Source organism: Halictus rubicundus, chromosome 4 (assembly GCF_050948215.1).
Source record: "Halictus rubicundus isolate RS-2024b chromosome 4, iyHalRubi1_principal, whole genome shotgun sequence".
NCBI classification, from domain to species: Eukaryota; Metazoa; Arthropoda; class Insecta; order Hymenoptera; family Halictidae; genus Halictus; species Halictus rubicundus.
The window spans coordinates 12,137,205-12,209,293 of record NC_135152.1 but is presented as its reverse complement, the minus strand read 5'-3'; positions in this window follow the sequence as shown (position 1 = coordinate 12,209,293).

Genomic DNA, 72,089 nt, shown 5'->3' with positions numbered 1-72,089 from the left:
CAATTCGGTGTAGAACGCTCGAGTTTTGCTCGACGGACCTCCCGGTTTGCAGATTTGCAATTCTCGTCTTCTATGAACGTAGCCTAACGCGAATTTCTAGCAGACTCGATACTGCATGCTGTTTTTCGGGCATGCGGCTCGCCGCCTTCGTTCTCCGCTTGTCCGCGATGCAATTTAATTAACCGCTCCTCAGGGAGTCGCTGTTCAGCGTTTGCTCCCTGACGACTGACACGGGATCGTTCTGACGAAAACTGTCTATCGATTCGAGTATTAATCTATGATCTTTCATGAAACAATTTCTGAAAAACTAAAGAATAAAAGAACAGCTATCACTGGCTAAGGATCAAACTAGTCTAAAAAATCCTGCTACATCAGTATACGACTCAAAACTTTAAACAAACACGGAGCTACAGAGGATCGAGCTGTATCGTCAAGTCTGCTTTTCACCGTCGTCTTTCTCACTTTACTGTATCCACTCTCCTCTTCCAGACGTGTTCCGAAAAATTGTTACGATCCATGTAGAACGTCTGAATTCGCGGGGTTACTGAAAGTATAATGAACGATGCGCGGCGATAACGACGCCGAAGACAGCGGAAACGTTGCACGTGGCCTTGTTCAACGGAAAAAGTTCCGCGTGGAACGCGCGATAAACGTTCCTCTCCGTCGTACACACCGTGTCCCGATCGTTCCACGAAACGGTGAAATATCCGGGAGGTTTTTCGGGTCGGGCCGGGCCGGGCCGGGACGGTGAAAACGCGACCAGAGCCAAGCAGGAATTACATCCGCCGCGGCCGTTTGCGGAACGTTTAGTGCCCCGTGGAACGACGGCTTAGAAGCGATCGTGAATTTTTGAAAATATGCCAACGATAAAGTTCCGCCCGCAGCCGAGAGCCGAGCCGTGCCGAGTCGAATCGGCCGGAGAGGGAAACTCGCCTTTTCCACGAATCTGGTTACGCGTAGCATTATCCACCTTAGCCGGGCATTACAACCAGGGGAAACCGGCGGATATACGAGCCGGGACATTCTGATCGCTTGTCGCTCGAGACTTTGCTGCTCCGCGAAATCGAATAGGAACCGTCCCTCCATTTTCTTTTTTATTTCCTACGCGTATTTCAGAACGGGTTCGGTCGGAATTCTCGAGAACGTATACTTCCTTCCAGGGAAATACAAAGTTTCGCGAATTTGCGGCTCTTCTGTTGCGAGAGCTTGGAAAAAGTGTTTGACAGAAAATATATCGATGTACAGTGAGATTTCTCTATATATGTCGCCAAGGCCTCGATGATAAACGTCGCGGGATTATCCCCACTACCGCGGGGAAGCTCGCGAGGCCTCGGACGCCGAGCGACGCGTTGTTGACATATATCGAGAATTCTAGGTACTATTGACTCGCGATAATGATTTCGAACAAATTCCATTGAATATGTATGTTATTTAATTTCCTTCAAACTGAGATAAAATTCTATTTTGTTGTCCATGCGTAGCCATTGGAGAATACAAAGGAGATATAAATTTCTTCCCCCCTTTTAGGGGGTTAATTATGCGCGAGCGTACCTGTCAGATACTCGAGGAGCATTTTCCCGAATACGAAGCCTCTTGCGAAACAATGTTATTCTGCGTTTTCGTCTTATTTTCGAACGTGGAATCATTCCCCCGTAGCACCGGTTAACTGACACCCAGTGGAACCTTGCGACAAACCTCACGGCGGCGGTCGCAACCGCGTCAACCGAAACGCAGGGCGCGGCTGTTGCGCTTGCGGTCCTCCGAAAGTTTCCGCGGCAATTAATAAACGATTACACGGGGCATCGCGTGCAGCTGCTGGACTTCATCGACGGCTCGTCGGCCCGGCGCGTAGGAGAATCGAGAAAATGAAAAACCGTTTACGCGTCCCGGTCCCAGCAGCCGCCCCATCGTCGCACCCCTTCCACAGCCCCACACAGGGTTTGCACCCCCTTCACCTGCTATTCTCCTATCAAAAGTGGCAGGACACGGGGAAAGCATGGAACGTCGTTCACCGACGGATAAAACAAGTGTCAGTGCCGTGCCCGCGAGTGGGTGGATTATCCCCCATAAAAATCCCTGTGCCGGGAACCATAGAACGACGGGACGATGGCGCGTGAAGGGGAGGGGAGCAGGAGGAGGAGGTTTGGATGAGTTGCGAAAACTGTGGGTGACGGGAAGGGGTGGGCCGGTGGGACGAGGGGGTGGAAACGGTCGGAGGAAGAGGGAGCGAGAATTACGCGATGCGCCGGAAACGACAGAAAATATAAACCAGGTGAATTTCACAGAGAAATAATACCGGTTTTCGGTATAGAGAGTACAAATACGAGAGGCTCTTCCACTTCTGTCTCCATCCAGCCGATTCCCTTCCTATCGCGCTCCACCTCCTTTTTCCCTTCCCTTCTGTTTGCAACCCCCCAACCCCCTCTACCTCCCTCCCTCTCTCCCTCTCTCTCTCTCTCTCTCTCTCTGCGCATCCCCTTCGTTTTTACTATTTCGCACGGTGCGAGGGACCGCGGCGTTAAATGTTCCATACCGGCGAATATTTCGCGGCGCTTGCACGCCGGGAAACAGAGCCGACCCCTTTATTCCACGGAGGAATATAGACATAAAGCCCCGATTAGGCGAGAACAGCCGCGGTTACGTCTGCAACCGTCCCGCGAAAGTGACCGTTAAAAACGAAAGCCCGACGCTTTCGGCTGCTCCTCTTCTTCTTCTACTCCGTCGTGGCGAGCGTGCGTTTTCTTCTTCGTGCAGTTGCGCTCGCTTCCTTGATCGAGTGCTCTTCGGGCCTCAGAAATGGCTACGTGGCTGCGGACTTGCCCAAGGCCGCTCAGACTTGTTTTCTCGCGTCGCTCTGTAGGAACAACTTCAAGAACGCTCAACGAAGTCGCCGCCGCACAGTGGGCAATTTGGACAAAATCGGATTCAAAATCAATGGACTTTCGATAGGAATGAGGTAGAGCGATGAAATTTTTTTTAAACGAAAGCTGTAACTTTGTAGAATATGGGAAAAATAGAGAGATTGTGGCACGAACGTTTTTTAACCTCGAGAAAATTCGTTAAACGCGCACAAATTCAAGAAAATTTTAGTTTTTCCAATACCACGCGTGCAAAAAATTTCATTTTTTTTTAACATGCTATACATCATTTCCCATAGATTTTTTCACGCTGATTTCAAATCTGGTCTCAAAATTTGTCTACGACCTCAGGATTGTGCAAAAAATAGATTTTTGTGACAAAAACTAATGAAGTCATTTTTTCGTTGAAATGATTGGATGGTAATAATCTCCCTATTTTTCTCATATTCTACAAAGTTTCAGCTTTAATTTAAAAAAAATTTCATAGCTCTATCTCATTCCTATCGAAAGTTCCTTGATTTTGAATCAAGCACCCAGTGTGCGCCGTCTTGAACGGCAACAAATGTCCTTGAATGACCTTCAAAGACTAACATGTAATATATCGATGGATTCGTCGTGGAGCAAACTAGAAACCCACCCAACTAAAAACATAGATTTCCGTATTAAAAAACGCAGATGTGCCCAAACTCTTGATAACCGATAAAAAAGGGTAGCATTTGAAACGTCTTCCGGAATGATCTATAATTTCACATAATATAGTAAATTCTCGATGTATGTCAACAACACGGGCCTTGCCAGCGTCGTGTATCGTCCAGGAGACATACCCGAGCCGTGTTATGTTTACCGAGGTCTCTCGACCGGGGTATACCCCGTGGTAGTGGGGATAATTCCGCGACGTTTATCATCCAGAGCTTGGCGACATGTGGTAGAGAAATCACTGTAGTAGCGTGCTTTAAACAGCCTAATTGTACTGATACAACACAGCCCTGCGTGATTGAGTATTACAACATCTCTAAAGCGAAGAAGTTGAAGCACTCGGCACACGCAAAGGGTTGAACAGGAAATTTCGTCGGACTCGAGCCCCGACGAAGCAGTCGTTCGCATTTGAATCCGAATGATCGTGGCGCGGCTGGAGTAGCGGTGCAGGTCGCATCTTTTTTCGGCGTTGAATCACTTATCGGTGGCTGACGCTCGCGTCGGTAACGCTCGTCTAGACTTCTGGCTTGTTTATGATGGCGGCCTCGTGCAGTTTCATTTCAGCTTCTCGCCTCATATATGGACAGGGCAAATAACTTTTCCCGATGGTCTAGCGAGTTTCGCGCTCGCTTTCTCGAAGGAGAGAGCAAACACAGGAGACGAAGAGGGTGTGCGGATGAAAAAAAAAAGAGAAGGGAGGGAACAAGAGACAGGTGGAGAAGGAACGTGGAAAAAGGGAGTAAAGAGCAGCGGGAGAGCCAGGCGGCAGGAGAGAGAGCCGAGCGATTCATTCGCAATTCATGAGTATCGGGCCGAAGCGACGTCCCCGTCAAAACTTTGGATATTCGTCCGTCAAACGTTTCTCCCGTCAACTTTTCCCACTGTCTAGAACCTATTCCACCTATCCCCCTGGTCCTCGTCCAGTTGACGGCTCTTCTCCGAGAAAATGATAACCTTGTTTTCGACCACTTTGCGCCCGCCAAGCCAGTTTCGCCCTCTCCGACACGCCACGGGATCCGCCTCTCTTTCTTTCTCTCTTTCTCCCTGTGTACCTGACGTAATCGCGTTACCCTCCGTCGCTCTCTTTCCCTCCCCGTCATCTCGGACCTTTTTTCCAACCCCCAGCTTGTCGGGATAACACCGGAATTGTTCTACGTGACCGCTAATCCCCGACAGTTCGATGATCACGTAGCCTATTCCCGCATTCCCGTCAATTTGCCACGGAATTCCGGACAATAATGTCTGACAGCGGGAACGGAACAGTGTCGTGGGTTCGCCGGTTTAAGTCCGGTCGTAGATCTTTACGTTTCTGTTGGGCAAGTTTGCTTTTCGAGGGCTGGAGTTACAGTGGAGCAACGGGGGTCGAAATTCTAACCCTTCCGTTGGATTCTGAACGTAATGGGCTAGTCGATTATGTACGTTTTGAAAAATTTCCATCGATCTTTCTATGCTACGAATATTTTTAATTCAAATCTCAATTCTTTCGCCAGAGTAAAAGTTCACGAGGGCGTTAGTTTTATTTGAATATTGAGGCAATAAGAATTGAAATTTTTGCGTTTGTGTGGGCACCTGATGGCAGTACTGTAGTTCCTGAATTTTTTTATTACTGTATAATGTTATAACATCGCAGTCCTTTTGTCAAGTTAGTTTCGTACTCGGGCACAGTCAGGATGCCGGAAATTTTTGCGATTTTTTTTCTTCTACATAATTTGTTTCAGAGGGAAAAGCAATGCAGTCGTAAGAACTGTCCACTCTTTATTAGTGACATACGAGCGATCGATCATCTTTGTGACAGCGCTCTTGAACCATGCAAATAACGTTCTTCGGCGACGTATGAAAAATTCAAATCAATTTTCTTGCGCTCCGGAGAACAGCACTATGCGATCACTTCGACGTCGATTTCGATTGTATCGAAACAAAGCTCGAGCGACGGAGCGTGTGTAACCGGCGCCAATATTTGCGGAAAGTTCGTCGAACTTGAGCCACGGCAGACGTCTTAAATAACAATCGAGCTAACGTCGATATATCAACTACAGGTAAAACCACTTTTCGTATAGTGAACTGCAAAAATTTGTATCAGAAACCATCCCCTCGAGTCGGAAACATGAAAAATGTTAGAAACCTTAATCTTGATCCTAATTCAACGATCAAGAATTATTTTCCACTATTTTCCATTTTTAACCATTGTTAACGTCCCACCCTTTGTACTTCAACTTCACATTTAGAAATAAGAAACAGTCCCAAAGAGTGCCAAAGAATTCTGAACGACTCCGTTGCTTTTCGTCCTTCCAGGTGCTCGGTCAAATCGGAAATTCGCATGATCATCCACCAAATGGTTCAGGGCCTGCATAGGTCGACAAAATCTAGCAGACGGACACGCGAGAGCCTACTGGAGATTTGCATAAGTTCTTCTTATGTGATACCACAGCAAAAAAGCTGCCAGTACAAAATACTATTTATTATTTGAGCCACGTCATTTCGCCTGTCCCTGTGAGCGAGCAACAGTGAAATGGGGCCCGGGGATCAGCTACGGAAAAAAGAGGGGGTGCCTCGGAAACGCGCGGTATTCCGAGTAGGCGAATAAGTCGGACTGCTCTTAGCCCAAAGGCGTCTTTTGCCGGGTCCGCATCGGCGCGCTCTGTACTTACCGCGAAATGAATCAAGTCTCTGGTTCCAAGGCGGGCAGGTGCTTATTACTTACTCCCCGGTACAAACCGGCCCCCTTTCCGCTGCGTATCATCCGCCTTCTTCTTTTCCCTCCATATATCCTCGCCGAGGAAACCTCCCTCGCCCTCCGGCTTCGCTTTCGAAACTCCTCCCTTTATCGTTCGCGCCTCGAATACCTCGGAAACGGACTCTGTTTCATTCTCTCTCTCCTTCTCTCTCTCTCTCTCTCTCTCTCTCTCCTCTCTTCTTGTTCCGCTCGCGTCGCAGTTTCACCGATTATCGCCGGCCGAGAATAATGTTCCCGGGTTGGTTACGCAAAGTTGCCGCGGAAACTCCACGGTCCCCTCGTTTCGATGTTTCCGCTGATACTCGAGGAACTTCTGCGCCACACGACCGCACTCGTTCAACCTTCCCTTACCTGCCGGCCTAATGGAGCCTGTTATCTCCGTTCGATTAATAGGATCTTGGCCAGCTGCCGCCGGGAATGATATTCCCGATTTTAGCCGCGCTGTTTCGATCCCTTCGCTCGTTTCTGGATCATTCTTTCCGCAGAGTTGCCCGTTCGACGCCTCGATCCTTCCAAGATTCATCCCCTGTTTCCCTCTCTGAACAGAAGCTACGTGTCCGATTATTTCTCGCGTCTTACAACGACGCACTGTGTAAAGACACGTGCTAGCTCATTTTTATATTTAATAGCATTTTATAAAATATTGTCTGCTACTGGTGAAATGTCACGGAGGAAATTGGAATTGAAGCCAGATCAAATGAAAGCTTGTAGAATGTTGGTAATTTTTGAAACCCTTTTCGAAAGCAGTTGAATCGTCAAAAATATGTATAAGGAAGATCAGGTGACAATTTGCGGGATGTTAGAATTTAGAGCGATTTTTTGAAACCCTTTTCGAAAGCAGTTGAACCGTCAAAAATATCTATAAGGAAGATCAGGTGACAATTTGCAGTAAAATCCTCTTTAAAAGCACACGAATCGTTGGAAATATGTTTAAGCACACCGAAAGTTGCATTATTCAGAATATTTGTTAAATGATTAAATTTGCTTATATTTAACACGTTAAGTGCCAAAAATCAATCCCAGAAAATCTCACAAAATCAGTGTAATTTAATTAATGAAACCGAAACTAGAAATTTAAAATGTATTATAGGGGATGCTGTCTTAACCCTTCTGAATTCTAAAGATCCTAATAAAGTTCTGTTTATCTGGATAGGCCACAATAAAAATGAATTTCCAAACCTAGTCAGAAATCACTGTCAGTCATATGTGACTAACGTGGCAGTTAACGTGTTAATAGGATTACTGAACATTGCAATATTGTATAAGTAAACTGCATCAGTTCTTGCATAAAATGGAAAAAATCATATAGAAGGGAAATATTCTACTCTATTCTATTCTATTTTGTAGAAATGTTTGGTTTTCGAGCTAGAGCAGTTCCGAGTAAAAATTGCTGTATCATTATTCAAAGTATTTGTTACATTATTACATTTGCTTGTATTTAATAAATTACTGAACACTTCAGTACTGTACGAGTAAACAGCACCATTTTCGCATGTACAACATGAAAAAAGATATATAGAAGGGAAATATTCTAGGTCGAAAGAAATGTTTCGTTTTGGAGTTAAAATAGCTTCGAGTGCAAAGGGTTAACAGTCATTCGGTAGAGCAACGTCTCCACGCATGTATCAAAGAACCAGTCCGACCAAACAAGTCTCGTGACTGTACGAGAAACGGAACAAAAACTACGCGGCCGATCTATCAGGCCCGGGATCAAGTCCCCGCAAATTACTCCGCGGTTCCAGGTCCCGATGCATCATGGGCCCCCTAAATTCGTTCTCGCGAATTTCAGGCTTCATTACTCCGCCGACGTCCAAATTGAATTACGTTCTAATAAATCGAAAAGTCTTTCCCGGGCCGGTAACAGAGGTACGTGTAATAATTGCGGCGGGGCCACTCGTGTGAGAAATTAGGGGGGGTTAGCTGAAGCCACGAGAGAAAGAGTGGCGGAGAGAGGGGTTGAGGGGAGGGGAGGGGGTAGCCGACAAACCATGGTCCGCCCGGGGGGACGATTCCGATCTCTTGAACTATCCTACAAGCGTTGCGAACCATAATTTCCTCGCGCACGTATCACCATCGATGTTACTTCTTCGTCGACAAAGTCGCGAAGCGTAATAACCGCGAACGGCTCGTTCACCGGCGTCCCGTGGATCAGATTAGAGCGTCCCGACGCCCTGCGTCCGCGTATTAGATCCTGCCGAACGCGCCCCGGACCGAGATCTTATCGGACAGACGGTAAAGACGAAGCTGCTTCCGACCAGGACCCGCAGACACCCCTGATCGGACACTTTCCGCTGCCCTATAAAACGGCTCGATTAACTGGTTACGCCCACGCCGACCGATAATGCTGATAACATCGCCTAAACGGTCACCTAAGTCCCGGTCGACTGGAAAAGTCCGCCGGAGTCGGTGGAGAAACGAAAGTCTAGTACTCTTAGTCAAAATGTCGATAGAATGCTATTTCAACCACGGTTGGGTAAATAAATATTGTCAGTACCGTTTTATTCTTAAAGATTTCTTTATGGAACGCTTAGCAACATATTCCTGACGCTTTCCCGATTAAAACGATACCCAACACGACACGCTTTGGGTCACGGGTACTCGTTTAATCCACGATATAGTACAACCTCTGTTATCCGAACTCGTACCTCGATCGGCATCGATTGCCACTGGAACGCGAGTGTTTGGATAATAGAACAGTTAGATTAAATCTGTTACAAAATTTGTACAATGAACTGTTTAAATGTGAAGGAGAGATATCGGTTCGGATAATCGAGGTTTTACTAAATCGTTGATTCTCCAAGCAGATGTAATTGTGTCGTGTTTGGTCTCGTTCTACTCGGAGAAACGCCACGAATGTGTCGGTAAATGTTTCATTGAATAATAATTGGAAACAAAAATGTTTAGTTAAACAATAGCTCATGGACGAAAGTTTAAACGTGGCCAACCATCACCGATTGTATATTTATCAGATCCTCCCGTTTCGAGAAATTCCTAAGAATGCCAGAACAATATCAGAACATTCCAGATTGCAAAACAAGGGGTACCTCCATCAACCTTGCTTGCAGAAACAAGCTCGTCAATGACTGCCCCTAAGCGACCTCCCCTTCGTTAAACTCTACGCGTACCCGAGTCATTACCGCAATTAATAAAACGTCCGACCCCGTTAACGTCGCGAACAATGCTATCTCCATCGTCGATACATTGTTCTCGGACGTCAAAGAAGCAGCTTTGTTTTCCGATGGCCGGATCAAGATGGCGGGGCAGAAGGATAGCCGTCGGTGATGCTAAAGGAGGATAGAGGGTTTGCGAAATGTTACGAACCGCCGATGATTATCGCGCGTATTAACCTAACGAAGCGGTGCCTCGAAGGGGGATGGCAGAAGGGCGGGCGTTGAAGTGTACGCGGTGTGCCTCGTGCATGTCAGTTGGTCCTTTGAAAACGGACGGTAGTTGTCGTAGGTCTTCGAGCGTGCATGTGGCCGGTATGCGCGCAAGGAGGGCATAAACCGAGACAATAGCCGCCTTAGGGCATTCGAGATGACCGCCATTAGGAGCGCGTCCCTCATCTCCCTCGTTCTCTGCTCCTCGTTCCTACCTCCCTTACGGCTTACAAACGACCAGCCTCGACGACGACCAAATTTCACGTGAGTCCGACGGAACGCGCGAATATTCCGTCCGACGACGTGTAGTCGAACCGAAAAACGGTTCGTTCTTATGCGATTGCACCCTCGGCCCTTTTCCAGCCACGTCCCTTTCGGAAACAGCTTGCGTTCGCTCGTGAATTTTATTTAGAAACACTCTTGCCGAAGTATGCAGCCAGCGAATAAAATTGTATTTATTAGAGGGACCCATAAGTAACCAATTATTTTGAAATCTAAAACGAACTTTGTAGCAAATTCAGGTTTTTATTTCTTAGTTTATTATATAATCTCCATCAGTATCAAGGACAGTTTGCCATCTTTCCCGCAAATTTTCGATCCCCCTCTTATAGAAATCCAGGGTTCGTCAAGTAAAATATGACTCAAGGCTTTATTTCTTAAATAATGCTTCAGAGATCTGAGAAGATGATAGTCAGAGGGAGCAATATCCGGTGAGTACGGGGGGTGCGGTAAAACTTCGCATTGCGATTCTTTGATTTTTTTCCTGAGTGAGTTTCGCTGTATGGAGCCGGGCATTGTCAATTTGCAGTATTACCAACGTTGACACTTGTTGACCTTCAATACATCTCCATAAACATCGCAAATTTTCTTTGTTGTTACCGTTGCATTAAATCCCGCATGAAAATGAAAAACTATGCAATGGCGAATATGATCCTCGGAAGGTACGGACGCCGCCATTTTATTACAGGGTTGTGAAAAAAAGTTATACTTTTTCGAATATTTTGAAGACAGGCTGCTTTACCGAAAACTGTAAAAGAATACGCGTTTCCTCTTCAACTATCGGTACAGAATTAGAGGCAAAACAAATTCTTTGCAAATAATTAATTGCTTATAGGTACCCCTATTAATTTCACCGTCCCTTAAAAATATAATTTTCTGAATACTCGGATTTCAGCATGGGTTTTACCGCCCTTTTCCAGTCTAAGGTCTAGAATATTTACGTTTTGCTAAGCAGCAGTGAATAAAATTACATTTAACTGTATCGATCCTTAGAAATACAGTTTTTCCACCCCCTATAGAGCATACTGCCTTTGTGACAATATTCTTAAACTATTTATTTTTGAGATTTAACAGCGCTCTGAGTAAAAAATTGAGGAATGGCACCGCTTACAGGTGAAAAGCGTGGCGGACGATAGACTTTCGTGATAACCCCTTGCGGATGAGACTTCTTCTGATTTAATGACACGTATCGCGACTTCAAAGGAACCCGCGCGGAGTTGTTAAAGACAGAGAACGCGGGGGTGGTGTGTGGGCGTTTGTAGGGCAGTATTTCAATGGATTGCGCGCGATATATAGAGTAAAGAATTAACCAGAACATTGCGAAAGAGCTGGAGGGATTCACTTTGACGGCCAGCGGCCGCCGTAGGGCGAATGATACGAACAAACTCGCACGGTATTATATTTCAATCACGTTTGCGCTGGCTTTGATTACTCGCGATTCGAGAGGCGACGGTAACTGGGAGACTAACGAACGATCTCTCTGATATTATTGATCGAGTTGTCTAATTTTACACGTATTCCTCTCGCTCTTCCGTTGTACACCTCCCTATATATATATTTTTTTTTTTTTCGAATCCGCTGGGAATAAACTAGTGATCTTTTATAGAATTCTATGCTCCAATTAAAATACGCGGGGATTGCAACTGCAACGAGAAGAGCGATATCGAATTGGGATTATCAGCGATTCTGTTCATAATTCGAGAACTATTTTTAATTGGGGATTATCGAGCACAATTCTTCATCCCTTCCGATCGTTTCATTTCGTCTCGTTGACTTCTATTCGCGTTGATTGTGTTCGATGGTCGTTCTCGATTATTATAGTACTTGAAACCGTTTGTACAGTTTAATACAAATCTGTGAATATGTTTTTCTCTGTTACACGATGGATTTTCTTAAGTGACGTTTTCTCTCGTTAGTGTCAGGGAAAATAAAATGTGTTCTTAAATTCGTTCACCAGACACTAATGAAACAAGAAAATGACACATAAAACAGGAACAGCACAGGAATTTCAGAATTCTGTTACAAAATCTGTACAAAAACACATATTTATTCAGCTGCTGCTTCTTCCGGTTCAGTTAACAGCCAATTTTAAATTGCGGCTCATAAAATAAGGGATGAAATTCGACGTCTTTGTATCCTCACTTTGAAACAAAATTTGTATACACTGGGGGAGAATAAGTAGTGTAATACTATCATGTGTGTGACTATTAAGTGCCGCACATTTTTATGTATTTGTTCAACACTATGTTTACAGACTACTAAGAATTACTATTCTACATTGTTTTATAAAAATAACGAGAATTTATTTGTCGAAATTTTTAGCTATTCCTTTTCATAGGATATACCTATAGAAATTGTTGAATATTTTCTCGTGGATGCATCTTCACAATCTCGGTAATTGTAAATTAAAAATATCAGAATCCGCCATTTTGGCGGGTCCCGTAAACCTAGTGTTGAACTGCGTTAGTCAACACGTGATTAGAGAAAACGAATCAAGCAACGCTCCGCGATTAAAAATAAATTCTTGAAACGTTTCACTTCCTCTAATCACTCCAGACCGTCAGCCTTCCGCCGTACAAAAACAATGAAAATAATTTCCCCACGTGAAGAGATCTCTCTTATCGAAAAGCGGCTTGCTTCTCAAATCTCCTGAAAGGCTTTTCCAACCCTTTGCTGGCTAATTCGCCAGGTGAGAATGCTCGAGAGAACGGCGATCCGCAGTCTGGCATTAAGAAAGCTGCAGCTGTTTTTTTTCCGAACATCTCGCGGAAGAACACATGCATATAGAATAGGATCGGCGTAAAAAAGCGATCCGAGGCATTTCCTAAAACCGGAATCGAGCAGGGGTAGGCCGGGCTCGTTCGAGGTAAGCCGATGGGTCTCTCCTTCTCCCCGAAGGCGGAACAATGGGGAGGGGGTAGATTTGCCGAGATCTGTTTTACGTCCGGCGTGTTACGTACAAGCCCCGGTGCACCCTTATATCCGGGGGTGGCCGGTGCGAGAACCACCCCCGGAGCCGAATAAAATGAAGTAGAACCGTACCACCCGACCCGGGGGCTCTCGGTTTTTGCTGGTAACGGCAGCAGCCCACATCCACCTGGTATCTCTTCATACACCTACTTTCATCGTTGTAGGTACCTGGCTACGAACCGGCGGCTTTTGGCCGAACATTTTCGTAGTTAAATACTGTCTCCCTCTCTCGTCCTCGCTCCTCTCTGTGTTCCCCTCCTCCTCGCTCTCCCTCTTCTGCTCTCCGACACCATTCACCGGCACCCTTTCTTCATTTTTATCCTCCCCCGCGTTTCTCCCTCTTCCCGTCCCTGTCCGTTCTCGATATCCTTGTCGGGTGTCTCTGTCTTCGTCCATAGCCGGTCTTTCTGTTTTTCCACGTTCATCTCGGCTCCTCGTTTCCACGGGATAGTCCCGATTACGGACGCACTTGTACGCCGACGAGCGAGCAAGACCGTCGAGACCGGTAGGCAAAACCGAGGGCTGCGGGGGTTGGATAGGAAGGGTGGACGGGGTTGGAGAAGCAAGATCCGCGAGTATAGATTCGACATGGAGTACGCGGGCGAGTTTTTTAATCTTTCAATGGGCCTTCCACGCTCTCCGGGAACCTCTCCTCCTTTCTCTCTACCCCCGTTTCCGCCTAACTCGTGCCCGTTAACCCTTCCACCCTCCCCCCTTCTCTTCCTCTTCTTCTGTTCTCTCTCTCTCCCTCTCTCACTCGAAAAGTTCATCCCACTTCAACACTACCGGGCGACCGGCACGCCTGTCTCTCGATATATTTACATATTTCCGTGATATTTCGCGACGTTAATCCCTGAGCCACCCCCTCTTCAACCATCCCCCGCCGACGGTCCTCTTCACTCCGACGAGCGCGAATTAAATGTGAAAACTCGCCTCCGGCTTGCCCCCCTTCCCCCTCTCGCTCTCTCTTTTTCTTTTTTTTTTTCGTTCTCTCTTCAACGGAGGTTTATTGTTAAATTCGCGCTCGGCTACGGCTTCCTCGCTCGACGATTTTATCTACGTAGCCTTTCCTCTCTCTCTCTCTCTGCGTTTTTTTTACGTTGTCGTTTTGCGTGTACCTGTGCACGCGAGCGCGTTTTTTTACCTGGAAAGGTACGTCGCCGGTGCCGTTGACGTCGCGTCGTTGTTGTTGTCGTTGTTCTTCTCGCCGTTCTTGTCGATCCCGGATACACCCTTCTCCATCCCCTCGCAAAATCCCCTGCAACCCCCTCGTTTCCGTACCGCTGCCGCTTTCGAAGGAGCGCACTCGCTCGGACGGTTTATCCCCCGTTTATTTTACCCGGTTCGACTTAAACGCTTACCGGTCGGCAGAGAATCGCGGTTTAGAACGATGAGAGAGCATGCACGCCGTCCTTCGGTTACCGATTCGCGATTTTTCTACTCCTCTTTCTGGACGATTGCTTTTTTTCGCGGTTGGCATGTGGTAATTATGGCATGAAGCTACGGCATTCGGCGCAAGGGTGAATTCAAGTTCTGAATTTTATTTGATCCTTCCGCCGAATATCCGGCAATTTAAAACACTGCGGAAAACTTTGGGAACTTACCGTTTTACTAAATTGTTGACCGAGGTCTTTAACACTGACAGTGTTAATGACAGGAGGCATATTTTCTGTTTTTCAAATAATGATAATTAATACAGTAAGAAAACTGTATATTTTTTATGAACTGTCAGCCAATATCAATAACGTTGCTCATTCTCCTTCAGCGTACATAAATTTTTTATCAAATTAAGGGTGCAAAGACATCGAAATTCATCCCTTATTTTATCACTTATATTTGAGCTAGAATTCAAAAAAGAAATTGTCGAATGCAGACAAAAACAACCCCATAATACAATAGATAACTACTAATCTTTTAACCAGTTAACTGTGTTTGACGAGTATACTCGTCATGAAGAAATGGCAATATTTTGTGTCATGACGAGTACACTCGTCAAAACAGCTATACTTCAAACAGCGGTTAATTTTTAGCGACGCAACTTAGGCACACATTTTTCAAAGAGGTCGCAACAGCTAACTGGTTAAAGAAGTACACGACCATGTATAACATTTAATAGACACATGGCATTGTAGTGTTAATAGTATCGATCATCCTGCTTCACTGTGTACGAATTTTCCATGAAACAGACTGCAGCAGGACGCCGAGTTTCATCCCTTGTTTAAGAATTTATTTTCGAGCCACAGTTTACTGGCCAAGCGAAAGATCGTCCAACTGAAAAAGATAATGTATTATCGGTGTATCTGGGATTAATACCGGGAGCATAAGTCGATCGAAAGAATCCAGAAGCGACGCGGCGCGCCTATCCACCCCCTGGGTAGACTCGCTAACGCAGTCTGCACCGGAAGGTAAAGAACATCGGCGCGCCGGAACTCACCTTGCGGTGAGATCTTTTCCATGAAACATGAGGTCCCAGCGGGACGAGCTCCTAAAATATCGAGCACGTGTTCTTCGGGCGGCAGCATCCAGTTTTCTTGTCCTGTTATATTCATCCCCGCGCCGGAAACAAATTTTCTAATAACGATCCACGTGGTTGCTATCGCGCCGGCAAGAATATTTAACCGCTCGCCTTGATCAACTTCTTTCCCTTTCTTAATCATTCACGTCCGAACAACCTGCTCTTCCGGCCCACAATGAAATTCTCCTTTTTCATTTGTTGTACTCGGACTTATTCATTTTATATCGTTAACATATATATTCACTGATCAACGTATCTTCCTCTTCGCTGTCATTTGCGAATACAATTTCTCCTCTTTCTACACCGTTTCCCGCACGAATTTGGAACGTACTGTCACTGTAATCGTTGAACAACTTGAACAGAAAAATATTCGCCGGCATTGTCCGCCTAATTTCGCCTGATTTTCATCGCGATCACAGCGCCCACAACGCGAAATCGTACCCCTTCTTCCGCGTAATTCGCTTTCGAGAGTGCACTTTTTATTATCATATTTCCTCCACGCCCAACCCCCAACGGCGCGGCGCCAGCGGAGCTTTCACTTAAACAGCCGCGGATTAATTAGCCGTAGACCGACGAGCGGAACGAGGCGAAAGGCTTAATAAACCAGGATAAAGCTCGGAGCAAAAACAATGCGTATCGCTGTTAACGGTGGAACGGGGATGGATGGATGAAAACCGAGCGGCGCGGGGGTGGGAGACGGTTGGCGGTGAATAAGAACGAAAGATTTATGTCCTTATTGCCTGGAGTGAGAGAGAGAAAGAGAGAGAGAGAGAGAGAGAGAGAGAGAGAGAGAGAGAGAGAGAGTTTCTCAAATTTTCGAGAGCTCGGTCGCACAGAAACTGCGAGCGAGATGGCTCGAACGGGAGCACAATTTCGAAGATTAAAACCGGCCTCGCGGCGGACTAAAACGCTCGCTTCTTACTATTTCGATGCTCGATGCGAATTAGGGTTCGCCGGTTTTTAAAACACGGTTGTTCCCGCAAATTTCCAGCGTTCAGAGTCCTCTCTTTAATTAAAAAGCACCGAATCCAGTCGCTGCGATTAATGCGTGAATATCAGTGAATTAAAAACTTGAATGTTTTCCCTTAAAATGATCTCACGCAACAAGTTTAGTAACTCTTTTTCTTTCAATTGTAAATATCAGGTTTGGATGCTAGAATTAACGTGTAAATATTAAATTAACTATTGAATCAGAAACGCAAATCTTTTCACTTGAAATCACCGAAGAAAACAAGTTTCAGTTGTTCGTGTTTTTCCGAAGTCGTGAAGATCGAATGAAATAAAGATTTGTACATTTTGTACGAATTTGAATTATTTTAGCTCTCCTTTTTATTTTACTTTCCAGAGAGTATTTTCTGTCACATTTTTGTAACTACATGAAATATATTGGACACGTTGGAAAATTGTACAGATTTATTCAGACTTTAATTAATTTGGTTCTCTCCAATTTTTCTTTGCGTTTGTATGCACTCTACTTTATTCTACTGTATTTTCGTTATTCCATGAACATTAGGGGAATTGGAAAATTGTACGAATGTCTACTTTAGTCTTCTTTGTATTTATTTTATTTTTATACACAGAATACTGCAGCACAAATTCAATTAGGTAACCGAAAAGGATTGTATTATAGAATCTCACCACAAATAAATATTGCCCTGATTCTATCTACAGAAATATTGCACGCTGATCAACCAAGTTTTGAAAATACCGGAATTCGAAAACCGGTTTTCCCAAAAAAATGGATTTTCATGAAAACTCAAATACGAGCGCTCGTTCTTTATTTTTGTGCATACCTGCATGCACGAATGAAAATCGCGGGGGTAATCATACGGAGCGATTGTTCGAGGGTAATTGAATCGGGAACGGGCGAACAATAAGCAAATTATATTTTCGAAAGCACTCGTCGTTTCAGAAAGTTAAACCGCCGTGAAAAGAATCGAAAGCTCGGTCGTTCGGGCGCGGAACCGTCGTTGATTCGCGTCATTTTTTTCGCTCGACGAAAAAAGAAAAATGAGCAAACATTAGGGTAGAAAGAGAAAGAGGAGGCTCGAAAACTTGTATTTTCCTACGGGGTCTTTTTATCGACCTCGTTCTCTATGCGCGCGGCTCTCAAATTGGGAAAAGAGAGGAGAGAAAGAGAGGAGAAGAGAGAAAGGAGGAAAAGTAGCGACAACAAGAACAACAACAAACAACGACGACGACGACAACGGGTGAAACTGGGTTCTTTTCGAACTCGGCTTTATTCTGCGTCATTCAACCGACGCCGAGTTGCCGCTGTTTCACTTCCGGCCGATGATTGCACACCGGAATGAACATTTTGTCCCTTGCAATTCATAAACTGAAAAACGGTAGTAGGTAGTAGACGGCCGGAAGAGAACGCCCTTTATCCGTTTGTTTCATGAAACTATCAACCACTTACTCGCTATCCAAGTAGGATAGTAGGCGCAGGAAAAAAATTACGGATAATGGGCTCGTTTAACGACTCAATGAGAAATATGGCGGACTCATTGCTCGGGGTTCACGGTATCGCCTTTCGAGATCCTCGCTGTGCTCGCTCGAATATTTTAATGCCGGTGTGCATTCGTGACGAGAAATACTCGTTCCAGAGTCCTGACATTTATTGCTTCCTGCTAACATTGGCTATTAACATTGCAATAACTGTGATAGCTTACTATGAGCCGATAGACGCTTTAGTAGAAGTTAAAGATCGTTGAACGAGGACGAATTAGATTTATAACGCGACGATGTCTGTAAACTTCTAAAATAGAGTTCACAGGATTCTTTGAACACGCGATGTCGTTATTTTGTATGTTACTATTAGACCACCGATCTTTATGAAAAATAACATTTTTCTGCGTCAGCCGACACCTTGGAGCCGGAGTGGAACGCAAGAATTCTTGAAGAAGATCGCCAGAAGATCGCTAGTTTTTTGTCGCCGCCAATTTTTCGCACGTCGATCGAGGTATTATGGTAACAGAGTGATCTTCGGCCCGGTGACGGGTATCAGATAAAATGGTCGGATTCGAGGGACCATCCGAGTCAAAGAACGATCCCGTGGCCCCCGGATTGCGAGATCGAGTTGAGATCACCGTCCCGCAAACACGATATCGATTCCCCCGGAGCGAACAACCTGAGCGAGAGGCCATTCTGCCTCCTTCCCTCCTCTCTCACTCTCTCTCTCTCTCTCTCTCTCTCTCTCTCTCACTCTCTCTTTCTCTCTCAGCGAGAGCACGCCCGATTTACGAGCGATTCGACGATAACGAGGAGACGAATGGAGAAGACAACGAGATAAGATGAGATGCACGAGAGCCATCCGGGGACCCGTAGAGACTTCGTTAACGAGATTACTACAAGCCCGACTTTACGGGTTTACTACGACCCGGATACGGGTCGCTCTACGGTAAAACTACCCGCCACCTGTAGTACGCGTCGCGTAATCACAAGACCCGTCGATTTCGCGGCAACTTATAACGAGTACCGTCGTCACGACGATCATTCTTAATTGTGGCGACGAATACTGACGATAATCGAGCCAACTTCCCCTTTCGTTGCGCGTTTACAATGCACAATGGCTCTTACATGTGAACACATTGAACGTTTAAAGTGCTGTAATTTAATTAAAAAAAAAAAAAAAAGAAAATGGTACGACGATAATCTTGGACGCAATTTAACCCTCGAACTCCTGCGAGTTCTAGGCCTATGCCGGAGTCATTTCTGACCCACACTACAGTTCAGTATTTCACTACAGTTTTCTTTCGATATAAGGCGATGACTCGGGACCGGATTTCGTCGTATTTCGGACGAACAAGAAGAAGAAGAGGGGATAGCGATTTTCTTCTTTCGAAATAAACAATTACACATATTGACGGCATAGCATAGGGAGGTTTAAAGCTTGAAGCTTCTAGTTTTGCGCCCAATTGCTCATTTTCTACAAAGATGATTCTGTATGATGTTGTCGTCAACACGTTGGCACATTGGCACGTTTGTCCTAAAAAATGGTACGACCTGAGTTTTATCTAGAGACAGTTGAACATTTTCTTCGAGATTGAATCTTGCATAGATTTGAAGATCGAAGCTTTTTCCTTAAAGCTATACACAATCTTGTAATTCTGATAAAGTAGTACATACCAGTCGCTTACGGTGCTCGGTAGGTTAAATGTATTTTCGACCCACACGAACCCTTTGCACTCGAAGTTGATCGCAGAATTCGGACGTTTCATCTTATATACAGGGTCATCCGTTTTTAAACGGCCAAACGTCAACCAGCTATAGAGGACCCCAAATGGAACAACTTTCACCCCTAACACCTTTTTTGATTCGAAGTTATTTCATTCAGTCTCCACGGCGTGTCCCATGTAAAAAAAAACCAAGATCCAAAGGTCACACAAAAAAATTGACTCAATAAAAAAGATGCCCCTATTTATTTTAAACCAAACAAAGGAAAAATCATGAAGATACATAATTGCAGTCCTAATATATTTAATCTTAAGTGAACGCAAAAAATGACGGGTTTTGCAATTATCTAAAAATCAAGACCGAATAAAAAAAAGTGTTAGCGGTGAAAGTTGTTTCATTTGGGGTCCTCTATAGCTGGTTGACGTTTGGCCGTTTAAAAACAGATGACCCTGTATAATATTTTCGTCGCTTATGACCCTTTTCATTCCGTCGATACGAAAGTGCATTTGCTCTTGTCGCACTTGAACGTATAGCAATTTATTAAACACAGACTGACCTAACGACGTGCGATTTGTTTGGATTTATGGTACAGCATCATCTCCAAAGACTGCCCGTGACCCGTGCACACAGCTACCGCGGCGCGTATCGCAAATGCCGGATTAGCCGGTGGCCAGTTTCGAAAAAGCTAAAACCGTGGAGCACTGTTTGGCCCGCGAGCCGGTGCCGGAACAATGGAGCGGTCTATTCGAACACAATGGGGTCCGCGTATTAACTAAATCGCGGAAAATTCTCGGGGCGCGCACGGTTGGCTCGCGGGCGTATCCGTGTCTCGCTTAGCGATCCAAAAATAAAAGGAATAACTTTGGTCCACGTGGATCCTCGTCGACTGCCCGGATATCATTGTCGGATAGGGCCGGGCTCGGGCTTATTAGAATAATACGGTCGCGCGGTGGCTCCTGGGGAGGGACGATGGCCGGCTAAATACGGAGGTAATTGTTCGAGGGATTGTTGTTCCAGGTTATTCTTATGTAAATCTTGACCAAACCTTCCGTGAACGGAATGGGACCGAGAGAGACGAAGCTACTCGAAGAGAAAGAGAGAGAAGGGGGTAGAGAAGAGAGGGTTGGAGAGATGGCGCAAGGGTGGAAGCCGGGAGAGCGCCTACGAATATTTGCACGGGGTAATTATTTCGTCCCCGGAGGAAAGCCGGATTTCCGCCGGGGAGTTTTCCACGTGTTATTTTGCGCCACGGCACTCGGCCTCATTATATAAGCCATTGTTCTTTCCCTTAGCGCCTCGCCGACTTAACTCTGTCCCGTCGGCCGATCCCGGACGGCCGGCGCTCGCTTAAGGGGCCATTTTATGCTTTTCGAGTGCCTTTTTACACGGAACGCCCGCCTAAGCCCGATGACAAGATAATGACGTAACGTATGGCCCACCCCCCGACGACAGTTTAACCTTTTTCCGAGCTGGTCCTACGCCATTGTTCCGCCGGACAAACGGACGGACACTGGGAGCATTCGGTGTTAATGAATATGGTACTTGGGGCGCGGTGTTCTCTGCGATTGTTGTCTCACGTTTTATATTGAAAGTAGTAATGAAAGTATTAAGGAGTACTGGCTGTACAGCGCTTTACACTAGCCATAATAACTGATAATTATCCAAAAGAAAGTAGGCGGATACTACAGTCTTCGGTGCTAGTGAAAATGGTACTCGCTGTGCCATATTTTGTACAATCATTAGAAAACGTTTATTGAACTTTATACTAGAAGTAATGCTGAAAATATTTAAGTCAATTGGACGTACTCTATATTAGCTGTACTAATTCTCATAATTATCCAAAAAAAAAAAAAACGGACACTGCACTGTTTAAGTTTAAAGAGAATGGAACCCGTTGTGCAATAGTCTCAACAATAACTTTATACTGAAACTAATGCTGAAAATATGTAGGTCTACTGGACGCACTCTATAGTAGCAGTACTAATTCTCATAATTACCCCCCCAAAAAAAAAACGGACACTGCAGTGTTTAAGTTTAAAGAGAATGGAACCCGTTGTGCAATAGTCTCAACAATAACTTTATACTGAAACTAATGCTGAAAATATTTAGGTCTACTGGATGTACTCTATAGTAGCTGTACCAATTCTCATAATTACCCAAAAGAAAAAGAAACGGACACTGTACTGTTTAATTTTAAAGAGAATGGAACCCGTTGTGCAATAGTCTCAACAATCACTAGGAAAAAGAATATTGAACTTTACACTACAACTAATACTAAAAATATTTAAGCCTTCTTAGCGTATAATAATGTATATTAGTTACTCTCGTAACTATCGAAAAAAGAAGAATTGGGTACTGTTGAATGTTGAAGACAATGTTACTCTATTGTATTCGGTTTGCAGAATTGATTGTTATCACAGTTGGAACAACGCGAATATACTTTCATTTGGAACAGCGCTGAATAATGCTTTGAGGTGCGTAAACGCAAAAATTGAAGATTTGAACGCGATTTAAAAGGCTCCAGAAGGGAGCGGTACTCGGTTCGAGTTTCTACGGACTTGTAATTTCCAAATACATTTCCATCGCGTTCAATTAAATTCTCCGGAATCCGCGCACTGTCTACTTTTCGAGCAGACCGCACGCCGCGTACGTAATATTTCGGCTTTTAAATAATTCATGTTCTGAATTGTGGTCGTCTGACATTTGTTCTGTGCAAGTTTTACAGCGGAGGCTGTTCTCTTCGTTGTAATATGTGGATATTATTAATTTTCACCGTGCATCGTAGAATTTTTCAGGAAAATGGCCATACACACTGGTTGGTCCAAAAAATGTGTATCGAAAGAGGAAGTTTGTTCCACGAGCATTACCGAAGAACACGAAATTTTATAATCAAACGTACCTCGTTGCAAACCTTCAATGTTATCCTTCGCTCTACGCGAATGAATCTGCTCGAAAATGTCAACGCCAGATATAACTGCTAGCGCAATATTAATCTTTTCATTCGGGCAGTGAAAATATTTTATTCTACAAAAAACAGAATATTAAAACAAAAAAAAACCTAACAGTCCCAATCAGACTCATTCAAACGCAAACGATCCAATCGTCGTTTTCACGGGATGGTCGAGGTCGAATTAAAAAAAATATCTTGAATTCGAATTGGCGTACTAAGATCAGCGATAATTCGAGCGACGATAGCAACATTAGTCGGTTATTCGGTTGCGTGCGGCGGTGAAGTAGTCAGTGGCCGTCCGTCAGTCACGTGGGTTATCCACTGCCGTAGGTGGTTAGTCTACGACTTGTGCTCAAACGAGCAAAGTCGATTACCTTGCCCCTTACGTGGGCCGCCGGAAGCCAGTCGGACATCAAAGTGCCGCGTCTGGTTTCCTGGGTAATTAATTCCTGCCGCTGGCTGCCAACTTTCATAGAAAGCATCAGTAACTGCCTTCCGACCGGGCATCATTGTGTCAGTGTCAGAACTAAAAACGAGACGCTAATCGGCTAATCTATTTTCACGTCGACGGCCTTTATCGCCAACTATATCTGCATCTTTGCGATCAAAACTGTGATTTAATGCGTTCCGCCTTTCCATCCATTATGCAATTCTGTTGCATCGTGTGTTAGCTACAGTCACAAATTTCTTCGATTATTCCGACCTTAATAGCTTTGCAATTTAAACGAATTTTTAGATCTTGTAGATGCAAATTTATATTGGTTATTTGTGTCCTTGTACCTTTTGCGTGACGATTGTTCTATGACATCGGGATACCAGTATCAGAAAGGATTCTATGAAACTTCTCCCCTTCAATTTCCACTTACAAATTCGTTTAACTCCTTCGCGTTATATGACGGATCTGACACGTCAGCACGTGTAGGAGTCTAATTGGGCTCCTAATGACGGGTCAGGCTCGTCATGCGATTTGTGAGGCTATTTGTGACGTTTGTCCTAACGTAAATTTTTGGCGAGACTATATTTTGCTTTATGCTTCACTCGAGTAAAGAGGGTAGCTGTTCACAGGCGTTGGTCCAAACGAGAAATAATTTGTACTCCTATCTTTTCGAGAGTTATGCCAAATAGGCTACCTAGGCTCAGCAACTAGAAGTCTAAAGTGGACGCGAAGGGCTTAAACCCAATCCTTTCCTCGACTACAACAATACAATTGCCTCATCTCCTAGATCTCGAACTAGATGTTCCTTGCACCAACTCTTAAAGCAGATCGAACAAATCAAACAGCCAAACAAATTCTCCAATCTCAGTCCTCAAATATTTTACTATCGTCAAAAAGAGTTTACCAAGACTTTTCGTACGTTAACGAATAGGGAAAAGCGGTGTACGCCGATCGTTAATATTATCATCAGCGAGGACAGTGCGCCGTTGGCCACGGGTGATAAATTCCTCATGGGTTCGCGGTTTGCTATTCCAGGAGCGTAGTCCAGAAGACGATATGTGGTACCGGTGTTGGTCCAGAACCGATGGGGCCGGCAGAAACGAAGATCACCGAGCGAGGGGAAAGAGCGAGAGAGAGAGAGAGGGAGAGAGAGAGGGAGAGAAAGAGAAAGAGAGAGAGAGAGGTGATTACTAACGTCATGCAGGTGCATTAATAGATTCCGTTCTGAGGGTGGCGTTGGTGGGGGAGCTGCGCCGCGCGGGTGCAGGGGGGATGGATCAAGGGAATGGAGTGCGAACGGCAAGGACATGGGACCAAGCAGGTGAACAGAATCGCCAATCACGAACCGTTCCGTGGACGGCTTGCGTCTCGCTCCTCCCCTGCCCGAGCTTACGGAGGTGTGGTTTGCACCTGCGCTTGCGCTGCACGCCCCGCCTCCCGCACCTGCGGCTTTTCCGCGCTTACACGTACGCTTTCCGCGGCGGCGGCGGTGGGGAACCGGATCGCTGGACCAGGGACCACGAGGTTTCGGCCACCAGTAACGTCTGGGTCGCACTGTCTGAATCCACTGCGGCGCTGGCGATGCTCCCGGGATGCTGCGTCCCATCCCTCCACCGCTGATCTTCCTTTCGACGTCATGTTTCCGCATGATTTCTGGGTACACTAGATGCTAGGAGCTTTACGACATGGATGCGATTTCTTCCGTATTTTCGTGAGGAAGTTTTTGACATTTCCTGCGTCTTATCCTACGTCTTTGTTAGTTCATTGTGCACTAAGAGAAAGGACTCAGAGGTCCTTCTACGCCTAGATAGAAATAATATATCGTACATTTTACATTCGTTGCATTGCCTAAATCCTTCAGCTCGAATTTTAGGCATAGGGTAGCTTAGGGTTAGCGGCATTCAGTCATTTTTTGATTGAAAACGAAACAAGCTTTGAGGTACCACCGCTGATCGTCTTAACAGTACAGAGTATTATTCAATCGATTGTTTACTTGAGAACGATGAAGATTTTGAAGTCGAGACTTTTTACCTGTCGTACCATTTTCGAGTCCCACCGTAGAGTACCACAACCACTGAAAACTGAAACGGAATAATTTATATTGTATCGTAATGTTTTCGTAACATAGTGGACAAGGTTTGCGTGGATTAGGGTGTCAAAAGGTTTGATGCATTTTATGTAGAATCTAGTAACGAAGTAGCTTTTTGCTCTTCGATTGAATAGCTACTTTGGTTTACATCACAAACTTGTAGTACAGCTCGAAAAAAATAAGTGGACAGTAGAAAGTTTCCTAACTATAGTCATTTTGCTGGTACGAAAGTTTATGAACGAATCGACGTTGAATACTTGTCTGTTTTATCTCCGTGTTTATAGTAAGTAGAAACGGTACGTCGTGGACAGACACTTCGACCAAGCGCTATCCAACAACACTATGAATAACTGAAATTCCAACTCAATTGTTTTACGTACAGAAAAAGAGTTATGAACAATTTTATTCTATTGCTGTTGCTTCCTTATGTGTACATTTACCCCTTTTCGAATTATATTCTCAGATTGAACATATTTTGTTCGTTGTGTAAATTCTTGTTTAGTATTCGTTTGCATTCGAGCCTCAAGATGATCCATTTGATCATTTTTGATTTGATTCATTCATTTTTTCATTTGATTCATTCGATTGTTTAGACTCGAAATTGTTTCTATATTGCTTTTTAGTTATAATTCTAATAGTTCTTTATCTTGTTGATTCACAGATCGTTCATCATTGGCTCAGGCTTGATACTTCTGATACAGAGTCCTATTTCTTCGTTCCGATTTCGTTTCTTTCGATGATTCCTGTAGCTCGAATCGATAGTCTTTACAATGCAGATTTTTATCTCTTCCGACTACCTTGCTCGTCTCCTTCGATCATTGCGTAGTTGCTCGAGTCATGTTTCGAGTCATGCTCAAGCTGGCTTCAGTAACAACACATTGTAGTATTTACATCCTGTGTAGTTGCTCCAGTATGTAGCACTATCTTTTATGATAAATCAGTTGGCACTAGAGGAATTACATTTGAAATTAATCGAACTCATGACACGTGCAACGCTATCGACAAGAGTACTCTTACATTGGATCATTTCATGTTCATAGTCTTTCGAGAACAAGATCACCCATTTTGTATTTCGAAATACTTGCATTACCTTGCAGAGATAACACTATACAATAATCTACGAAGACCACCAAGGTGTTCGAAATCTCTACAGAATGCTAAAAACAATTTAATTTCAGACATCATCAGACAATTTCAATTCAATTAACAGTGCCACTTTCGAAAATCCCACGGCACCGCGAAGAACACTCAAAACTACAATCAGCCCGTTCAACGGAAAATCATCGAGCCCGTATCATCATCAACTTCTCCCGGAGGAATTTCCCAAGCCGAGTGACACAGACGGAGAATCATCGTGCCCGGGCAGATTAACAATAATCAACTCGGGTTATTGTTAATCCGAGACAGAAGCCCGCGGGAGGGGTAGGAGGAGCCGGCGAGCACGTCGCCGATAGAACGATTCCGAAGACCGTCGTCATTGTCTCAAATCGCATGAAAGTTTCACCGTGGCGTTTAGGGGACACAATAGCACGGATATTCAGAACTATCCCTCGAAGTAACAGACAGTGGAAATGGATCGTCTTTCCCCTGAATCGTTGCCCCCACCGTCGCATCGGCTCCGGTGATACGGGGAGGGGTTTTGCGACGCGGCGAGGAGGGGCCGCGAGGGGGCGGTGAGGGTTTGGTGGCTGGGGTTGGAGGGGGTTGGCGAAAGGGTCGCCGTTTTCAGGCGGGTTCCGCTAGATGGCACGGGGCCTTCTTTCGGCGATCCATCGCAGTCGCTCCGCGCCGCCCAGACCGTGCGGTTGTTCGTCTCTGCTCGAAAAAAGCCCGCCACGAGCAGGCGAGCACATTTCGGCGCGCCTGTCTGCGCCGTCTGAGAATCGTCAGCAATCCTCCGAACAGTCTTAGACGCTCGAAATCTCGCTGAGAAGGAGCCACCAGAAACAATTCCGGGGCCCGGGGTCTTTTTCCGGTCTGGGCGTTCAGTCAGCCGCGGGCGGGCGTCGCGGTGTCACGTGTCGTGGTCCGCGCGGCGTGAACACGCCTACCGCCGCTCCGTGGGGCCACGCCGAGGGGCCAACTGGAGCTCCGAGCGCTCCGAACAGCCTAGAAATCTCCCCGAAGATGATCGAATGAATAGATGCCGAGCAGCGGAGAGAGACGATCTCGTTCGATCGAGCGTTGATCCACGCCGCCACGATCGCGATCTACCTTCGCTCTCCCCCTTCTTCCTCCCGCTCTCGCGCCCCATTGGACGGCTCGCTCGTGATCGCCACGTGGTCGTGCTCGCCGCATATTCGATCGATCAGCGCTCTGCATCCTCGAACCGGCCGGGAAAGAACGAGCTGCACGCAATCCCCGCGAACGAGATAAGGCGGGAGAGAGAAAGAGAGAGAGAGAAAGAGAGGGTGGGAGAGTTAGAGAGATTGAGAGAGTGCGAGAGTGAGAGGGAGAGAGAGAGAAAGATAAAGAGGGAGAGGATCACTCGGAACTGGTGCTGCTAGGAAAACGTCCTGCCAGCCAGAGTGAGTACCCTTGTCACGATGAACAAACTTGTAGCATATTGCCTTGCATCGTTCCCCGCACCACCACCCACCCCCGCATCGCTCCGTCCCCTGTTCGTTACACCCCTCTAACCCCCCTACCCCTTCTCCCGCCTCTGGCACACGGCTATTGTCGATGGTCCTTGAACTTGCTTTGCCGGGAGAATGCGTAGGGTAGGTCTTCTTTGTTGCGTTAGGCTCGATACCCGAACCCTTCGCCTTCGCTGTTTATACAGGGTGTATCGCGATATCGGGGACCCACTTCGGAAATGATTTTAGCGTTCCGCGACAGAAGAATATTTCGGTCTTTCGGTCTCGCTTCCTCTTTAACCCCTTGCCGCGCGATTTAATTCCAAGGTTTTCAGACTGAAACATGCTATCTTATTTCGTTCCATCTAAAAATAGAATAATATAATTAGTATTAAAATTCATGTAAAATGGTTGCTGTTATATATATATATATATATATATATATATATATATATATTATTCGTCAGAGACGTCATTTTAAAGCAAGGGGTTAATTTTCTTTCTACGCTCTTGATTGGATTTGAGTTACTGGTTCGTTCGATGGTTTAGAGGGTGGTTGGGGATTGTATTAACCCTCGGAGGGTGTTGGGCCCAGTTTGACCCAGATAAATGCTTCTAAATTCTACAGTCTAATGCTAATATAGCTGGTTCAAATTGTTGACAGTTTGAAGATCGACGTTGATTTCAGAGAAATAGCTTAAAGAATATTGTCAAAAAATTACTTATTGTCAAAGATTAGAACGTATCTAGCCATGATTATTATGAAATCGTCAAAAGTATTCGCCTCACGATGGTTAAAGGGTAAACTGCATTGAACTTATAAATTTGTTTTAATGCTTTTGAAGGCTGTGGCTTCTGCAATGGGTAGCTTGTGTTGCAATGCGCTGTACATGCTTCTTTTACGTTTACTATAATGCTCTTCGTCGAAGAATTTTTGTATGTAGTGTTTGCTTGAATTATTTGTAAATTTTGTAGCAATGCCCAAACCGATAAACAACAGCTTATGCGTTGGTACAATTTCCTTAAGTTAAGGAAATTAATTATGTGTGTGGTACTCGTCGTCTACAAGAGTATCCTATTATCTTAAGTATCTGAACGCTATTTCTATTTAAAAATAAAAGAATATTCTATACGTATTTTACTTCATACTAAGGAGATAAAAATACTCCTTAAACGATTGAATCAGATTTAAAAGGCGAATTGAACATTGAAGAGATTGTCAAAGTCGGTGTTTAATCACTCGATTCAAACGACCGTTCTGTTTCATTGCAACAGAACAGTCAATGGTTCTACCGGAAGTACCACCGACAAATATAATTTAAAACATTGACAAAAAAAGCTGCGATTGGTCTTAATTATCGCCAATTGCGCAATTCATCTGAACTTTAACAGTCTCTTCGTCTCATTTTGAAACCGAACAGCTTTGGGCAGAATTTTCCCCGGTAGAGCGCAAACAAGAGTCGTAAAAAAAAAAGATAAAATATTTTTCCGAATTGCGCACAGCACTCCATCGAAATCGAAAAGTCAATAGTCCCGGTGACCGACGCGTCGTCAAACGACGTCGAATCGCTTCGAGCCACAGATTGAATCGCAAAAGGACCCAGATTTCAGTCTATCCCGCGAAAACACATTCGTCGTTGGGGGTGGGGGGTGGGGGTGGGGGGAGTGGTAGTCGCAATCATCGCGCGTACGAACAGCCTCAATTTCCGCGAACTTTGCGCCGTAATCGAATGAAAGTTTCCGCGTGTACCGGCCGAAATTTCGCAACCTTATCGTCCCTTTAGCGGTACGCCATCGATCTAATTGCATCGATTGTCAGCAAACCGCGCGTATAGAGGAACAGAGAGGAAGAGAGGCTATGTATAGAAGAGGAAGAACCAAGAGAGAGAGAGAGAGAGAGAGAGAGAGAGAGGGAGACTGGAGCAAGCCCGGGCCGCCGCGTGCGCAGGCTTAGCCCTTTAAATGACTTAGCAGACAATTTGCCCATTAACTCAACCGGTCTCTACCCGTAATGGAAGCCATTGTTCGACCTATCTTGTCAGTAATACACGGCTCCCTCCGTCGTGTGTGGGTGGGCGTTCGCGTGCGCGTGTTACAGGTACCCGGCCGTGTGCACGCACGCACGGGGACATCGGGACACTCGTGATATCGGTCCGGCTACATTGTGCGTCAAGATGAGATCGTCTCATTATGATTACGTTAATTAATCTAACGCATTACGGGCTGATAGCCCCCTAAGAAGGCTTTCGCTGCCGCGGCGAGCGCCGGTGCGGGGGCGGATCACTTTGACAGCCAAAAACGCTGCGGGTTTCTGCCCCTCTGGTTTCAGTCGATGAGATTCTCGGCGCTTTGAAATGAGGTAATTCCTTGCATTTGGAACAGTTGTGGAAAATTTAGATTCGTAACGAGGTACAGGGAAATTAGAGTTTGGATAAATTTGTAAAATTGTGAAATTGGTTTTTAAGTCTGTGAATGCAAAAATTTATTTAGTCAACGCGTTCCCGGTACCACCATTTTTACCAATACTTACCGTCATCGCTAAAATGTTTAACTAAATGCAACGCATCTTTTTTTTTAACAAAATATCGAAACCGTTTAACAAAGGAAACTCATAGACTCCACGAATATTGTGCTTGTTCCATGATTTTAGATAACATTGTACATCAAATCAATTTGACCAGTTTTGTCTAAACTACAATGTTAACGTTTTGTATTGGGATCGCCTGCGGTTCGAGCACACATATTGTACTCGAATTAATCGTCATGAATCGGGCTAATGTTTGACATGCAAATCCACCGAGGCATTCTATTATGTTATTGTACGAGCCAGTACCGAGATTGACCAATGACTGCGGTCATTTTGTGCACGTTGAGATCGTATTTCTTAAAGGACAATACTAAATTGAAATGTATAATTCAGTGAATGCATAAAATCCGCAGGCTGATGATAAGTAACTCTGAGAACCGAAAAAAGAAAAATCGATTTTAATCGCCGAAACGAGAAGAGCTTTTACGGAAACTCAGACGTTCGATTAGCAAACTTTTTGGGGGCTCGGGGGTGGTATCGCGGGGTGGATTGGCAAACATCGCGGATCGACGTAATTGCACGGTGCGTGGGGTTCCGGGAAGATCGCGCGTCAAAAGGCTCAAGCGGTGCATCGCATCCGGCGCGTCGTGAATCGATGCGTTTCGAGTGTTCGGCGGTGATTCTATTCGCCGATTTTTTTTTCTCACTCCGAGGACTAGCAAATGGCGGGGAAGCGGGAGAAGAGGTTCGCATTAGAGGCCGGGAATCGCGGCGATGGACGCGCGATATTTCACTGGCAAAACGTCAGCAAGTATCGGCGAACCTTTAACGACGTTTCGATGAAATTTCGTGTCCGACGAGCCGCGCGTCTTCCGTCCTCGTTTTTTCCTCTGCGCGTTGTTTATCGTTGAACAGTTTGGAGGACGCGCGACGTGATTTATTTGCAGGAAAATGTACACCGGCTAAAAAGAGATTTCGCGATCCGTTCCGAGTACGTTCGCGCGCGCTCGGGCAAATGCGTTCCTTTTTTTCCTCTATTTTCGGATCGGTTTTTGCCCCCTTTCCGTTGGGAGAAGCGAGAGCGCGCGTTTGTTTCTCCGTCTTCCCCCCCTTTTTTTTTATAGGAAAAACCGTTTTCGGTTATGGCGGTTGATGCATCGCTACGGGCCCGCGTCAAATTTTACAGAAAAATCCTGAGTGGACGGAACTCCGATACAATTCCGCCCATTGTGCCGTTCAAAACGATAGCTAATGCCTCGATGCACGGCAGACGATTGAAATCGTCCAGATATTCGGACGGGGACCGCCTCTGTTTTATTCGGCGCGCGCGCCCGCGACCCGATTATAAAAATCGAACGCGAACGATCGACACCGGTGAACTTGACGTTTCCGTTGGACCTTGGTACCGTGGTTAGGCTTCGCGTCGACGACGTTCAGGATACGTGTCCGGTTAATTGCTCAACCCTTCCCTTGGGGAGTGTTTGCGCCAAAAATTGGACGCTCCTGACGAGCCTAGGACGCGCCGCAAATTTGCCGACTGTCTACTTCAATGATTGTTTAAAGGGGCTTAATATTTGAACACCTCAGTGGGAATTAACTCTTATACTCGTCACCCCAACAAAACTGTACACTTTCGCTAGGTACGATATTTGCAAATATCCAGTCTCTTTAACTGCTTCGGAACATTTGAATTATTCAATCTTCAATTATATACTTAGTCCGAGAAAATTTATGCAGAATTGTAGAAAGGTCCTTGTACAAGGATAGTTGTATCCTTGATGCTGTACCACTTGAATCGAAGTAACTGTTCGAACAGTAAAATTGAAAAATTGCGACTTTAAGGACAGATTGTATTTGCATGAACGATCTGTCGTCTCGTATAGTTCTCGAAGGGAAAATAGCATGTTTCATCATTTCGCACCGTTTACAAATGCAAGAAGTTGTGCCTGGACAATTCTCCTGGCAGTGAATTTTAACCCTTTGCACTCGAGTGGTGACTCTGAATCACCACTAGAAATTGTTGTGGTATTATTTCAAAGAAATTACAAAAAATATTACAAAATATTTTTTACATAACAAAATTTGAATTTAATAGATTACTAAACGTTTAAATATTATACGTAGAAATCAGATCAGTTTCGTATGAATCAAATGAAAATATTGTAAGACGGAAGAAAAATTTCGTTTTAGATTGAAACTAGCGCCGAGTGCAAAGGGTTAACTTGAGGCTGTCGAATTCGACGCGACCAGGAAATCAATGTGTATAGATGAAGTACCATCAAGAAATTGATAAACAATTCTGTAAATGGCTCTCTTTTGACAACGTGAATCCAGATATTCTCCGAAGATAACATAAACTGTCTCTCACCAGCGACAACAAGTGAGAATCGCGGAGCCGACGGCCAGCAGTTTCAGCACACTAGCATACTCGGACCATGCAAAGCGTCGCGTGACGCAGGATAGTCCGGCGAGGTGAACCGGAATCTCCGAGCGGAAGAAAGTGGTCGACGAGCGACTTCTCGCGAGGAGTTTCTCCCTCTCTCTTTCTCTCTCTCTCTCTCTCTCTCTCTCTCTCTCTCTCTCTCTCTCTCGATATAGAGTCGGCACTGAGACGATGGAGGGGGTATTCCGGCGCCACCGGTGGACGCAGAAGGCGCGAAAACGTCCTGCCGCGATTAGGCTGGCAGCTCGTGGCAGGAGGTGGCACAGGACTAAGCTAGATGGCGGCGCCGATCACCGAGAACACGAGGCACGAGGACATGGAGAGGAAGAAAGGGAGACAGAGAGCGAGAGAAAGAGAGAGAGAGAGATAGATGGGAACGTTACGAGCATGGTCGGGGTACGGTCCTTGAACGGCCACGGGACAAAGAGGCAGGATGAGCCAGGAGAGCTGAAGAAGGACATCGGTTGCCTGGAGCGGATGTGTGTCAAGCCGCGCCAGGATCGCTCCTGATTTCCGGGATTTGGTTGTTGCTTATGGTCGGGGAAAAAATTATTGTGCTGCTTCCGATGCACCATTGAATGGGCCACTATTTTTTTCGCGAATTTTTTTTTTTTTATTGTACAGTTGTAACCTCCGATGAGAGGTTATTCTGCAGTCTGTATTACATACATAATATTACAATAATAACCTTATACTAATGTGAAGGTAACGTAATAGATACATATCAGTTGAAGTCGTTTAATTGGTAATGGACGTGATGGTGACGTTATATACACAATCCACAATCTTTCAGGAAGGAACATAAAATCTTACATAGAGTGTTTGTAGGTCTGTGGAAAACAACCCCGTAATCTCAGGTTATATATAAATTTCAATCTGTGCGTGTCATATAGAGGACACTGCCATAAGACGTGATCAATATCCTGTGTCTCATGGCCACATGAACAGCCAGGGTTATTTACCACATTGATTTTAGCTAGACTAGTTGAGACTATAATGACCAGATCTAATTCTGTTAATGGTCACAATGATTTCTCGAGATAAATTTTTCCCCGTGTACCAGGGTTTCCTTCTTTCGTCGTGAAAATGTTCAAAGTAGTTTCTGCCCTTGAATCGGCCTTCAGTAACTATATATTCATTGGTGTTGTTGAAAGCACGTGATTTAGAGATTTTCGCGAATTTTAATTTAATATTTCTTCAAAAAGGAAACTGTTGTCTTCGTAGCAAGTGGAAAAGGTTTACAAAAGACTCCAATAGTTAATCATTTGAATTTCTCAAGGACAATTTATACCAGTCTTTGGCAGTCCTTTCGAATAATGGAGCCTCGAGTATGGCAATTTTTCGAACATTTTCGAACGTTCTGAATGCACGAGGGTCCGCAGGCTAATTATAAATCTGTCTCTCACCGATTCCGGTACGATTGAGCATTGTTTGACGAACGGGTCCCGATCGATCGTCGCTCGTGATATCCTGCGGGGTTCAATGGGTTAGCGGACTAATTTAATTCCGTTCGCGAGGGGCGGCCATTGTCCGGGGCCGTTTAAGAATTTAACCCTTGTGTCAATACCCGAAATTTTCGACGAGGTTCGGCAACATTGTAGACTCGTCAGACTTTTGGACTCATATTTTAGCGGATACGAACCAACTCTTAATTGACGGGAACATAAAAGTGAAATGGCACGTAATATCAAAATTGCTGCATCAGTAGCTTTGCACAAGCGGGCTGTGGATTTTTATGGAACATACAAATCGTCAACGTTAACAAGAAAATACAGGATCAAAATAAGTAAGTTCAAAATAAGTAGCAGCACAAAAACCGTTTTAAATTATAATATCGGAATTTTTAGCAGCGCTCAGGAGTCGCCATTCCACTGCGAAGGGTTAATAGAAGCTAAGTAAAAAATTATACGGGAATATTATTTGATCTTCGGGGCCGAGTCCGTCGCGAAGATGCCACGGAACAAGTTCGCGGATCAAGATCCTCCGCGCGGCGTTTATTGGATCGCGACAAGTGGAGACCGGGCTGAAGGGCCACGAGAGGGCGATGAAACGCGAAGGGATAGAGGGCTGGGAAGGGCAGAGGGCACGGGCGCGGCACTCCGCGAGAGAAAAGATGAGCAGCTCTCATTAAAAGTCGAGTATTAATATTTTAACGGTCCCTCGCTCTCTCTCTCTCTCTCTCTCTCTCTCTCTCTCTCTCTCTCTCTCTCTCTCTCTCTCTCTTTCTGTCTCTCTCGCTCGCTCGGAACGGGGATTGCGGCCACCCAACCGAATTTCCATTTCGATACTTTCCATTTTTTATTTTTTTTTCTCTCTCTCTCGTTCCCTTTTTTCGAATTGGACACCGTTCAAGCGCGCGCACCCGTTCTCCGTTGATTCAATTTCGAAATCGATACGGAGAGCATCGAATTTTTTACATCTGCGGGGATAGAACAGCGGGACGACGCGAATGGTAAATAATTTAACGTTCGACGAGGTGGGACTCGGCTCGAACGGCTCGCTAATCCGAGGAGAGGGAATTCTGCTTACCGCGAATCGTCCCAATTTATCTGTGAAAGCGAGGAGGTAACTTGACGAGATCAATTCTGGTCTAATGTATTGCTAATATTCATCGCCGAAGACAAATCGGTCGATGATACCCGCGAGATGGAGATATTATTCCCGGGGATCTCATTTGTTCGGTAAAGTGAGGCTTTTTTCACTGTTATCCGAGGTAAAGTGGTGCGCTAATCCGAGGATCGTTGCTTTCAGCGTGATCAAAAGACTGCAGATCTTTATGCAGAATAAAAATTGTCTGCATAAGAAAAGGGCGTCACGTAAAAATTGATTTCTCTTTTTAATCATTTTAGTAGCTTTTAAATAATGCACCAGTAAAAGAACTAAATACATTTCAAGCGTCGCCACCCCCAACTGGGGATACTCCTTCAACTGATCGTAACGATAATTAATTTTTCAAATTTGATTTCACTTCCTGCATAAATCGTCTTAAATACTAATTCAGAGTAAAAATTAATTTGCTGTTTAACCAACATTTTCCGAAAAGTCTAGTAGAAGCAACAGACACTGTCTCGCAAGAGGGGGTTGACCAGGCGATCCTCGTTTCTCGCAATTTGCAGGACAGGTGTAACCGGCTAAATGCTTCCGGACAACGGTGAGGTCGGGTCTTCGGGGACCCGGCACAGTCCTCGGCATCGTACTGCGGCGGTGGAAACGCGCCTAACGGCGAAAGTTAGACATTAAACCTATCACCTCCCCCTTGTTCGTTTGCGTGACCTACAGGCACAGATGCGTACACGTATATTCATTCCACGTGCAAGGTTTACGTACGTGGTAGGGCCGAGAGGGTTGACTGGGCTCTCCAGTCGATCAATAGCACCCCCACGTTTGCGTCCCCGGGTGAGTGCATGCGATAGGCACCCCATTGCTATGCCACCCCGAAAGCCACTTTATATTTTAGTGGGAATGTTCTACAACCCCTTCGAAAGACACACTCGAAAACCCGAGCTCGAGCCGTTGGAGACCGACGGCGAGCCGCGGCTCTGCACCCCTTCTCGTCTCTCTTTCTCTCTCTCTGCCACCCCTCCACAATCTTCCACCCCTCCACCCCACGTTCCATGGCCTACCGGATGAATATGGCAAGGTCATTTCTCTTGTTTAATCCGCGTAATTAGCCGGTGCCTTTTAACCGGCTTGCACCCCCTGCCACCGAGATCGATACCTCTTTCGTTTTTCGAAGGAACTCACAATCACGGAAACGGAAAATGGCGGCTGCAATCCTGGACTCGAAATGGTCCCTTATTCTTTCATCTTACTTGTAGACTTTAAATCATCTTTATAATTTCAGTAGTTGTAAAATGAAAAATCTGGGACCGGTCATTTTGAGCGGGGGTGGTAGGTTTAGTGTTAATCAAACTTAAGGGATGATGACACCGTCGAAAATAGGGGTTGACAAAAGTGGAAACGCCCTGCGTAAAAGTGTTCGCAATAACTAGCTGCTGTGTCAATGCATCTGTTTCGATTCGACACGTTCATCTTTCTCTTGAGCAGGAAGTCGGCGATTACGGTAACGATTAGTCCAGAATGAAATTTCCATCGGACCGTTTCCTTTCCATTATTAATTAAAAAAGTAACGAACGACGTCTGGGTTCGTTTAGCCGGGTGTCCGGGAACGAGGTAGAAATTTTCTACGAAACAACCCGGCGTCCAAAAGGAGGAACAGAAACATTCGTATGACATCGTACGGCTCTAATTGCAAGAAACGCGATGAAATGAATGAGATAAGTCGTATCTGTGTGCCCGTGCGAGCTAAAACCCGGGCTTACCGGGGGCACTCGGTACGTATATTTAAAACGAGCCACGATGCCGTCATTAATCATATATAATAAATGTTACTCTATTTTCCGTGGCATTAATATTCTATTTAACATGGCCGTATCACTAGGAGTGCTCGTGACCGTATCACTACTAGATTCTTGAATAATGAACCGGTGATAAATTGCGCCGATACCGGCAAAACTGGTCGTATTAAAGCTAAACTAATTCGAGCCGCGAGGGAGTTCTCTACCAGCGCCGTTACGGAAGCAGAAATTATTGCTGTTATTATTATTAAACGTCTTATCGCCGCGGCTCGGTGACACACGCGATAAGAATGCCCGCCGTTTCTTTCGCTGTTCCTGTGAAACCTTGCCTCGGCCAAACGAGTCTTATTATTTAAACATTAAATTTCACTTCAACTTAAATACCCATTTAAGCATTTCAACGCTAACTTCAACGCGCGAGAACAAAAATAAAATACGAGGGGTGAAAGAAACTTTTAGATGTCCTGCCATATTGATTACATACATGGTGACACAATTCTTTGTTTAAAAATGAACTTTTGTCGCGATACAGTGCATCACGTTTCCTCAGAATTTTCGGGATCAAAAAGGCAGTAATCCTTGAAGAAGTAAAAGACTGCGGATCTTTATGCAAAATAAAAATTTTGTACAAGTCAGTTGTAAGAAACACAAGTTATTGTAATGCATAAAATCCGCAGTAATCGCTGCGATAAAATTGAACTGCGCGGTATCGATCTCGTTAATTAAAAAACTTTGATCTGCAGGATTTTTTGTTTATATCCGTGTTAAAGCATAATACTTGACAGCAGACGTCAGCAAAGAATCTTTTCAATGAGAAACGTCGAGTCAATAAATTCGATTGAAATACATTCGTCTCGTAATGAACTCATTGCCAACCGCGCGGAATAGTTAAAAAGCCAGCCGAGAGGTCGCTCGGCCGATGAATTAGGGTCGCGACATTAATCCTGACCGGAGTACCGGCATGCTATCACGACATGTCGTAAATAACCCGGGGACAGGGGGTGCGAGGGGGGTGGGGTGGGGGCTAAAATGATATCCAAAGAAATGCAAATCGGGGAACAAATTGATCCGTGCTACTTCGTACCAGCGATAGTTAGCCTCGAGTGGCTTCTCGCCACTATGTTCATACTTCGACGTAGTTGGATAGAAGACGCGCAGAAAATTAATTCGTTGCGCACGATTCCCACGACAGGAATCATCTGCGCGTCATCTGTTCGATGATGACATTCCTTTACTTTTTACTTTGCTTCACTTCCACCACTCGTTTCAATAAATGAGCAATAATTAAAATTTAATCTTACGGATTGATTTATCATAACTAGACTACGGCTTTTTATGCAAAATAAAAATTGTCGCAAATAATCGCAAGATACAGGAGCTGGACATTGTTTTCTTTTCTTAGTAATTTTAACGGAATACGAATTATAAAACGGTCTTTTTAAATGGTATAAATGTCATTATTATTTTGTATTTCATCTATTCATTTTTACTATGCATAAAATCCACAGTCTGATCATAGCAAAACGATCAAATTCTGTGAAATGTTCTTTTTAACAACCAAGGAAAAATTGAGGGACTTGTTGGACAATAAAATACATAAAAGTCACAGTCTCCTTCGAAAATCTCTGATCTTTTTCAGAGCAACTTTGCAGTCATTTTTCATCTTAGAGATTCGTTTAACAAAATTCGCGAAGTCGCGGGCCTTTGCAAGGGCCCCTGTCCCCTAAATAATTCATCGCAATGTTACGATAAAAAGCCCGAGCAAAGCGATAAAAACGTTATCGTCCATTCGCGTAACAGCGGCGCGGCAACACCTTGGGAATCCCCTGTATTTTTTCGGCGGCGAGAGAAACGAAACACGGTCGGTACGGCAGGTGTCTGCACAAAAATGATACTGGGTCACGTTTTCATCAAGAGCTCGAGGTGCGGGACCGAGGTCCAAGTGATCCGAAGAAAAGGGTTCGCCGAGGAAGGACGACGGAGAAAGACGAGGGCGGCTATTGTTTTTTCGACACACTTCCCTTCTTTATCCTGGCCCTCGTCGAAGACAATGCATGCTCGCAACCTCCTCCGGCCGAGGAACGTTGCCCGAGTGTGACACGGTGATTTTGATGAAACTTCTCGCGAAAATACAGGTGTTTTCTTTTTAGCGTGTCCGTGTTGCGGGGCCAAAAATGGACGAAGTCACCGGCCCGGAAAAGCAGTTTTTAACTCGCTAAATAATAGAGATACAAGCGAATGATAAATACTGCGGTTTCTTGGAGGGAAACTTAAGCAACTAATTGTTTCGGGCGGTCTGCAACAAATTGGGCCATTTTCAATCGTTGCAAGTTCGACTCGTTCCTGTTATTAAATTTCTAGTCACAAAAATGTAATTCCGGAAATCGTGGTACGTCCGTGCAGGGGGTGGTTCTACATGTAACAATAAATGGGAAAAAATTAAATTACATTTTTACATTCGACGTCTCATTTTCAAGATCCGTCGGGTTCGCGTGCTTTAGTATACGCAGCAAGTAGAATACGTTGGTCGTGATCAGACATGTTAGACGTCTCCTATCTAACAGCACGCTGCATCTTCAAACTCGATTTTCTCCAAAGTACCAAATTTTCTCCTCACTTTCTAAAGTAGAATTATGTAGTTTATTCGCTTCAAACGCGTGTTACAAGTATCAACACCTCCGTGTCTCCATTAATTTTTCCTAAATGGCTGCATTTTGCGAGTTTCCGCCCCAAAAAAAGAGTACCCTCGCCGAATGTTTATCCGAACCCCGTTCGCGAGCAAAGTTTCATGAAAATCGGCGTGTCACTGTTGGCTGATGTTCCTTGTTAGCCGAACAGCCGCCGCGCCGCCGCCGCCCTCTATCATCCTTTCTCGGTCCCTGTCGGTGTCTCTGTCGGTGTCTCTGTCGCTTTGGCCGGTCTCTCGCTCTGCTCATTAAGTAAATCACCATCGTCGTCGCGGCTCGTTCCCAGGGCCAAAGTGAAAATTCACCGGTGGACACGGACGAGAGGAATGCGTCCCCGCGGTTGCCACACCGCTCCGGGGACCTTGCGCCGAAGGGATTCGTCCTTCTTCGTTCCTTCGGCGTCGCTTTGTGCCGGCCCCCGGAAATCCGAGCTGGAAAAATTAAAACATCCGGGGCTAGGTTCCGCGGAGAATCCTCTGTGATTCCGGAGGATTTATTTTTGTTTCTTTCACCCTCTCCCTCTCCCCCCACCACGTGTGACTTACACACAGGCGCGTCCCATCGTGAAACCTTCAATTATGTAAGGAAAACGCGGGGGTGTTCGGCGGCGGGGGCAACAAAGGCCGCCGAGAGATCCTCTAATGCGATAGAGACGGCGGATACCGCGTGTTAACGAGGTAATGGAGGCAACCGAGCGTACCGGCCTCCATATTGCGTCTACTCGATCTAAATGAGCTATCAGAACGAACGGCCGGGCTCGACTATTTTAATTAAAATTTAAACAAAGATCCCCACCGGCTAACGGGCGTCTTAATTTTGCTTCGTCGGGGACCGTAGGTAGTCAGGTAGCCCGAAGTAGTGCAACCTAATGAAGTATTCTTCTGAAGGTACACACTTTCTTGTCTTCTCTAGAAAGTGTTTTCTGGAACCATCGTTCTAAGGAACGAATCCTTCGACTATCTAATCGCGCGTATCAACTGCGTTAAACGGCTGCAAAAACATTAAACAATCTTTCTCCGTGATTGTGCCCACCACTGATACAAAGACTAGAATCTTCCCCTTCGCAACGAGTCCTCAAAACTTGACGTACGAGTTTTGTTTTCTGTTTTATGGGACAAGAACGAGAAACAAATTCGGCCGCGTACATCTTCCATTCAAATATCAATAAATCGACCAAAAAAAATCGTACATCCAGTTTTGAGGTCTCGTTGCAAAGAGGAAGCTGCGACCTTGAAATCTGTGGAGGATTCAATCACGAGAAATATTTTTTAGTTATAACATTTACTTATAACATTTTCAAAGTCAAACGTGTCCTCAGTTTTGCACGCGTGCTATGCCACGCAAAATGTTTCTAGGAAGCATTGAACGATGGATTGAGAAGATAGAGTGTTCAAGCTCTGAAATGAGTCCCAGTCTGTGGCTGTACTATTTTTTTTAACAAAATTGTTGCTGTTTAAATGTCCACAATTTTTCGAGAAGTTAATGTTCAGATACTTTTTGGATGCGCTTCCGAGACGATTTTTGAGCCTGGTTTTGAAAGATTTCGCGGATTTTCCAATATCGAAATTGGCCAAACGAATACGATGGTTCCCGAAGAAAGTATCATTTGCTCGGCGAGAACTTACGCGTGGGAATAATGAGCCGGCGCGTTGATCGATACATCGGGTACCGGTAACGATGCAATTTCGGCGAAGTTATAAACGGCCGATCGATCAATCAATGAGATTGAATTTTGCCGGCGCAACGGTGGAAAGGATCTTCGAGCCAATTAAATAATATAACTCCGAGTCCTTGTATAAATACTTGGAAGACTTTTCGGTAGCTCTCTCTTTCTCTCTTTTCCTCGCTCTTTTTCTTGTTCCTTCTCGCGTCTCCTTTTGCCTCCAGTCAGCGTTCGCGTGTTTGCCTCCTAATCTCTCTCTCTCTCTCTCTCCCCCTTTCTCTTTCTCTCTCACGCTCCTTCCTCCCCCTTTCACGTTCCTTCCTCTCACCTTCTGGATTTGATTGAATTTTTTCCCGAGGAAGAAATGTTTCCACCAAATGAATCCGTCGAAATATTGCATTCCGACAAGCACGATCCAATTTTTCGTTTAATAAAAGAGAGCTTTTCTGTTCGCAGACCTTTCATTTCTTTCTCACGCCTTTTTCGTAACCTTCGGCTAACCCTCGCGTTCTCCTCGATCCACCGATTTATCGATCGGCCCCCGGCTTCTCACGGCTGTGTTCGTACCCGGCCCCCGACCTTTTTACGGTTCTGCTAATTTCGCTTCCGAATAATAGTCCGCCAGAAATTCGTCTTCGGGATCGGGGGGTGGGGAAGAGGGCGAATTTTATTTCATTTTTATCGTGACCAGCGCAGGAACGAATCGGCCCGGGGTAAACGATGATCGAACGCCGTCCCCGTGGATCGCTTCTGCAGTAGATCGTTGGTAACGAGGGGAAGTAAAGAATACAGAGGGCTCGTGTGTAAAAATAATTGCTGGGGCATCGCCTTGCAAATTGCTGCTGTTGTCTCTTCCTGACTGCTTAATACCAGACGATATTTTTTAGATATTCTACGCGGTGAGAATTCCTTTTATTCTTCAACAGCTATTCTCGTAGCTTGTAAACGCGGTCACCGGCGCTTTTGATTTGCTTGAAACCAATTGTTATAAAATGATCGTCACCGAATATCAATAATATCACTGGAATATCGATATTCGTTCGGGAATTAACTGAATTATAGTATAAGGTAGAAACTTCATTATCAAGTCCCTAATAATCATGATCATTATTACTAACTCTGATCGTTCCATGCGGCAGTGTAAAAAATTATAAGGACCCCAAGGTGTCGATATTGCCCCAAATATTTCAAGCAAGTTCAGGACGCAAAATTACTAAAAAAATTCGTAGGTGACCACAGATATGAATTTTAAAATCTTCAGTGTCTAATCATTTAAAAGACAATTGTCCTGTCAGACTCGGCGCGAACCTGCCAAGAGCGTCCACGTTTAATGGCAACAAGGTGCAATGATCTGAAACGATTTTTTATTAGCCACCGTCAGATCCTACTTGCTACTGGCATTTTAATATTGCATATCGTTGCCCCCTTGTAAATACTGCCTCGACCCTGTGGCAATCGTCCGGATCTATATACGCAACTTCGTCTCTATCCTGCGGCCTGGGGACAAATACGCGAACGAGAGAGAAAGAGAGAAAGAGGGGAGGAGAGAGAGAGAGAGAGAGACAGGAGAGTATCGAGAGGAGACACGGGGAGCCCGGCCGGGTGGTACTGAATAAATACAAACGATACGACCAATAATACCTGTAAAATTAATAATAATCGCGATATCATACCGCGGGTAGGTAGTCCGTCCTTGCGGCCCTCCTCGCCGCCCATCAATCACATCAAAAATTCCCGGATTGGTCGATACCGTTGGTCCGATGAACGGGGGGAGGAGAGAACTCATTTCGATGAGTTTGTAATTAAAAAATTAATTAAACGAAATCCCGGCCCGCGTAGCTGATTTTTTCCGCGTATGTATATTGCCCCGGTCGTCATTGTGTACACTCACGCTGCATATCGCGGGGTCATTATGGCGACTGGATTTTAACGATTCCCATCCCCCTCCCTCTTCCCGCACGATTCGTTTCTACGGTCCTCTCCTGCACCCTCTCTCTCTCTCTCTCTCTCGCCCTGTGCTCTCGGGCCACCCCTCGACCAAAGCCTCTCGTCCACCCTTCCCTCGGACCAATATACACGCATAATTGCCTATGGTCGATTTATTCGACTTCTGTGCTCGCGTTTCGAACGATATTTTTCTCGATGATATTTCCCGGAGACTTGATATTCCAGAATTTTTCGATTCGCTTTGTGACCCCCGGCTGGGAAATTCATTACGCGACGGATATTATGAATCCGATAAGGAAATTTGAATTTTTATTTAGCTTTGTCGCTGGTACGCCATCCGGGTCGAGTATTTACGGTCCGCGATATGCTAGAGGTTACCCGGGCGGCCATTTTGGTGCGACCACTGCACGCTGATGGAACTTTTGTGCAGAGAATGATCGTCGACGTTGCGTATTTACGATTTCGTTTGAGAGCGTCGGGTCCGGGAAAGGGATCAACGCTGATTTGAAAAAAGTATGCTCGGAAATATGTGAAAGAAATTTTAACTTAGAAGTTTGTACGGATCTGGCCAAGACTGTCGCAAAATTTGTAAAATCGTCCACTGTATGCGGATTAAATTTGACGTCACGATAATCAGATTGCGAATTTTATGCACTTACAGGTGCTGTAATATTTGACAAAATTACCAATGTTCATTTCACATCGAAAACAATAAAATTTCATTTTTCTATGAATTAAATACGAAACGAAGACTTCGCGGAGCGACGGCCAATTAATTACGCAATCAGTTTAGCAATTTCTGCGGGATCTCGATGCATTTCGGAATATAAGCGACAAGACCTACAACCAAAAAATAAATAGGAAGACGCTATGCGAATGGAGTCCGATCACTATTTTCGCACGAATTAAACACGGAACGAAGGTTCCGCGACTCGAGGGTTAATTAATTATGCAATCGAGGAAAGATGGCCATGGTTCAACAATTTCTGCGGGATGTGGACCGTCCGGCGACATAAATTTCCGGGGGCCAGGTATCCCGGTGGGCCGAGAGAGGGGGATCGAAAAAGTCGGAACTCTAGGCAGCGGCACTCCAGATCTGAGAATCGCTTCGAAATTAAATAACTTCCCAGGGGGATTCGTCGGCAGAAAATTTACGTTGACCAAATAAATTCTGCGCGGTCCTGCATTCCACGTCCCAGCTACTATTTTAACTATGTGTGTATACAGAGAACGGAATAGGAGGGCTGTGCGGGGCGCCGGGGAGCGTTCCGACTTATATCGCGCTAGAAAAAAAAAAAAAAAAAAAAAGAAACGGAAAGGGGACGCATATATTGGGGCCATTTAGAGCGGCGGTCGACAGTTCGAATTGTTAGCGCGCCCTGTAGCGACCGGTTTAATTTACTCTTATTGGCTTCGACGGGATTGCTTCGCGAATACGGGAAACTTATCTCCTGCTCTTCTCCCCCCCCCTCTTTCCCACCCTTCTGGTACGAAGATGAAGTTATCCGGGATTACTCTGTAATAATTCTTCCGATCTTCGGATCGGCCCGCGCGGGGAATTAGCCGGCCACTTGACGCTCACCCTATTTTTACCCTACTGTGGGGGTGAAAGCTCCATTGACCATTTTGAGGAACTATCTGCGCTGGTAGCCTATTTTGTTAGACCATGAAGTATTGTATTTGAATCCACCCGAAAACAGTGTAAAAATTTACGGAAATATTTTTATGCATGCTCCTCGAGGCTACGAAATCGAAATGTTGAAAAGAAGTTGAAGAAGTCTCATATTCACAATTGTCCTGAAATGCAGGACTGAACGTGAGTGTAGAAACTTTGATGGAAGACTCTTTAAAAAATCCTCCAACAGTGAGCCAGCAAGTCATCCCCTAGTAACATTATCCAGTAATTTAATTTGAGATTATAATGTAAACAGAAAATTTCTAAGCTTCCTTTCGATGCAATACAACTATTGAAAATTCTATTGATAAGCTTCCGGTGGGTAGAGTGTTGACATTCATATACGTTCATTTTGCTTAACCCCTTGCACTACGATTTATTTTACGGTTTCAGTGGTTAACATTTTTCTGTAATTCGTAATTTCCTAAAAAAAGGAGAAAATTATATGTTCTTCGATAACTGTACATTAACAACGCCAACATAGAATTTTATTTAAAGGGAATTAATGACATACATATTTGTTAGACTCTGTTCAGGGCAAAGGGTTAAAACTCGAAGAAGGAATATAATCGATTGAGCTAACTCCTGTTCGATTCCAGTTCGGGTAAATTAGATTAACGACACATGTATCATATCTACGACTATTACATCCCAGGTAATCATCCCTCTCTTCATCTCGTTTCTGTTTTCATTTATTCCTTATCCGGCCGGCCCATCTGCTCTTTATCTTCCTCTCTTGGCCCAGCCAGCTCCCCCACCCCCTAGCAGCTTTTCTTTTTCCCTCCCTCGCGTGTCCCTTTTATTTCCCCCGTATCGCCGTCTCTCTTTCCCCGATTCGCAGTCCTCGGGCTCTCTCCTTGTCTCTCTCTCTCTCTCTCTCTCTCTCTCTCTCTCTCTCTCTCTCTCTCTCTCTCTCTCTCTCTCTCTCCGTGGCCTCTGTTCATCTCGTTCCTTCGTGGCCAGGAGTGAGCCAGAGGTCGTGTGGCCAGGGGGTGGGAGGTTCGAATTCAATTATCCGATATTAAACTGCCCCTAACCACGTTCATGTCGACCCCTTTGGCTGTGTGAGTTCAAATGGTTGTTGCTAACCTCCCCTCGGCCCGACCTCTCTCGCACCCCGTTCCATCCTCCCCACCCCCACCACCTAGAAGTATTAGATTGAATGGACTTGGTGTTGTAGTCGCTGTTACCCCGGCGAAGATACGCCTATAGGTGGTAGTTATAGGACTCGTTCGTGTACACTGCTTTTCTTTCCGTTCCTCTGTCGTTCCTCTTCCGTTTCTTTCCACGATTCGTTCGGTATCAACCCACGCCCCCATAAGCGGACCTTTACTCAATCCTCGGCTAGATTGGGACCGTGTATTACGGTGATCAGGTGTCCCGTATGAACTCGCTGCTGTTTATTTACCCCCAGCGCCATGACGCCTCCGCAGGCCAATTTTTTAAAGTGAAACAAAAATCGAATCCCTTTCCTTGTCTTGTCTGGAATAAAAATCTACTGTCTGCTGATCACAATTCTGAAGTGTAGTGCGTCTACTAATCTTTTTCGAGAAATGCATAAAATCCGCAGTCTGTACGCATACTAGTTTTTGATCAGGTTCCATCGATACCGTTTCGGTTAGTTTCGGATGTTTAAAGCTCGGTTTGAAGACTTGGAAAATTCTATTGATCGAACAGCAGCGATCGGAGTCTGGCAACGCGTGTCGAGGACGGACCTGTACACCGACCACCGTCTATGCCGCCTAGCTTTCATCGTGTCGGGGTGTTAAAATGATCAGCAAAAATGATGTTCCGCCGATGAACGAGGAGAAATTGAAGTAGCCGGGCGAGCGTGAGCATGTTTCCAGGCTCGTTTCCTCCGCAAGTCCGGCGCTGGCTCGTCTCGCCGCGAATTTATCTGATTCAATCTATATGCAAATCAATTATAATGGTAAATTAACGGCTGACCTAGGCGGGTAGATAGATATATCTCGGCCGGCGATTATCTTGCCAGCATGTTCGTTGCTGGTCCCGCAATTATGACCTAGTCGTTGTAATGACTGTTTAGTCACTGCTAGCTCCGCGGGGCAATTTAATTATCATCGAGCCGCAAGATCACTCTCTCTCTCTCTCTCTCTCTCTCTATTCCACTCACTCTCGCGCTCTCTATCAGTCTCCATGCCTCTCTGTGTCTCTCCGGGCAGCTTCAGCGTGCCACAAGTGCCTCGACGGGTTACACGCGGAAGGCGATCGGCACGTACGAACACATTATGTTGTTAATGCGGTTGAAGGGGACACGTAATTCGCCTCGATTAGTTCCTCCGCTCCACGTCAACATCTTATTAATTTATTTGTCTTATTTACCAGCTCGTTCGCCGTCCAAGCAATCCCGTGGAACGCCGCTTTCACATTCTTTTCCCTTTTCTCGCGATCCCCTCGGCTCCTTCGCTTTCCGTAATTTATACACCGGATTTTTACCGATGCTGCTAATGTCCCTGGTAAATGAGCAACTCAACGATCGACGGCCATAGTGATTTACGATCGCTCGGCGCAAGGAATTTTCCTCGATTCCGTACACGTACCCTGTTTGGTCGAGCGCGTCGTCTCCCCGGAATAATATTAGATCGTCCCAACAGTCGATTCGCGGTGAACGCGGTTTAATCGTTCCGGGTGATCGAATGACGCCTAATGACTCTGTGCCCGTGATTACCTAACTTATATCTCTTGAATATTTATGCGAACGACGGTCGCGCCAAGAAGTATTCCACACTTAGCAGTAAATCCGCTGTTAGTCCAGTGGACGGTTTCAGATTTTTTTTATCCCGTAATTATTGAAGTTGTGGAGATGTATTCCAATTTAACAATATAAAAAGAAATTTGAATTTTTCACGAAAATGTGCAGTTCGGTTGTTACGAGTTTTCCGAGCATTGAAATCGGCGTCAAGTGTCGCCGCTGAACGGCTCGTCGTCGGGGACCTTTCGATCCATCGGAGGCACAAGAATGGCCGCTGTTAATCGGTCTTCCAATCGGTTAATGCATCGTTCGCGGCGAGCTAAATAAACGGTACCGTTTCGGCTCCCCGGCTTCGTTCGCCTCGCGATACCTTTTCCCGTTCCGCCTTTCTCCGTGTTCCTTTTCAAGAGACATCGCGGAGATTCGAATCGATGCCGGAATTAAAGTTTGCATCGGCGATAGGCACCGAGAGAGAGAGAGAGAGAGAGAGAGAGAGAGAGAGAGCACGACCGACCGGCGCGGCGCGGTGCTCGCTCCAACTCGCCCGGGCCCGTTCGACGCCGCTACGGCCCGCCTAAAAGCCCATTGTAATTCAAATAATAGTTACCGCTATTCAACCCGGGCAGCCCCGTTCATTTGCTCGCTTAAATAATTCATTGACCCGACCGGATTTTAAATATTGCTTTTCTGTTTCGCGACCGGCCGGAAATAATAGCCGGCCCGTTTCGACTTTTGATCGCTGGTCCAGAAACGGGCGCGCGCCGATAGACGAGCATAATTCCCCCGCTTTGCCTGGCCCTGCGATTCCGATTCCCCGTGCCTCCTGGTCAAGTACACGATCAATTGTTCTCGGCACACTGTACTCGCTTTTTCCATCGGTGATTTTAGGCGGGGCTGTTTATCGCTGAAAGAATCGGCGTTCCTGTTCTGAGGTGATCATTCTACGCAATTTTCCTTGCATCGTTACTATCTGATTTTACAGTTGAAATTTTGTTCCGGCTCTTTTACATAAAATTTAAAGGCCCACCCGACCGGATCACATTATAGTACTGCAATTCCCAATGCGAAATGAAAATTGTCCGAGGCAATTGTAAAGAGGAAGTGTTGAACGAAGATTTACTCTGTCCTATCGGGTCGTCCCGTAAGTTCGTGTCGTGTATATGTTCATATTATTCACCATTGAAAAGTATTTTAATGAAAAACCGCAGAAATTTTATAGTGACGGTATGATGTCTTTGCCAAAAAGGTCAGAAGAGGTTGTGGAACGAAAGGTGATTACATATTTTATTTTTGGAATTTAAATGGTACAAGAGTAAACCGCACTAACTTATGGGACGACCTAATAGTATCCACTTTAATAAGCCGCGATTCACATCGAATCTGTACGATGTTCGCCATGAACACACAAAATTAACAATCTAAGCGTTCTTCTGATCGGAAATGGGTGCTCCCACCTCTAAAATTCTCAAGGCAATTGATTAAAATCCTCCCCAGGACTTTCCAACACTCGGGAAGAAGATTACAGTGCCTCTCGGCCGGTTCTATCCGCGCGCAATCATAATTGGCTAAAGGGACGCGATTAGAAGTGTCGATGGTAATTTTCACAGCTCTCTCCCGAGCCTGCCGATTCGGTCCCGACGATTATATTTCAGGGTCCCGGAAGGGATCGGTTCGTGGAACAATCAGCCAGACGTATGCAATTAATACGACTCGGGGAACGTTTTCCTGGCTTCCAGTGAGGTGGGGTGGAGGGGTGGGGGGTTCATGAATCGGCAATCGGAGTCGAACGGGGTATACTGTCGACGCGACGACGCGACGGTACCGGAAGATCAGATATCCCGGAGGCAAGGAGGCTAATCGATGCTAATAGATCCGAGAGCGCCCATGAAATCATAGTGGCCGGCCTTTTGTTCCGAATCTCGCCACGGAGATCGAGGGACCGGGTCCTCTGTCTCCCCTCCCTCCCCCACTCCCGCGCCGTTGTCGGTACATCCTCTGAAATTTAAATTGTTCGACGAAACGTGAAACGCCCCCGGGTCGACGGCTTGTTAACGCCTATCGCGGCGTTAATCGCGGCGGCCTCCTTCTTCGCGACTTTAATCTTCGAGCAATTTGGAATCCCCGGCTGGCCTATCACTATGACGGCATACTTAGCGGCCGGGTACAGCGCCGTCCACAACACGCGAGCCCCCTCCCCCGAGGATCGATTCTATTGGCGGTGGAAATCGGTTCGTTCTGATTCGCCGCGTACAATCGGTATTGTTCTTCAAACGAAAATGTTCTCTCGCTCTTGTACGGTTTCGAGGTACTATTCTAACTAGACTGTGGATCTCTGTGCAAATTTTCTGACAGAAATTGCACTCGAATAATCGGCGCAAGGTGTATATTATGCTGCATGTTATTTTAAGTAGAGATCACGTAGAGAAAAAATCGAGAGTGTTTTATTTTTACGAATTTTTTGGTGAAACGTTCGGCAACAGATCCGTCACGCTTTTCTGATTGAAATGACACCCAACACGATATAGTTCGGATTATGTTTACTCGTGGAATCCACGATAGAGTGGAACCTCGATTATCCTAACTCGTTAATAGAACATGCGTCTTTGGATAATGGAACAGTTACGTAATTACTAGATTAAATCTTTATTGATTTGTGAGGATGGTTGTCGAGATCATTTTAAAACGGTTTATTCCTTTCATTTTTTAAAAATTCACATTTACTTTTTTATGAACAAATTCGAATTTTGAATGGTCTAGGTGCTTTTGGGCCACTCTGTACGTCGTGTTGTGTAAGTACCGCTTTAGATAAAATTGTCAACGTATGAAACAATGGTATTAGCATAATGAAGAAATTCGATATCATCGGTTCGGTTAGTCGAGGTTCTACTAAATCGTGAATTAAACAATCAAACATGCTCCGAATTGTATCATGCTTGGGCTCGATTTAATCAGAAAAATGTCACAAATGTGTTGACAATAGTTTCACAAAGGAATAATTGCTATGCTGCGGATTGAATAAATGCATGACGAAAATTATTATTCAGAAAAATGTCACAAATGTGTTGACAATAGTTTCACAAAGGAATAATTGCTATGCTGCGGATTGAATAAATGCATGACGAAAATTATTAATCAGAAAAATGTCACAAATGTGTTGACAATAGTTTCACAAAGGAATAATTGCTATGCTGCGGATGAAATAAATGTATGACAAAAATTAGTAGGTAGAAGACAAAATAGTGACAGTATTACATGATTTGAAGAGTTCCAACATATATTTGTAATTTATCAGAATTATTAAAAGTCTATTACAAACGAATAATCGCAAACAAAGTTCTGTCACGGTCCTGGTCTTTGTTATCACTTTCACACCAATCGGGGTACTGTATAGAAGTATAATACTGTGTACCGACAGTGGAGCGCTAGTTCTAACCGGTTGAACAATTCCAAGCGTTTCGAAAAGAAGGAGAGTGCGCTAATTAAACAGCATCCTGACAAAATCGCGAGACGCGAATCGAATGGCGTGGTTCGACGCCTCTGAAAAGTGAAAACACGCAAACAGTCGGGCTGTATGAACGGTAGACGCCGCGGCAGATATCATTAAATCACAGAAACAGCCTCTGTTATTGACTCCGCGGACAAATTTATCGTCACAGACAGAGAGGGAGAGAGAGAGAGAGAGAGAGGGGGAGAGAGGGAGAGAGAGGAACGCGAGTACGCGTTTCGTTGTATAGTGGTCCTCAACGGTCCTCCCCGTCTACAACGTTCCTGCTAACCAGTCGTCTCTCTTCTGCAACCCCCCTGCTTTTCCACCCCCGCTTCTGCAACCCCTTCCGGCCCCTTCGTTTCTACCCCCTTTCCAGAATCACCGTGCCCGCGCTACGTCATTGTTCTGGTTTATTCGGTGATTTGTGGATTTTACTGCCTCCTACTCGACTGAAAACCACCCCCGTACACCGAAACCACCCTCGACGGTTCTCGTTCCATCGACTTGGCCGTTTCGAAACGCGTTCTCGCACCCTCGATGCCTTATTCGACGGCCAACGATTCGTTTCTTTCTCTCTCCCGCTCTTTCCTTCACTCTATCGGAGAGCAAAGATCTATAGAAAATGATCTATAAGCTCGACTAATTTTTCAATTTTCTACCGATTGTAAATTCATGCAATTTATTTTTATTCTCTAAATTTTATCAGCTTTGCATAATGTGAGCATTCTCCCTTTAAACTTACATCTAGATCTTTATTATGTATGTATTCATTTATTGTTCCCCTCGGGGTTACAATCCCATTACATCACATCTCCTTCAACTCGCAAAATCGCAGACCACTAAATACACAGAGAGAGAGAGAGAGAGAGAGAGAGAGAGAGAGAGAGAGAGAGAGAGAGAGAGAGAGAGAGAGAGAGAGAGCTAATGCCGCTTTTCAATATAATAAGTATAATAAAATAATAAAAACGGACACAAAAATATAAAATAACAATATATCAAAAATAAAATAAAACAAACATAACGCTCGCCATAACGCTCGCCATATATACAATATAATAAAATAATAAAATAAAATACATCTAGATCTTTATTAAAACAATGCAAAGCAAAAATTGTTTGCATCAAGTGCGACATACGGGAGCTAAATAAAAATTGCTTTCATCCCTCAATAACGTTCACAAGGTGCAACTAGTACGCTGATGATCTCACATTTTTTAAACCTGTCTACCGCTTTCGATTAAGACTTCTAACATACGCAGTCATGTTTTTTATCTGATATTTCCCGAGATATTGCGGTCAAAATAACCAACAGGTTACGCATTGATTTAGGTTGTTGGTTCTTACCGACCCACCCTGTATGTGCCGGGCGTTTTGACCCCTCGGAAATTTAATAAACGGAGGCCGTCCCGCATTTCGACAAATCCGAACCTGGAATCAATTTCGCGGCCGATAAAAACGGGGTTTTTCTATCGTAAGAATCGCGGGTCCGGCCGGGAATTATTTAAAACGGCCGCATTGTTCTTTGCCCGGGCCGCGATGCAGGAGTTTCATCGGGCATCGACAAAGCTGCCCCCGGTAATTAAAACGATATTTCATTGGGAACGACGGTTAAAAATATATCGCGATTTTAATATCTCGCGTCCGGTATAATGGACCCCTTATTTTCCTTCGCGTGTTGCGCCGCGGAAATTTTCGAACGACAAAACGAAATTAATCCATGCTCGGCGGGGGAAAAAATTGCTACACCGTCGTTCCGCCAGAATTACAAGGTTTATTAACCGCTCTGAATGAGAGGGAACAATCCGTACCTACTCGGTACGTGTGCGAAAGGATGGAAGATCGCGTAATAGAAGTTTGAGCAGTTTCTCTCGCATTATAATGATACAAAAAAAAAAACACACCCGCCAAATATCGAGTTTGCAGCGATTGTATGCAACGATTATTACTTACTTTAGAAATGCCAGCCGGGGGAAAGTTTTTGCAGTTTTTGCAGTTAAACTGAATAAAAAGTGGCTGCCGTCGGCGCGGCGTCGCGCGCAAGCCTCGACGAATGCTTGGTGTATCGCTTGCGAATTTTAATAAAGCTCGTATCACGCTGGCAAATTTTTTAACTTGTAACTCATTTATACTGTCCGCCCGTTATTTTTATTCCGGGCGAAGCCGTTTATTTCACCCCGTTGATTCGCAGAGGGTTACCAAAGTTTCGGGCACGTGTGCGTGTGCGTGTTCCGGGAAATCAATACTTTCAAGAGCAAACAGAAACTTCCTGTTTCTAATAACATTTAAACGCGGCGGATGGGCGAGTTGACATTTTCTAGTGATAACAAAGTCTTCCGGGAGCTTCTCTAAGAGGCTCAGACATTTTTTCCTGCTGGCTCGATAGACACGTTTCCCTAAAACCTGAACTAACAGCACATAAGTTCCTCAATGCGTATAAGTTTGAAAAGAAAATGCACGTTTATTGAGCAATTTGTTATCGAATAAAAGAGAATTGCTTTTTCACGCAGTCCGAAACAAATACGCGCGTTCAAAAGAGCACACTTGGATGTTTAATAAAATTACGAAAAGATGTGAATTTTAATAAGCGAATTATTAAATGCATGCGTTCGTGCAGCAAACAACAAATTAAAAATTCCCTGCATAAATTGCTAGAAACAAGAGCCACATCAAAATTTCTTCTTCATGAAAATTAAAAAATATCTGCATAAATTGCAAGGATCAGAATCCAAACTGAAATTTCGTTCTTCTCGTAATAATTTGAATATATTTATAATTCGAACATTTTAAAGTTCTTTCAGTCCACCAACGGTTTCAAATTTTACATACTCAGTTTTATCGTGAGTGCATAAAATCCAGAAATACCTAATAAACAGCTTGTCCGTGTCAAAGAATATTAAAAAATTTTTCATTAACAACAACTGCGATGTGTTCAACAGCACGAACCTTATTTCATAGTCTCGGCTAAAAATCTACGCAATAAAAAAAAACTATTCCATTAAGAAATTAAAGAAAGAAAAAAGCTGAACTTGAATGTCGTACATGAATTACTACCGTTCGCTATGTCGTCATTAGTAATACTGCGGATTTTATGCATTTATAGAAATGAGCGAGTGCAGTTTAAAACAGGGGAGAGATTAAAAGATTTTAAGAGTTTCAATGTATTGGTCCCAGCTTGTCAAAATGATTAAAGGAAGAAAGAATTTCCTGCTCGGCTGCTGTTCGTTGTGAAAAATAATTTGTAAAAAATGATTTTCATTTTTAAATCCACAGTCTAATCACTAGATTGTCGATTTTAGGAAACAAGAATAACGAGGATACAACAAGAACAAAAACAGCGACAACATAACATGAACCATGTAATCGCATTATCTTCGACTCGTAAAAATGATTAGAAGAACATTTTCATCGAACTTCTGTTCCCGGCAACTGGCTTACAAAGTTTTCGCATAAAGATTCGCAGTCCGATCAGTATCACAAAATCGCGCCCGATGCAGACTACGGTCCTCATCTTCGACCAAAAACGTTCGTCTGACTGGAGGAGGGGTCAAACAAAAAAAAAAAAAAAGAAAAAAGGAAAAGAAGAGTAACGAGTAAAAGACAATAGCCGACTGGGTTGTTTCGCTCGTTCCTCGGACGGCCGGTGTCTCGTTCAGAACGATTAGGATCATCCGGGAAGACGATCACGGTTTCGCGTGGACTTACGAGCCCGGGCGACGTGAAAGTTCATTAGAGGCAGCCCTGATGGACACGTGCATTAATCAAGATTTTAATTACCACCGCGTGTAACTGCGCGCTCGGCTAAAAACTAAACATACCTCCACCTCCTCCCACCCCGGTGGTACCTACTCTAACTCCTGCTTATAACGGAGCCCGGGCTCGTAGCTAGAGCTAGAGCCAGCTCTAATTAGAGCTCTTCTCGAGGCTCGAAGATTAAAAGCCAGGCCTAAGTGCCGGCACGATGCGCGAGCTTCCTCCTCCCTCCCTTCTCTCCCCCCCTCTCTCTTTCTCTCTCTGCTTTTCTACCCTATTCTCTCCTTTTCCCGCGCCATTCCTTTTCCAACTCTATCTCGTTCTTTCTCCCATCGCGGAGTTGGCTATCCTCTTTGTCCCTCCACCTTCTGTCCGTTTCTCTTTCAGCTCTCGCCCTCCTTCTCCCACTCTGTTTCGTTCCGTTTAATAGCGATCGGCCATTCGCGAAATGCGCGAAGCGGAATCTCGTGGGTAAAAGGGGGAAAAAAGAGAGGAGAGGAGGACGGCGCGATTCAGAGAGAGAGAGAGGGAGAGGGAGAGGGAGAGAGAGAGAGAGAGAGAGAGAGAGAGAGAGACGCGACGGGAGTTCCCCGGGAACCTCGAACGAGATGGCTTGATAATTGAGCGTTCGTCTCATCGGTGAGAGCGTTGTCTTCTTGTTGCTCGCTCGCTCCCTCACCTTTGTCCTCAGCCCGGTTACCGTTCTCGGTTCCCGATTCCACCCGCTACTCTTCCTCGCGACGGAATTTGTTTTAATTAAACGGAGATGCCTAAGAGACGTCGACATCGATTCCCGCTCCTCGATCGCCACACGGAAAAATCCGCGAGTTTCGCTTTCACACGATTCCGCGTCAGCTGTTCCACGAGATTCGGGCGGTCCGATTATGTTCCGAGGCCGTATTCTGAATTTTCGGAGCTCGGGGAACAGGCTGAAGACGTTCTTTCGATTCTCAATTCCGACGAAACAGTTGCGCTAAAGAGTATCGGTTTTCGTTTGTTCTTTTCCCTTCCACATTTTCATTCCATCCAGTTCTGTCTTATTCGTGCGACGCTAGATCTATTTAACGACAAATGATGCACAGAATTAATTCAAGTCCCTTTGCCAAAGACACGAAGGATATACTTAAGAAAATATTGAAAACTGCTGGTTCCTCAACCACCAAAAATTTGATTGATCTCTAGATCGAGGTTTTTACCCGGAGCAGTTTTATATAACGACAAACGATGCACAAAACTAATTCAAGTCTCTTTAATAAAGAGACGAAGGATATACTTAAGAAAATATTGAAAACTGCTGGTTCTTCAACCACCAAAAATTTAATTGATCTCTAGATCGAGGTTTTTGACCGTACGTACATCAGTTTTATTTAACGACAAAAGAGGCACAACATTAATTCAAGTCTCTTTGCCAAAGATACGAAGAATATACTTAAAAAAATATTGAAAACTGCTGGTTCCTCAACCACCAAAAATTTGATTGATCTCACAGGACCAGTCGCCAGTCCACCGAAAATTTGGCGAAGAAACTCGCGAGAGAGGCTGCCAGCTAGGAAAACGTAATTAAGCAGAAAGTGTCTTTTATTGGCGTGAGGCAAACATGGTGGAAGATGGTCGGGCGACGATTCGTAAGAAAAATGGAGTCTTAATGGACGCCGGGGCGTTCGGGGTCGCGGCGATTGCTTTTCCGAAGCGCGAGTGAATTTTTGAAGAATGGCGCGCGCGCGCGAATCAAAATAAAGGCGGACGGGTACGGGACGGGTACGGGACGGGTACGGGACGACGGGCGCTGAGTAACTCGCAAAGAGCATTCGTCTACGGCCACGTTAGTCGTGACTGGCCTTTTGCGGACGTTCGAACCTCGTTTGACTTTCACTCGAGGAGACGCTAAAAGGTTCCATGGTGTATCAAGGAGATTTTGCTTTTAGCACATTCACGATAAAACGCGGGTCCCGCAGCTGCGCGACTCGCCTACCCGTTTTACCCGGCTCCTTCGGAGAGGTTGACGCTAACGTACCCCGACGTCCACTCCAGGGACGATCAGGATTCCTCGGTTGCTCCTTCCGTTAAGTGGTCGATTACCAATAACGATTCGATTCTCGTTACTCTCTAATTAATCCGCCGTATCCGACGAAACATTATCATTTTCATCGGAGTGCAACGTATCGCCCCATTACTGACGAACATTCCTTTTTTAACGTTAAGTAGATACACGCTCCGCCGATTAGGTCTCCAGATCTTGTATCAATGTCTCCGATTCTGGAAATAGTTATCTCCTTGCGTTAAGCGGTCGATTAATGCGGATCTTTATGCAAATTCTAAATTTCATTGGTTATTTTATAGAAACCAAGATGCAGAACAAGTTCCATTTATCCATTAGAAAATTCCTTACGGTAAGCATAGAGTAGAGATATCATTAAATAGAGATACCACAATTAAATTATTTATTTGCAAAAGGGATTGGGCTCTTAGTCCCGATGGCATTAATACGTCAACATTCGTCCTGAAAGTGTTAAAACAATTTTGAGATGCTATTTCTGGTTTCATTGAAGGGATGAGGTTTAATTAGAAACAATAAATAAGAAATTCCTTTGTTATATTGTTATAACCAAGGGTTTATTAGAGTATTGAGATATCCAAGCTTGAATTTAGACAAGCTTAATGTTCTTGCATGAAGTGTCTAACTAAACACAGATTACATAATTGCCAGTTTTGTGGTTCTAACGTTCGGTAAAGTAGAAAATAATTGTTTGATGGACAGATTGATAAAAACGACAATTTTATGAGCGTTCTTTGTGATTTCAACAGCCGATACGTAGTCTCAGGCGCCGAACGAGGGCCTAGCGTGACCCAAGTTCGCAATAATTTAATTCACGAAGGTTTGGAAAAGCAATTAATGAACATGAAGTAATTACAGCCGCTTTAATCTTTCTGTCTTCCCGTTTCGGTAACGGCTTTCTATAATTCAGACATATCTCATTAAAAGTTGTTCGCGTTCCGCACGGCCAAAATAAACGTCACCACCAACTTTCTAGCTCTAATTACCGCGCGATTCAGGCGATTTCCCTATACGTTTGTTTTAATATTAATTTGTCACCGGGTCCGACACAATCGTTCTACTTCTTGTCAAGTCAGAAACAACCTGCCGTATCGCAAAACAAACGAAAAAAGCAGAAACCATTTAAAAATAAATTGAACGAGTCTAACGTTCGCCCAACACGGAAAACCTCCACCGCTTAACGACGTTAAACCATAATACTATTTCAACTTCTATTTTTCTTGTTATGAGAAAGCGATTTATTTCTTGATAGCTGCAGAATATTTGCAGCTTTTGAATGGCGTGAATAAACATTGAATAAACATGTTCTTAAAAATGCTGTAATTAGTTTTACATTATTTTGTTTGTATTTCTCTCTGCTTGCCATTGCGCTATACTGAATTTTATTTTATTCTTCTTAGTTAAATGATGCTAACGATTGCTTTAACATTGATATTAATATTTTTTAACGATTACGAACTTTAGTAGATTAAAGATAATTTCTTAGTAAAAAATTCGTAACATCACACGACAATTACAAGCCTGTAAAAACCAAACAATTCCACAAAAGATAAAAATAATTTCAACAACAAAATAATGAATCCCATGGCTAACGAAACACCAATAAAACAACTCTATAAATTTGTCGGTAAGTAATTAAAAAATTTGTTAGCAACACCGCCGCGTAGATTCAAATAAAAAACATTGCACCCTCGTCATCCAGCAGCGGAACAAAAGGAAGCGCGAGTCACGCGTGGCAAACGAAAAACAAAATAGAATCTCATTAGACACGGTGTAAGTTTACAATTTCGCTCGGCCGGTTTAACTTTCGCAATTTCGCGGGGCTCGCTGGATCCGCTCTTGCGTCTCGACGTCGCGCCGTCGTCGCATCGTCGTCGTCGTCGTCGTTATCGAACGACGGACAATTTTCACGACGCAAACGCGTCTAATAAAAAATCAGTTTAGCCGGGGCCCGGTTCTCCGTTGACGGAATATTCATTCGTTAAGTTTTATATATCGGCGGCGGGACAGTCGCGCTGCGGGGGTGGAAGAGAAACGGGGGTGGGTCGGAACTTTATGTAAATTCCGCCGGTAAACAATCCCGGCGAGTTAAACCGGGCCACGGAAATTAAGGGTGTGTTCCAGTGTAAACAGCGTATTTTTATGTCTTTCAGCGGTATTTTTATTTCACAAAATAACTCCACTTTTTGTTGACGAAATTTCAGTTTGCGAGTATTTAAATATCGCTTCTGATTCGATCCATCAAGAACAATTAACGATTAGTGGCAGCACAGTACATACTGCTCATAGGAAATGATTGTTGTATGAATTATTATAGTAGAAGTTAAGAATAGCGTTTTTGCAGATAAAAAAATGTGTATAAAATATTTGACAACAAACTGTATTTTACAACGTTCATTGCTATACAAATGTTAAAGATTATCAGGTACAAAACTATGACGACGTGGTACAATTTTATGAATGTCATTGCGCTATTTTCAACTCGTTGAAGTTACCGGAAGAAGTTCATTCTTATGCAATTTCTACTTCCTAAAATTAACTTGAAAAATTTGTGTCTCGCATGAAGATCCGCAGTGTATTTATTACAACATGAAGAAAGAAGTTTACCGAAAATGTTCTCGTACAAATATTTTCTCAATTTCAGCAAATGTGTGAGAGCAAATTAAAAGCAAGTTATTCCATCTAATCTGACAGCTTTACTATTAAATGTAGAGACTTGGATTCCACAATAATTTTTACACAGGCCTAACAATATTTTGTCTTTTATACTCCGATATTGCAGAGTGATTTGTTCCGATTTTCGTGCGTCTGTCGAAGGGGGGCACGCCCCGAATATTTTTACTATAATATTACAGAAGAGTTGTCCTGATTTTGCGAGACTAGTATGGCGATGAACTTGTCGAAGCCTGAGGTCAGAGTGTCGACGGTGGTGAGGAGGGTTTTTTTTTTCAATTTTCAAATGGCTAGTTTAGCTAGAATGCAAATACGACAGCCGAACATAAAGTTTAATTACGTGCCGGCGATAGGGAGCCGGGATCGAGAGTTCGAGCGGAGCGGAGCCGAGCGGAGTCGAGCGGAGGCTCGTCGGGGCGCGCGGCGACGCAATTAAAAAATATTAAACCGGGCCATCTCTCTCGCGTAGCCCGTCCATCTACGCCGGGTTTATTCTATGGGCTTTTTTGAGTGGAAAATAATCGCTAAAGTGGCTTTCGCCGACGAACTCGTGAACAAATATCGCGAGCCGGCAAGAGTGAGAAACGTGGAGGGCGCGGGGGCGGAGGAAGCGGCGGCCACGCACAGATTAATTATCCGATTCATCGCATTCGACGCGGCTCGTGGCCACTTTCTCTCTTTCTCTTTCGTTCCGCGCGCCCGTGTGTACGCGCGCGTGTATACGTTTGTAACGCTTGAGCACGATTGAGAGGCGGCCCCGCTTTTAACGCTCGAAAACGAAAAAGAAATCGGACATGGGGGGGGGGGGGGAGGAACAAGGAGCGAACAAAACAAAACGGCGACAAAGAAGAAACGACCAATCGGACCCGGAGTAATCTATGCTGCCCATGCTCAAATAACCACGGCCGGGTCAAATGAAACGCAAACTATTCGTTTGCCAGGCGATTTTTATTTGGCCGCCTCTGAATTGGACGCGGCGCTTGCTGCACGGTTGATTCGCCGGGTTTTGTTGTCTTGGGAATATTTTGGTGGGCCACCGGGTAGTTCGTGTGGAGTGTTCCACGTTCGGCTAATTTCTTAATAAATCAGGCTTCGATTTTTGGAAAAGCTACTTCGAAGGAACACATTCTGTTCTACATTTTCCTACTGTGATTATGAGGTCACCCTGTATATGTGTACATATACAATGTTTTAATTCAGCTCTATTTTGACAGATATATGTAAAGATATTTCATATCCAATAATTCATAAATGTCCTATTTCAAGGCGTTCCTTCATTTGCCGCTCTAATATTGTTATTTGCAGTATTCATTATTTATCCACAATACTTTATGTAGAATATGTTCCATTGTTCATACTACAGCCGGAAGTAGAATTCCATGCAAAACACTAACCCAAAAATGGGAAATACAATTTTTTTTGAGCATGAGCTTAAGAATTCCATAAACGTCTATCAGTAGATTCAGCACGATCATGATCAGACAATTCACTGGCACGAGCTGCGCAACTTTTCATACCTATGCTTCCCGTATGAAATAATTGCATTGTATACTTTTTCTGAAAGGATTGACCTGTCTGCACCAGTACAGTAAACAATAGGAAATTCTATATACCAGAATTCATTTGACCTGTGTGCTTTGAGGGCGAAGTAGAATTGTGCAGCTGCATTTCGAAGGGACATTTACCAGAAAAACAGCTCTTTTTGCGACCGCGCATTCTCGATGGCATTTAATACCTCTCGTAAAAGGGACTATAATGGACTATTGATTCGCGACGTTTCGCGTTGCTTCATTAATTGTTGCCTCGTCTCGCAGAATTAAAATACGTCGCAGCTTTGCTTCGTCCAAGCTAGCGGACTTATCAATATTATCAACAACGTCAATAAGCTTTTACTCGACTCTCATCCCTTAGACCGGAAGCAGAAATATTTTGCACAGAGATCGACAAACCCTTTACCACTGTCCTGCACGAAATACAAACGGAACGAGCTAATAAGAAATAATCGGAGCTTCCGAATTTTGTTCCGGGGGATCCGGAGCTCTTAGTTTTTCCAGGTTTCGACATTGTTGCAGCGGCAACAAATCCGCGACTATCCGCGACCCTGTTAACAACGAAACACCGGTTCCGAAGTGCAACCGGACATTTGAGTCTTTCAACAAATAACCGCTGTTTGCTTTCGCGCGTGCAAAATCGCCGAGCCGCATAACCGAGGCGATTCGCTCGGCGAGCACGCCTCGCTATTAGCTCGCCGCCGATCCCCAAACCGGGAGCCTCTGTATAGCAAGAAAATATTGTAAAAGTCGCGGGTGGAAAACGGTGCCGCCCAGGGGGGCCGATCGATTTATTTTCGGCCGCGTGTCACAATCCTCAATTAGTTCTACAAATGTTTTCTCGTTAACGCGGCCGCTCCGAGTGCTATTGCTCTATTGAAATACGACATATCAATGCGTCCCGGCTAAAAGCCTGCCGATATCGCGACCGGATAATCTTTTACTGACAAATTATGGTTAATGGGGTGAAACATTGCCCGCCCGGTTACTTTATTGCGGGATACGCCTCGCTTTTCCTTTTTCCTCCGCTTTTATTTTTTTTTAACCCCTCTGGTACTTTGACCTCTCAATTTACGGCTGGAATTCGAATGATCGTAAAAAAATATATTCACCTCGTTTCGTTTCCGATCCCGATGTATCGCTTCTGTGTAATAAAAACCGTATTTGGGCCTGTAATGGAACATTTTGATTGAAAATTGTTTTCGAAGAGTTTTTTTTTTTTATTCTGTTCTATTACCGTTTTACAGACCGTATCGAAATAGGTGCAGGCACAAAGGTGTATTAACTTTGGAGTGATTTGTCGATTGTTGAAATGCTAGACTATTATCCTGTTCTTCAGTGGAATTTGTTGTACTTTAAAAACACTTCTTATTAATTTAATATTTTTGTAAGGTAGTCATTGAATATCATCTCAAGACGAACTATTTTTCTTTATAATACTATGCAGAATGTACTATAATACGGGGAGGATTATGACCATTTTTGTTTTTCAATAATTTCCAACTACTTGGAAGTACGACTGAACGCGATACATGTTTCTGGTTAAGCCCATAAGAATTGTTTTGCAACATTTTTATTCTGTACGTGATCATTTATATTCTTCTATTTAATACCTGATTACGCGAACTCGAATGACAGATTAATTCGCCACTCCGAATTAAGACATTAATCAAGACAAAACGGTCGATAAATGACAATCTGACGTTCGACTCAAGTACCCAGTGGACGTTCAAATCATTCTCCACTGCGTTTAGAAACGAGCGACAGATCCTCGAGAAACAACCCAGCTGCAAAGTTTCGAACAACAGTAAATGCAAACCACTTTGAAAACGTCGACTAATCACCGTTGAAAAGCCAGGGATAGGCGCGTTGGCGGGGGAGGGGAGGGGGTCAGCCGAGTAAATAAATGAAACGTGATTAACGTATTCAAGCAAAACTAAATTTCCAGTTAAGCTGCTTTCACCGCGGCGAAATATTGAAAGCGCGGATTTTCTTCCCTCGCCCTCCCTATCGGTCTTAATTTCACTCGGCGGCGTGCGCGCTTCTTTTTTTTTTCCCCGAGGAATAAGGTAAAGAGGAAGAGCTGTTGGGTGCTAAGGGTGTGCGGGGGCGGGCGAGCGCCTTATAAAAGCTTGTAATCATTACGCGACACTCTTCGTAATTATGTTCGTAATGATTACTCGTACAAGTTGCAGAGCGCGCGCGGACGCGGGAGTGTTAAATAACCAACGGGTGCTTCGACGTCGCGAGAAAACCCGCCCCCGTTTTTCCCTTAATTAAAAATCATGAATTAATCAGATCGTTAGTAATCAGGCGCTCGTCTTCTCGCGTGGACGTTCCTTCGTCTCTAAATCTCTCTCTCTCTCTCTCTCTCTCTCTCTCTCTCTCTCTCAGACTCTCGCTCGCTCGTTCGTCTCTCGCCTCAAATAGACGTCGCAGTGCTTTTACGGTCCCTTTAGCCTTCCAACCCCATCGCGGCGGTGCGTTCGTTAAGGGCGGATTCATCCCCCAAATTAAATCAATTACCATACTAAGGCGGATTTTCGGAAAGCGAGGGAGCGAGCTTCTAGCCTAGCCCACCCCCTACCCCCACCATCTAGCCACGGCTTTCATTTTAACAGCGCCTTTCGACGAGCCTGTCTCCTGCATCCACCAACGACACCCCTTGGCCACCCCCTTGAACCCTCGACACTCAAAAATAAACTTACACCCCCGCGCAAAATGGCATACTCGCGCCAGACTGCTGGGAACCAAGAAACACGGTACTTCGGATATTTTTTGGCGATTTTCTGATTCCGGAAAAAATTTTGTTTTATCATTTTCCTTGATTGTAAGGGTTTGGAGAAGTGTCTAGAAATGTTTAACCCCATATTTGCGAAATTGGCAAAGTTACAGGAATTTGAAGTAGATAGACTCTGCGAGCAGAGTATCGCATTTTGTTGAGAATTGTGGATGTCATCTCGAGATCTATTGGATCGATTGATCTGAAACTTGATCCAAACCTGACTTCCGTCTTTAGTACAACCGACACTATTATTAATTCGATACATTTATTTGTTTCCATATTATGCGCAATTTTTGTCCAACTCTGTTGAACATTACAAGAATATTTTCATCGTCATCGGCGCCATTTTCATGATTGCAATTAAATTGAATAAATGCAGAACTGTGAAGACATTAGATAAATTCAGGCTCTGCATGTTCCATCAATTAATTTGTGTCATAAGCGCACAAAATCCGCAGTCTAATAATATCGCTGATCACGATAATGACTGAGCTACATTCTCGGTAACCACAGCTTGTTAATTCATGAATGTATGCAATACAATAATTATTTTTATCGAGATGAAGTTATTTTTGCTGCGATACAGTAGGATCGTTGATAGTCACGGTATAACTCAAATTATATCTAGATTATATTACGGAAGCGGGGTCCGGTGAATTTCTAGCTGCGCATCGCGGTCACCGGTGTTATGGTTGTAATGTTTATGGCTCGTAGAGAGCATAGTAATCAGAACGGTGACGGATTTCTAACCGAGAACCGGAAAGGACCACTACACCGTCCTCATCCGTTATCAAGCCGCAGGTCGAACGAGGAGAGCGTGTATCGGCCGCTGCCCCCGTCGTTATCTATGTGATAAGGACCTGCCAACCCTTATGAATGCTTCCATTATACACCTACCGCATCTTCCTTCCCCTCCACATTGTCTGCCTACCTTTTCCACCCCCCACTATTCGCGAGAGTACTATTCTAACTGATAACATCGCCATCAAGTCAAATTAATACGGGAACCTACACCATTCAAACGGTCTATTATACTTGGGGTCGTGTTTTAGGCTCTTTCAGGTCATAACACACCTTGACGAACGTGAACGACGCATTTATATATTTTTATTAAAAAAAATTGTTCCACTTCTGCAATATTTGTCGTGCTGACATTTGTCTGACTATATAGAAGAGATTTTTGAATATTTCTGAAAATCTTTAAATTTTTGAATGGGAAACCAGATTTTTATATTGCTTATTACTTTACTGCGGATCTTCATGCAAAATCAAAATTATTTACATCAACTGCAAGGAACCAAATAAGAATTTATTTCTATTACTAATAATCTTAATATGCTGAAAATAATGCATTAATATTCTTAAATTCTCTTAATTTTCCCCGTAAATGCATAGAATGACGGGGTTTTTCCTTAATTCATTGTTAGACTGTGCGTTTATGCGATTTTCATGCACTTATGGCAAAAATGGATAGGTACTAATCATCGTTAAAATTACACTTTAATATAAAAGAATTTAATAAATTTCTTGACAGACGGTATTTAAAGGAATTTATTATTGATCGATCAAATGTCGATCGTTGATAGGATCGGAGGATATTCGGAAGTCAAGGTCAGCCGAAGGTCAAAGGTTCAACACGGAATTGTAGATTCCGGTGCATGAATTCGTGACATTTTGTTCGCGCGGCGCAGGCTGATGTTTAATCAGCCAAATAACTAATTAGGCGAAGATTAAACGCTTACCGAGTCGGCCCCGTTAATCAACGTAATGACTTGAACCGGATTATATCAGCTACATGATTTAATCGTGCGAATGGGTGACCATCGATTATTCAAATGTTTTCTGAACTATTAAAACAGTCATTGGCGTTTACCCCTGTGTTAGGCGAATTTATCACTGACTGGTGGATTTGCTAGTCTTTGTTGGGAACTATTCCCGTTCGAAAGCGGGCTAAATGTTGCTAATGTGCAACATCTGGTTTTAAAAGTTCACCACAAAATAAGGGAATTCGTTCTTTTCAACGAAACCTACCTAACGACCACAAAATTTAAAAAATATGGTAAAGAATAATTACAAGAAGTGAAAATCGACAAATCCAAAAAATGGTATCTAATAAGGATCACCCAAAAAGTAAATACTGTAAGATTGAACAAACTTAACTTTTATTATGAAACATAAATACGTAGCAAACAAATGATAGGAATAAGTAAATCTATTTAATTTGTTCGAATGTAATGCAAATTCTTTGTTACCTGATTGGACCTGTGCAGTCACGAGGGTAAAATAAGAACTCTAGAAAATAAATTTAATGGAGTACTATTTTGTAAAAATCCTGAACAAACGTATTCAATCATACATTGTACGAAAGCAGTCCTCCTTAACTTGCTTTCAATGCATTACTTGACTTTTTGATTAATAAGGGATGCTCGACTGGTGCTGAATTATTGCCATGATTATTCACCGTCTCTGAAGAACGATTACACGCAATTATTTATAACACTCGTTACTTCCTTACAATGGTCCTGTGCTCACCTGGCTGATCAGATCAACTGAAAAAAATTAGGACACAATTAGCACAAAGCCTGCTGCCTCTGTACACCCCTATCCAAGCAAGTAACGAACAGCTCGTCGGTCACGTCCAAGAAAGCAAACAGGTGGCGGCCAGCCGATCGAAATAAAGACGCCAAACGCAAACAAGCGCGAGGCTGTTGCACGCTGAATTCTCACACGGTTCTCGCTAATTATTAATGCATACGATAAAAGTGCAGTCGACCGAGCCCGCGAACAATTCGCTTTCCTGCGACGCGACGATCTCGCCCGTAAAGCGTTTGTCCCTAAGTAGCGGCATTATGCAGGCTTTTCGTTGCCATCCGCTGGCATTACCTTTGGCGAATCGCAGAGCCGTAAGTGCATTGTGGGATCGGCGTATCTGCCTGTGCAGCTTGGCGCGAAACGATTCATATCGACTCGGCACCGCGGAGTTTTATCGGCGGGATGCCAACCGGCCGGTATAATTGGGCCATTGTTGGCTGGCAGGTGGTAACTAGTAGCCAACGCGGCTACCAAGCCTTGACAAGAGAAAGATCGATCTGAGATTAGACCGCGAGAGAGAGCCTGGCCCGGGAGCCTTTTCTTCATAGGAACAAGATTTATGCGCGGCCAGCGTCTCGGCGTCAATGGGGTTGTTAACGCGGCCGATAATCGGCCCGTGGAACAATGAGAACGGCCGTCCTTGGTTCCGCAAAACCTAATACGACAGCGTCCGGAGACCCCCTGAATAAATCGAGGATCGACGACGATCTGGACCGCTCGATCGGGGCCTGTTAATTGGTCGGCCGATCTAGCGAGCAAAGAGTACCGAAGTAAATAAGATTAACGAGCTGCGTCTCCGGCGACCAGCTGATCTCCGCGCGGGCCTTGTTATCTTGAGAAATGGCTCGCGAAGACGCTACTACACTAAACTATGCCAGCTACTAATCCTTGAACAGAGATTGTTCTCCTGGAACCCGGGGACCTCTTGGTAATTTCACTCGGTACTTGAAAGAATAAACGCGATTGCTACACTGAGAATTTTATTCGTGACAACACTGAGCAGGTGCAATTTACAACGGGAAAAACTGTAGAATTTAAGAGCATCGATGTATCTGCAACTTTTCAAAATTTTTCAATGCGAGAAACAACTATCTATTCGGCTCCCATCTTTCGTAATTAACACAAACATTTTGATTTTGTATAAAGATCCGCAATCGAAACCATTAAACTCAGGACAAAATAAAAAATCATCAACAACACCGAATCGCGTCCAAACACATTGCAAAAGTTTTCCTGTCCCCACCTCATCTACTTTCCCAGAAATAAATTCTTGCGCGACTCGATGAAGTACGTTCAATAACGCTGAGTCCAACGAAAACCATTAAACGCAGGACAAAATAAAAAATCATCAACAATACCGAATCATGTCCAAACACATTGCAAAAGGGTTCATATCCCTACATTGTTCATGTCACCGGAAATAAATTCTCAAAGGCGACCCGTTTCTGCGCGACTCAATAGAGCACGTGCAATAAATAATGCTGTCTCCAATGAAAACCATTAACCGCAGCACAAAATAAAAAATCATCAACCATACCGAATCATGTTCAAACACATTGCAAAAGGTTCCCTAGCCCTACGTTATCTACTTTCCCAAAAATAAATTCTCAAAGGGCCCCTTTTTTGCGCGACCCGATAGGGTACGTTCAATAACGCTGTCTCGAATGAAAATCATGGAGCACAGGACGAAACAAAAAATCATCAGCAATACTGAAACATGCTCGAACACATTCCACAAGGTTTCGTATCCCTACGTCATTCAGTTCTCCGGAAATAAATTCTCAAAGACGGCCCGTTTTTGCGCGACTCAATAGAGCACGTGCAATAAATAATGCGATCTCCAATGAAAACCATTAAACACAGCACAAAATAAAAAATCATCAACAATACCGAATCATGTCCAAACACATTGCAAAAGGTTCCCTAGCCCTACGTTATCTACTTTCCCAGAAATAAATTCTCAAAGGGACCCATTTTTGCGCGACCCGATAGGGTACGTTCAATAACGCTGTCTCGAATGAAAATCATGGAGCACAGGACGAAACAAAAAATCATCAGCAATACTGAAACATGCTCGAACACATTCCATAAGGTTTCGTATCCCTACGTCATTCGGTTCTCCGGAAATAAATTCTCAAAGACGGCCCGTTTTTGCGCGACATCGAACGTTCACGTATGGAACCGGCACGCGTTCCGCTCCGGGTCCGCTCGCCTTGTTCGAAGCGAGTGACAAACTCGTCCGCGCGTATTCGACGGCTGATTTGTATTCAACGTTTCAAGCGATTAATCTCGCGACTTCTGACCCTGTCGGGCTGTCACGCGTCCGAGAGATCGCCGGTGTCGTACATCTGACCCAGTGATCGATCGTCCCCCTCGATCCGTTATGCCGGTTGTCAGATATAGATCTTCGGCCCGCTATCGACGTGGATCTCGCCGCCGGCCCTCGGTGTTCTACATTTATATCGCCGGGACGTTGAAGTACTGCGACGCAACCCCTTCGCGACGGGAAATGTGATTTCGTTAAAGTTTCATTCGCAAATCACCGGTTCCGTGGTGAACTATTGTGATCGGCAGGACAACGCACGCTCGAGTACGCGAAGGGTGGCGAAGTTCAATATTTCATTTCGCGCGCGTTCAGTTTCAAGAACTTTCGTACGATCCTACCCTTTCGCTGGAACAAGTGTCCATTTCCCATCGGGACCCGCGGCGAAACGAAACGCGAGTTAAAACGTTTCATTAGACTATGAATAAGTGAACGGTGTTATGAGAAATTGAGCGGGACCGCGAGTGCTATCGGCGTTTATTATTTGAATTAGTAATCTCGCGACGAGCTACCAGCCATGGAACTGCGTACGACCCGTCGGGAGATAATTATAGTTCATCGGTGCCGACTATTTTTAATGATTTCGCAGATGTCTTGGAATTCTTTTCTGACAGTGTCCCTTTCTGCTCGGCATTAGATTTTTTAATTCGAGCACACTTTGCATCTAGTTTTTCCCGTTGTTGTACTTCATACTTTAAATCTATGGTGGTTTGTTCAAGCTTCGCACACCCACTTGAATTCATGATATCATCGAAAAAAGGCAATTTTGACTTTTCTCATTCTCCATCCAGTGCGAAAGTGTCCAAGGAGAGAAACAATTTAGGTACGAGAAAGTACAAGGTTTACCCTTTAAAATGAGCCTAGTTAGGCGATCGTACGATTTGTTTCACCGATTCTGTGGCAGTTTGAGTACGCCCACTGTCCAGCCGAGGTTCGGCGATCCTTCAATTTGGCCGGTTAGCGTAGTTGTTTGAAAAGTCGCCGTCTCGATCTGGATCGAGCGATTACGACCGGAAGCGTCGGTGTTGATCGGTAACTTCACGGTTAACCGCGCGACCGGTTTCCTCCCCCGACCCTCGTTTTCGATTTTCCGTCACGCGTCGTTTCGCGTGCGCGTTTCCTTTTTATTTTTTCCACTCGTGCCTCTCTCTCTCTCTCTCTCTCTCTCTCTCTCTCTCTCGCGCGCGAATTTTCGGGTAAGAGAGTTGTCGAACGAGCAGACGGGAGAGCGAATAACGGAGAAACAGCGAGAGGGAAGGCGCGAAACAGGGAACACACGTGGGTGGAAGAGAGTCTTTGTGTGGACGGTGGGCGGCGAGGTGCATATGTCGGCCCGGAGTTCGAAATCGGGATATTGAATTCACGCCATTTCTGTTTTGACGTATCGCGGCCGGCGATACGATCCGTCGGGGGTTTATCAGCGGCCCGGCACGAGGAAGTGATTTTTTCATTCTAACAAATAGCCTTTTGCGGTTTATCGGATTTCACCGGCATATCCGCCGGCGTGAAATCAAGCGCGCTCGCTGCGAGAGAGAGCCGATCGAAAACCGAAGCGAAATCATTGAAAGATACACTGGTTTTCGTTCTCCGTTCCGAATCCGTTCCGACCGATGCCTTTTTCCCCCCTTTCTTCACTCTTTCTCTCGCTTTTGTGGTCACAGACTCGGACGACGATCCGTTCATGTTACGCTTTCCCTGTCGAGCCTTTAGCTTGGTTTTTCTTGGAAATCTTCGCGAATTTTGGCATCGGCAATTTTAAGCTGTCCATCGTGAAATGATTTTCACACGATTGGATGATTCAAATACTAATTGGTGCGGGCACCGAAAGAGGAGTTTCTACGCTTTCTACTTTCTTTTGCTTTCTTTCTTGTCTGTCTGTTTGGTACAAATTTTGCAATTAAACTAACTTCCCGATGAGCTGGAGACTTGAAACTTTAAACACAGCTCAGAACTGGATGACAACACACACAAGACTAAAAAGCAGAAAGTAACTATTTAAATAAAACAAAATTTTTAATACACCACGTTTTTAGGACGGTCTAAAAAGTGTAAAATTATTTTTCCTAGCCCCGTACAGATGGTCCTGAAAATTTGTGATTGTGAACTTTTAATAGCTATGACAATACTTGTAAGACTTGAAACGAAAACGTGGGGCGCATGCAATAGATAATTGATGCATGAATAGTTCACCTAAGTCACTAACAATTTTATTGCACTGCAAATTGTATGAACTGTTGTGCGAGTATTCTCTCTATTAAAAATTCACAATCACAAATTGTCGGGACTATCTGTATGGGGCTAGGAAAAATTATTTTATACTTTTTAGTCCGTCTTGAAAACGTGGTACCTTAGAAATTTTGTTTTATTTAAATAATTATTAGTGGTAAAGCGCTCTACATTTCATGTTGGACAATTTGTGGTCCGCTTCGTCGACGTTCTAGCAATTTTTCCAACTTCGATCCAACTGAATTAGAATCAAATATAAGTGGCCCAGTAAACAATGCACAAGTTTTAAATAATACTTACAGCATCATTACCGAATGAAATCTCCAGTTTCAACGGTTGTGCGCGGATCACTGTGGCGACTAGCAGAGATCTAACGACCCCCGATTTTTCGGCGGTGGATCGCGGAAGCTGGATCCCGGACGGGGTCGTGTTCGAGCAATTTTCGTCGCGATTTCCGTCGGATCGATCACCGCCATCGCCACGCTCGACTCCGGAGCCGCGTGTGCAGGGGAAATTGCAGGGGAAATTCGAAAGTTCGCGCGATACTCCCATGAATCCCAATCGGGCAGCCGGCGTCGCCGTCGAATCCTTGGTACATTTGCTAATAAAGCGAACGTTGCATCTTGCTCGCCTAAGGATATACACCGCTGCGCGCGTTCGATTAGGATGCCGTCGCGTCGCGTCGCGTCGCGTCGCGCGCGCGCACGCGGCCGAATCGCGCGTGTAATCGAGTGACAGTGATTTAGAATCGGCGCGAGGAAAGTCGAGGCTCGTTAATAGGTTGCCGGACGGGTCTCTCGCCGGTTCCCGCCATTCGTTCTCATTAACGGGAACATATGTTGGCGGAGAAGCATCTGGTTTGATGGAAGTGGGTCATATTTCTGGGCTTATTGGTGATCTTCCGCGATGACACTCGATACATCACCGCTTTCGAGAAACATGGCGAGGAAAAGGTCAATGAGTCGGGCCCTCGCC